The sequence below is a fragment of the Alligator mississippiensis genome, chromosome 1, assembly GCF_030867095.1.
Source record: "Alligator mississippiensis isolate rAllMis1 chromosome 1, rAllMis1, whole genome shotgun sequence".
Classification (NCBI taxonomy): domain Eukaryota; kingdom Metazoa; phylum Chordata; order Crocodylia; family Alligatoridae; genus Alligator; species Alligator mississippiensis.
Window position 1 is genome coordinate 316308891 of NC_081824.1, and position 72089 is coordinate 316380979.

The window sequence follows — 72089 nt, forward strand, 5'->3', positions numbered from 1 at the left end:
CATGATTTAGGGCAGTGGGGGGGCAACTTTTTTGGCATAAATGTCACAGATTAACCCCACACCCACTCCAAGTGCTATTTCCATTATCTTCCTATCTGATCTGCTTCTTTACCTTTTGCTCCCTCTTCTGTGCTTCCTACTTTTTCTGCTGCTCCACTTTTCCGCTGTCCCTATCCCTTCCCCAAGCTGCTCTGTGCCAAACATCACTAGGCAGCTTTGAAAAAAAAATCACTAGGCAGTTTTGAAAAAAAAAGTTGGAAATACAGTCTTAAAAAATGAAGGGCTAGAAGAGACCTCAAGGGGCCATCTAGTTCGTGCCTGAACACTGAGGCCAACCCTCACTGATAGATGTTTGTCTAATCTGTTTTAAAAAACCACAAACCCCTTAGAGTTCTACAGCCTTCCAGGAAGCCTGTTCCAGTGCTTCGTTCGTTCCATTTTCCCAGTGTCCAACTTGTATCTTTCTTTTCTCAAATGAAGCTGATTTTTCCCCCTCCTTCTAGCCCCCTAAACATAAAGAGGACTGTGATCAATTGTTTTCTATCTCAGACCTATCTCATATTTGAAACTTCCTCTCTGCCTTCTCTTTCATAGTCCAAGCAGGTCTATTTCTTTCAACATGTCCTCCCAGGATGTGTGTTTTATACCCCGTTTCATTGTTGTTCTTCTCTCTAAAATTTGTCTTCATCCTTCATGAAGCGATGTGTCTCAAATGGGTAGAGTTTTCCCTTTAAGGCTCCACCATACCAAGCAGAATGGAGTAATTATCTCCCATGCCTTGTGTATGATTTTCCTATTAATAAATCCGAGAATTAAATGTTCATTTTTTGACTCATATTCAGTTTGTGATCCTCTGAAACCTCCAGATTCTTTTCTGGCAAAATCCTACCTAGCCAGTTTTTCCCTGTTTTGTAATCTAGGCATTGGATTTATTCTTCCTCAGGGTAGAAGGATGAAGTATGTACTTGTCTTCGTGGAATTTTATCTTGTTAATTTCAGATCATTTCTTCAATTTACCACCATCATTTTGAATTATTGTCTTCTAAAGGGCTTTTTAATCCTTTTCCAGTTTGATGTCATCTGCATATTTTATAAGTGTACTTTTTATTGTATCATCCATGTCATTAATAAAGTTCTGAATAGACCATGCTCAGGAAAGACCTGTGCAAAACCCTACTTAAGATGTTCTCCCAATATTTATGAATACTTCCTCTAAGTACCTTTGGTACGTCAAGTGTATCTGACAAAAACATATAGGAGCTTGTTCTCAGCAGTTGCTCCTCAGTTCTGTAACTAACTCCCTTCCTCCCAAGGCCTGCCAGAGCCTGGGCTTTGACATGTTTCAGAAGTGGTGCAATACCTTTCTATTTGGGCAGGTATTTAGTAACTAAAGCTAGGCAGAGGTTGTTTAGTGTGTCTTTGCTTTATTTTGTTATATTTTGCTATTTTATTTATGCTAGTTGCCTTTCTAAATTGTTCTGTTTCTCCTGCTCTTTTAAAGAGGTAAGCCTCCCTGAGTTGTGTTGGGAAGGGTGGCATATAAATCACATAAATAAATAATGTTCAGAAACTTCTGCGTATGCATGTACACATGTATGCACATTTTTAATCTAGTGCAGGGGTGGACAAAATGTGGCCCGGGGCCTGGATGCAGCCTGCCAGGCCAGTCTATCTGGCCTGTGGCATCCCTAAAAATTTAGAAAATTAATATTTATCTGCCCCTGGCTGCCTATCATGCGGCCCTCGATGGCTTGCCAAAATTCAGTAAGCGGCCCTCTGCCCAAAATAATTGCCCACCCCTGATCTAGCAGTTAGACACCACTTATACAGGGCATCAGTGGCATGAATGGTGTTTCAGATTCATGTAAGAAGACTGGGTGATCCACTCAGAGGATTTTACAATCTAAAAGACTTTTTGGAGTGCTACAACTGTGACTAAATTAGAAGCCACTGTTACTCCCCTTTCCCACATGTGGCTGGAATGGTATTTTTCTAGTGAAACCAGCAGTCATACTTACCTATCAGTGATCTAAATTAGCACAACAGGTGTAAACTGAAGGTTTGAGCAACAAATTCAGACCAAGTTTAAACTGTATTTGAATGTTTGGTACAAAGTATACCAAACTTGTGAGCAGAAAGAAGCAATTTATAACATGGGCCCCTTTGTTATTTTTCTTCTTATATTAATACACCTTCCTTCACCTAAGCCAATTCTAGACCACAGCAAGTATTTTCAAGTATTGTGGGACTGGTCTCTTACCCATCCAAACCAAACCAGGAACTGTTGTCCTTGACAGAATCAAGCAAAAGTTCTTTTCTTTTAGCTTTTCTGTATAAAATCATTTATTTTTTTTTCTCATCACAAAAGAATAATAGAAAAGAAAGGAAAAGGGGATAAAGCAAAAGAGAAAATTGCAAGAGAAAATATACAACAGAGAGTAGGGCTGAAATTCAATATTTCATATTTCCCCTTGTGGCAAGTACCTCTGAGATTTTAATTCAATAAACCTGCATTTTATAGTAGTCATTGTTTGCCAGCTGATGCCACATTGATAGCTTAATTACTTTCTATTTTAAAGTATAAGGGAGAAACTGGTCTCAAAACACAACTTCGTGGTAACCATTATCAAACTATGGTGTGTTGCTGGTGGCCAGCCTATAGATGATACAATTCCAATGTTTTCTCTGGAACGGTGAATAACACAAAAAATGTATAAGGGACTCAAACATGAATTCCTTTTGTGGTTAGGTTAAAGCCAGCAGTCTGCAAAAACTTACGCACAGGCTTAAATTTAAGCATACAGTCCCCATTGAAGTTTGTTTCCTAGATAAATTTTCAATATTTTTCTTGGAGAGTAATAAGTTTCCTTTTAAAAGTTAATAATAATTTAGGACATTTCAGATGCATGATGCTAGTTCCATCACAAGTCTTTAGTATATTACTCTTTGACTCATGTTCCCCATGTCTGTTTTTTTGTGATTGCAGATGGAAAGTGGATTAGGTAGTCCTTTTATATGAATAACATTACTGACCTTTTGATGAAGTTATTGGAATTCTGCTTTCTAAAACCAGAACTGAATTTAGCTTGGAAGGTTTACTGTGTGACTGTAGGGATTCAGATAGCTGCTCTCTTTGCATTGAGATGAGTGAGTGAAGGTAGTAGTTTTGGAAGTACTAAATCACGGTGCAGTATGGGTGGCTACTGTGCCATGTGCTGCTATGGTACTGTAGTTGGCAATCACGTGTAGACACATGTGATCACTATGTTGCCGTAGTGAGCTGTAGCGCATCGCTGTGTCTCCATAGGACGTGTAGATGCACCGCATGAGTTGTAATCACCCCACTGAAGGCTGTGAAAGAGTGCTAAATAAATGCATTCTGTTTGCACTTTAAATGCAATGTAATAGTGATTCAATTTTTCTCAAGATAATTTTCATCTCACCCTCCAGCCTGTCAGCTACTGCACACTGCTACAGAGATACGGTACAATCATGATATTTTTAAATGTGTGCTTTATTTTTTAAACCTGTATAAATAAATACAAAATGACAAAGAGGTTTATGTTTACTAAACATTGCATTTGATTGTATGACATTACACAGTGTGTGTCACAATAGTTCAACTTGTAATTGTGTCCTTTTAGCTGTTGGTGCATAATTCTATAACTTGTAGGATACAATTAGTCCTGAAGCTGCATCCAGCTACCCTTTTAGTGGAACCCCTGAGTGCTTACAATTTCAAAAGTGTGTTAGGGGAGCTATTGAGCCAGAATGGCTCAAGTCTGGGAATTTTATAGGAGATGACTAACAGCAAAAGAAAGGGGGCTGGAAGAACTTAATTGTAAATAAAAAACAGTAGAAAACTAAATGCTAGGCTTTGAAACTTTTGTTATTTCTATGTGATTTTTTTGTCCCCTCAGTATCAGTAAAAAAAAAAAAAACTCTAAAGAAATTTAAAGTTAAGAGTTATCATGATTTTTTTTCACTCCTCAGCTACCTGTTCTGTTTTTTCATGCTCAGTGGAAGCATGTTAATGGACAAGCCTTGTGTGGCTGATATTTACTTTTGGCACTCTTAAAGAGTTGGAGCACATTTTTGTGGGTATAAAAATATGATCAGCCATATACTGGTTCTCCAAAATGCTCATTATTCTCAGCCAGGAAGGTCAACTGCCAAGGCTGTACAGATACATTTCAGTCATATGTTGCTGCTGTGTTTCTCTTAGAATTTATATTCAATGCATCTGGGCATAATCCCTTTTAGGGGGACCTGAATAGAGATACATTATCGTTACAATTAAGCTTGTGAAACAATTTGTTCTGAATAGTCTATTCATTGCATTTTGGCTGTTTTGTTAAAATAACTTCTGCACAAATAGATTCTGAGTTTTACAGACCTGTTCATCCTTCTTCATTATTCACTTAAGTTATTTGTTGAACAAATGGGGAACCTACGGGATGTTTAATAACTGTTTTGAGCAGGTGCTTCTTCAGCAATCAGTTTTTGCCATTTTTGATTTGGCACCAGTGATTGGTCACCTAGGTATGGTTCATGTGTTTGATGATTTGTATGGTCTCATAAAAAGAAGTGGTATCTAAAGCAGACAAGTCTGAAAGCAAGTGTATACGAGTTTGTGAGAGAATGTGCATATGTTGGGTCAGTTTAGTGAAAGCGATGTAGCAGGAAGTAAATAGCTATAAGAGCATTTAAAATTCTTAACATTTTTCCCTGTCCTTTTTTGCACAAGGAAGAGTTTCATAACATATGGTACAGTCCAGATTTAAAATAGCTAGATTCCTTCCTTACGGAGGGATAGAGGAAGCTATAAACCAGATTTATTGGGTATTTAGGAGATTACTTTCAAGTCTCTTGCCACATTCACACCAAGTAATTGCTTTTGCTGTGGGCCATTTCTTTCCTGACAGGTACTGCTGTTTTCCTTTTGCCTCTGCCCATTTTTCCCTCATGATAGATTTGGGGTTGATGGCTTTGCTTCCTTTCAGCAGCATTTTGAAACCAGCCCAATATCTATCCTTCTTACCACAGTACTAGATTCCACTTTAGAGCTTGTTACTTAGGACAATTATATCCAGACACTGATCCCCAGGTGCCTTGATATCTGTGCACAACACAATCAACTTGCTCCATGGACAGGGCTGAAACACTGACACACCTTTTAGGTTATGGACTCATCACTCCTGGGTGTTTATAAGATGTTTTGGCCAAAGCCATTTCCACTGCTTCTATGTGCTTCAAGTTTGTGGCACTCAGTAGTATTGGCCACTTTTTTCCCTTTGCAGTTTTTTTTTTTAATAGAAAATTGGATTTTCAACAAAATGATTCCCTATGTGCTTCTTTTTATAGGAAGTGTCAGACTCCTCAGATCTTATGTTATTTCTTCATCAGAAAAAATGAAGATCTCCCCCATCTGTTTTAATTTCTTTAATGAAAAAAATAATTTTTTCTGCTGAAAATTTGAAAGAAAGCCATTTTGTTTTCATTTATATTTTCTATTGGGTGGAAAAATGTTTTCACAGAAGTAGTTGTACTCAACTTTGTCATGGCATGATGATTTTTCAGAAGACCTATAAGACTGTTGTTAGTAGCATGACTGAGGTGGGGAGGGGAGTGACTGGGACAGCGCTGTCTTTAGGGGGAAAACAAGGGGTCACAAAAATAGCTGCCACTGTAGCAGTGGCTGGTCATGCCACTGCCATTGGCACTGCTGCAGCCAGCACTGCCCAAGGCTTGGCGCTGCCCTGGCACACCTTTGCCTGCAGTACTCAGTGACTATAAATGGAGTTGTGGATGTTTGGCATCTTTGAAAATGGGGCCATAGGTATGTGAAGGGAGACACTAGAAACAAGCATCTAAAATGAGAAGTAATTTTTCAAATCTGGACTTGTTTTTAATATTTGCTTTTTGCAAGCTCCTATTCTCTGCCTGCTGCTGACAACTTATTTCCAAATGAATGCACAAGTCCAGTGTGTGTGTGTGTGTGTGCGCGTGCACATGTGTGTGTGTGTGTGTGTGTGTGTGTGTGTGTGTGTGTGTGTGTAAAGCTGATGGATATGTGCTTGTGGCACAAATGCACTAACTTCATGCAGAAAAAAGACTTTCTTATTCATGAATAAAACTTATTTCATCAAATACCTGGGGAAAAACCTCTTGCATGGAGCTAGGGTGAGTTGTTAGGCAAGAAGCTAAAGGGCCATCAAATGCTAGAGAAGTGAAGGCATCCAGTGCAGCTGCACTACTTGTGTTTGTGGCTTATATAAAAGATTGTAAAACTTAAGAAAATTGTCAGTCAGTTTTCATATATATATTTTAAGAGCACTTTTAAAAATAGTTTCCTTTTTAATAAAAGATTAACTACAGACTTCTGGCTGTGAGGACCTGGATATAGGTGGTTTCTCTTTGAACCATCTAATGGCCTCAACCAAGTCCTTAAAAGGACTGTTGTCTGGCCCAACCAGTCTGTTCTGCCTCTTGGAGGGCAGGGGAATTAATACCCCTTAATTTGACCCTTGATAAAGAAGTGGAGGAAGAAATAAGTTTTAGAATGTTTTGGGCCAAATTTTCACCATGTGTAAATATTCATAACTCTAGTAATAGTGGAGATGCACTGAGTTAGATGTAGGTCTTGCTTTTTTATTTTAAATATATTTACTTGTACATTTTCCCACTTTAGCTTTATTTAGTTACGGATAAAGGACTAGATTCTCTTCCATCAGTACATGCATAAGTGAGCTTCAGGCCTAACTGCAATTCTATTCCACCCTGTTCACATTCTGGAAAAACAGATGATGCAGAACGTGGTTGGTCCTCCTCCTTCTCCTTGCTGCTTTTTTGGGGATTAACTCTTAAAGGTCAAATTGTGGTGAGTTCACAAAGAAGATGCCTTAATGGACTTTCAGGGACTTGAACAGGATAAAATAGGATCCATTTAAGTATCTATACCCACTTAGATACACAACAGAGGGAACAGATCTTGTCCAGAGTTATATATTTCAGTATTGTCTTGGTTATTTTTCATATTTCTCTGTCTCCTTGGCACAGGCTGCACAAATCAATAAAATATAAAATTCTTATCCTGTATTCAGCAAGCTAATGGAACAGACCACCTTAAGATTTCTTCAGGGGCTGTGAGTACATGCGCCTGTTTGTCTATACATGATTTTTATATCAAACTCTTTTACAGTCTTTAAAATGAATCTAGGTATTTCTTTCCTGATTTCCCTTTTCATCTTTACTTCACTTTCCTTTCCTGCTAGATACCTATTTCAAATGTGAGTTTATTACATCTTTCCATGCAACACTTCTCCCTAATTTTCTTATTTCATCCATTGTGCTAAATTGAGCATCTTAGCTTGTGAGACATTCACCAGGAAGACAAATATATTCTAGCAGCTTAACTAGTCCTTTTTGCAATTCTGAAATCTCTTACAAAAGCAATAATATCAATAGCACCATACTTTCTTTGTCCATTTTCCTGCATGAAGAAAAATAAACAGAAATTCTTAAGTATGCAGGATCAACAGAAGTATCTCACAATTGCCATTCTTGTTTATATAGGACTCAATGGCTCTTCATCCATAAGAGTGTGTCTCTCTTCCCAATCACCTCTGTTTATCCAACAGTGAAATCCTCCATACACTTGTGATATAAAAACAGTATCCCTTTGTCATCTGATTTTAAAAAGAACTTTAGATGGTTTTGCACTAGGACAAAATTTCAAAACCAGCTATCAGCTCTCTAATCCAAAGCATCACCAGAGGTGTTGAAGTAGCAGTGACTTTGATTTTTCTGTGATAGTTACAGTAAGTACTTTCCTAATAAGACCATGTTAAACTATCAGAAGATATAGCTCTGAGCAAGGGGGTTAATAAACAGAAACAGTATTGAGATTAGGAGGCAGCCAGAGTGAAAAGATTCAGCAGTGCCCTACCTCTCAAAGCTAGAGGTATATGTTGAATTATGTAGCCCTGCAACTAGGCTATGCTGGGGCGATTTACAACCTGATCAAATAAATAACACATTGAGAGAAGAAAAAGAGATATTCAATTGCAGATGATCTTGACTTATGAGTCATATTAAGACAACTGGAATGAGTTTTCACTTCCTGAAATGGGTAATGTGTCTAAGGGGCTCACTTTGGTCAGAAAAAGTGATTCATCATATCTTTAAAAAACAGAGAAAAACCCCTCATCCAAGCACACAAGCATTTGACAGGAAAGATGTAGCTTTTTTCAAAAAAGAAAAAGGATCTGTTGTTCAAATGTATGAATCCCAGCAAGAGGGGACTTTTAAAAGACACGTAATCATTTTTTTTACTAGATCAGTTTGCTGATATTTGAAGGGGAATATTTGGTCAGTGATTAATGATCAAAATGATGCTTTAAGTACTAACAAAGGTGTTTTGCATTGTGTTCTCCAGAATTAATACTTGATCTAGGTTTAGATCCTGAATGATGGTTCCCTTTTGTTGTAATACTCAGAGATGGAATTATAACCCATCTATCAAAATCTGGGTACTTTTTATTTGACCTTGCATAAGTTTTGGTAGGTATTCTTAACAGATGTTCAGCTGCAAATCTTACACATGCACATACATACACACATGCACATGTGTGTGCGCATGTATGCGCGCACACGTGAGCACACACACATACACACACTTGAGTTCTTTTCCCTATATTCACCAAGGCCTCCTTTCTCTTTCTTACTCAGCAAATTTTACAGTTTTTGTCTCATTCTTATGACACAGTAACCACTACATATTTTTTCTTCCTTAACAATTCTGGATGTGCAGCCAGGTTCTCTTTCCCTAAATGCCTTAATAGCTTCCCTATTGCTTGCCCTTTGCCAATTCATCACTACTTTCAATGCCACAAAGGCAGATTTCCCTACTAACACTCAGTGCTGTGTTGTCATACTGGCTTTTTTCATCTCTTATTATTATGGGTATAAATTGAGTTGGGAATATGGGATGAAATATATTTAACATTTAATATTATACTGTGTGTGTGCAGATGCACATGGATATGTACATACTAAGTGTTTGTGTTTATAAGTTAATTGGTTATATAGTTATCAATACATAATTTATCCAGCGATATAAACACTTTTTATTGAAATAACAAATTGCTTTCATATAGTAACTATATTTGAGGATACTGCATTTGGTCTGTAGATTGGTTTTTTACCAATTCTCTGTAAATATGTGATATTTGCCATTCAAGTTATATTGTTCTTTTGTGATAGGCCAGATAAATCATCATAGCACATTGTTTCTGTTGACTGGCTGGACAGTAGTCAAATACTTCTGGCACAAAGGTGGTATGTGTACAAATTTAAAATTTTGTCTTATGAAAACTCACTCAAAACTTTCTGGAAGCATTTGTGGCTGTTTGGCTTAAATACATGAAAGTTCACAAAAACATGAAAGTTCACAAAAAGCGAAACCGTAAAAGGGAATGAACATAGCCAAAGAGAGTATTGATGGAATGTTTTTGCATTTAATTTATAGTAGTGGGCACTGACCTTTTTGGCATGTGTGCTATAAATTAAGCCCTGCACCCTCACAGAGTGCCTCTCTGATCCTCTTTCCCTGACTGATCTGCCTCTGTGCTTTCTGCTCTGCTCTGCTCTGTGCTCCCTTTTGATCTGCTGCTTTCCTTTCGTCCCCTTGCCCTATCTGCCACTGTGCTGTCCACCCCCTCCCCAATCTGCCATGTGCCACATGCAGAGGCAGGCTATGCAACTTGTGGCATATATGTTGCAGGTTGGCCACCCCTAACTTATAGTATGCTATGTTGTATATACATGGGGTATGACCAATGCCAAGCTCTTATCTATATAACTCTTAATGTTCTTTTAACCTATACCTTGGCACAGCGTCTACCTTTCTGTGTGCAGTATCTTATCCCCCAGATTTTCTACGAACAGACATTTGTGGTTCTCTAACATCAGCAAATGTTAATATTTGTATGACCGGCCCTCCACGTCTTTGCAGTCAGTAAAGTGAAAAAAAAATCTTAAGCGGTAAGTGCAAGTGTTAGCACGTGCACGTTTGCACTTGCATAAGCTGTTGATGCTGAATTTATGAGTGCAAAGCAGGTAAATATATTAGCAACCACCTGTGGAAATTTGTAGCCAAAAGGATTTCATTTGCATGCCCTAGCACAAGAATTGCATATGGAATGCCAGCATGCCATTTTTGTGTACCTTTGTGGTATATAACTGTATGCTTCTCTAATTAACAAATCACATCCTATCTGCCTGCCCCATAAGGTATGTCTGTGGACAGGGATTTCTTTTTTCAGAAACAAAGGCATAAAGGAGATATTTTAAGTTGCTTACATGTATGGAGAATTAGTCTCACAGGCTTGGTCAAGTTGGCTGGGAGTGCACCTTAGTACTGTACAGACATTTTCTTCCTTGGATTCTTGAAAGACATTTAGACATGCTGTCACTTGCATTAATTTAGCTATCAGAAAATCAATATTTTTGATTTCTGTTTCTGCTATTGATGCATGAAAATCTTGGTCTTTGGACAATTTGATAAAGAATGACTGAAAGGGACTGGAGTAGAAACAATAAGTGCAATTGATCAATCTACCTTAGTCATTTGACTTCCAGACTCACAAACACCATTAAATTAAGGTGACAGAGAGCTTCAGAGAGTAACACTTGGGCAAAAGCAATACTTTGCAGCTCCCAGGCTTGCTGCAGCTCATAGTGACTTGGGCTTGTGTCTGGCTCACTTGCTTTTTTGAGCAGACTGATTTTTATCTGATTGCTGCAGCCAGGTGTGACAGAGCAACTGCTGCTAGCACACTTATTACTCAGTGTAATGGTATACTTCTGCACTGAAGCAGACAGCCCAAATGGGCCTGAAGAAGTGTCAGTCAGCACAGCAAAAGCACTGAGAGAGGTTGACTTCTGGCTTAAAAATAATGAATGGGTGGAACTCAACAAATAGAAAAGGAGGAAGGTGACTAAGGCCATTTTTTGGACAGAATTTAAAAAGAGCTCAACAAGCAGCAGCTCCAATAGCATCTTCATTTAGGTGCCTAAATAGGAACTGACCTTCCTTAAATTCTGGCCAGAAGTATATTTAAAATTACACTGTTAATCAGTGCCCAGCCTATGGGGGCTGAGAGGGAACACTACTGCTGGAAGAAAGTCAGGCACAGAAAGGCTGCAGATATGCCTGGACAGGTTTCTGCCCCAATGTCCTTAGTTTTGTCCAGTACCAAGGAGGATACATCTTTTGGGGCTGCAGAGAATGCCATCATGTTGATGGATACTACTAAGTTGTTGTTAAAGAAAGTTTTAGGACCCATAGTTCCAAAAATAATGGTTGTCCCATTGCTTGGGTAGCTAAAACAATCCTGGATTTTGAGCCACTAAGCCCCTCAATCCAGTTGCAACTATCTACGGATTTTTATTTTTAAATAACTGGTTAAGTGGTGCTGAAATTCTGTTGCTGGAAGTAGCTAGGGAGCAGGAATAACATGCTTGTTTACATTCAGAGGGCAAATTACATGAAGATGGAGGGACTGGCTTGCTGCAGAATGCATTTGTTCCATTCTCCAGGTATGCATCGGATCATTTATGAGGAGAAAATCTGTCCCCAATGCTATTGCTGAGCTATGTGCTCAGAGGGCTCATTATGAAGCACATTAAACTAATGGTGATGCAGTTTGTATGCATTGCCCATTTGTTAAGGCCACCATAGTTCTGAAGGTGGGGCAATAGCCCCTCCATATGTCTCACTCTTCAGCCTGATGTGGGGACTCTTCACAGAATACCCTCCTGCATTCTTGTTATTCATATTGCATGCTGACATTAAGGTTTGGCCAAAGCAACTTGTTTCTTAACTACAGTATGAAATGGGATTCTGTTGCAGCTTGGGATCAGAGAAAGGAGAGAGAGAGAGAGAGGCGTTTTATTTTAGGCATCCCCTACACATTGAGATTTCTAAAATAATGTCATTTTTCCTAAATTAGTGCAAAAATGTATTTAAAAATCATCTGAAATCTTGCAAACCATTTAGTTCACATCTGGTTTAGGGCCTTTGAATATCTTGGAACAGGAAAATTCAAAACAGGGTCTAGAATCATGATCGACTTCCCCCCTCCCCAAACAAAGAGGTGAGAATTTTAGAATGCAAATGATAAGAAACTAACTCTAGTCTAAGAAGTGCATTTGTTGAAATGGCCACATGTGATACCTGTGAAGCAATGTTATTGCACTCTTATTTTCTGGGTAGCTGCTGTACAGGGGCCATTGCTGAATCAGGGGTATACCCATAAAAATACATATGTGGGCCGAAACTTGCACCTTATGCTCTTGCAAACTGGTAGAACTTCTCTGCATCCCCTGTTAGGAAGGTCTTTTCAGAGTAGCCAGGGCAGGATAAGAGTTTATCCTTGCACTTCTGCTGTCACAATTTGAACTGAAGGCTCATATCCATGAATCTATAAATGCAAGCCCTGTACCAGTCAGAGTCTCAGTGAGAAAAGGATTCACCTGTGTGGGTGGTGTGACTCTGGGCCCATATGTAATCTATGGCAGATGGATTAGCTGTTAATTTCCAGTTGATGCCATTAGTCAAAGATTCACCAAAGACCTACTGGGTAGACAGTCTGCAGAACTGGAACTGCAATGAATAGGTGCTGTTTCTAATTTACAAATGCAGATGACTGATAATTTTAGAAGCATACCCAATATAAGTACAGTATTTATAAAAACAAAAGGGAAAAAAACACACAGGAGTAGTGCCATTTGATACTGACTGAGTGAAGTATTGAATTAGTTTATAGAAATTATTTGCATAGGAAAGCACTCTAAAGATTTAAAAAAATAAATGGTGGGAGAGTTTGTCTATGGGGGCTGCTGGTACTGGTGGGCTCTGACTCAGCAAAAAGCATATAGGCATTTTTGTAATTTAAATGTAAAAATAGTTTTAAGTGAATGGGATTACTAATGTGCTTAAAGTGACATGTGTAACCAAGTGCTCTGTTGGGCTGGGGCTATGAGCTGGACCTGTTGCAGTATGCTATAGCAATATGCTTTGTGATCAAGTGGATTCTCAAAGTCACTAATCCATTGAACACATTCCACACTTTCCCTGGCATTGTTCAGCACTACCTCCAAATTGTTGTCTATGTTAAAATGGCTTCCATTGTGCAATGGCTTAGGAAGGATGAAGTGAATGCTGGGACATTTCAAAATAACACCACACCATGTTAGTGCTGCTTTCCTTTTAGGCTCAAAAAGCTTGACCATGCTGAGCTTGTTTGCATTTGGAAATGGAGCACCTTCTCCTTGCCAGACAGGTTTTCCTTGGGTTTCACAGCTCTAATTTTAATCTAACTAGAACATTGTCAGTTAAAGTTTTGGACAGAAAATTCTGGCATGACCAGCCTATGCTTGCTGTGAAATTATTCTAGATATTCCAGTTTTCTTCCTTTTATTTTTTTCCCCAAGACTGGAATACTTGCAAAGTGAAACAGAACTCTTCCTTATGCCTCCATAGGGAATGATGTTGAAAAATAAAAGACTCAGATGAATTTGATGGTTATATACATTTAGGGTCTTTCTTTTCTTTTATATGCTTATCCATTAGTAAAAAATGCTCTGAACAATATTGTATGAAAATATTATTGTTTGTAAGTCATTTATGGTCTAATGCAGTGGCTCCCAACCTTTTTTTGCTGCAACCCTAAATCTGGGTCATGACCCCCGCCCTGCTGCTGACTCACTTATGCCCGGTAGTACTAGCAGAGCTTGGGCCAGGCTGGGATCACGGGAGGCAGCAGCAGTGAGAGCTGCATGGACCGTATGCTGCGAGAGCCCTGCAGGTGGGAGGGGTAGAGCGAGGGGAGGACCCCACTGTGACCCAGATTTGGGTCGCAACCTGAGGTTGGGAGCCACTGGTCTAATGGAACAGTAATCATATTTGGCCTTGTTTAAAATAAAAAGCCTGTGTAATATATTCTTATCCTCAGATAAAATTCCCTCAGTTAACTTTTAGTCAGTTCCTGACAGTGTCTAATCCTGTGTTACTGACTGAACTTTCATACAAATAAAGCAATCTTCTGTATTGCAGAAGAAACCAGAGTGTGGTAAGTGCTCATTGTGTGATTTTTCCCTAAAGGAGGCTGTATAATAGGGATAATATCTTGTGTATGGTTAACTTTGGCCCATGGGTGACTGGTGCTGCTTTAGTCAGGGGGGACACATGACCCCCACCCCCAGGGATTAGTCAGCAACTGGGGAGGGTCCCCCCCTCAGCCAATCTTACTGACTGGGGGTTTCCCTCCGCAGCCAGTCATGTGACGGCCAATCACTGTGGCCGATTGCTGCGGCCACTTCCGGAAGTGGCTGAGGCCGCTTCTGGGAGTGCCATGGTGCTCCACTCTCTGGCCAGTGCTTGCCGGGGGGGGGAGGGGGGGGCATTGGTGCTCCCGCCTGCCCCCCTGCCTGTCACCTAAGCAGTGAACACAGCCAGTCGGGGGGGTACCGGTGCTCTCAGGGGGTGCACGTGCACCCCCTACACATTGCCACTGCTTTGGCCTAACAAAAGAACCTGTATTATTTGCACATTTTAGTTGGTATTTATTATGGATATGCCTAACTTTGGCCCACTGCATGCAGAAGGAAGATTCTACAGAGGGAAGATCCAAGAGAAAGGGTGCCTGAAGTTATGCATAATAGTCTAAGACCTTGAGGCTGTGCAGTGTCTGGCCCTCCTGTTGGGGGAAGGTGATCTAGGGTAGGAGAAGGTGTTTTAGGGTAGGGTATGGCCCTCCTAACTAAAACACACTATGGGGACCTGATGGATCTTGAAACATGCTTGGAAGCCCAAGGTGTTCCTTAGGCATTTTAAGGGCAATATATCAAACTAAGTAATCATGTTACTTCCCTGAATGTACATAACAAAAACCTATTCCTGAAGATTGGGAATGGGAAATTGAGGATTATGGTGGGTGGGAAAATTCTTGTGTATTTTTCTGAGGGAAGAATGCTGCAGAAAGTAGCCCTGCCCTACTCCTTCCAGTCTCTGCCACATCATGGCTAAGCCAACAACATGCATACTCCCAAAACCCAGTTACACGGACCTTGTATAGAAGGGCTTCCATGGGATTGAGGGAAAGATACCACTTTGCCTCAAGACTTTCTCTCCAACAAATGTTAAGACAATAGGGGAGGTTTCTTTTCATTTTGCCTTCTATATTGGAGATTGTTGGAAGGCCTCACTCCGTTTTGATTTAATAAGAGATCTATAAAGTTACAAGCTTCGATACCCATCTTGTCCCTGGCCAGTACTTAAAGACACTCCGAGCTGTGCATTTAAATTAAATGTAAAGAGGTTTATAATGTAGCGTTCAACTATCAATTGATTTATTAACTATGGAATTTGCTGAAGTTTAGGAGCTATTCTGGTTGCCTGTTGAAAAGGTAGAACATTGTTGTTTGGACTACATAATGGCTGCCACATAAAATCTAATATAAAGAGGTATTTGGGAACTAATTAAAGGAGTCCCGCTCAAAACTAGATATGAAATAATCAACCTTTCAAATGCCTCTCCAAATTCAGCTTGCAAAAAGCAACATTGTACTGTCTACATGAGACGCTTACTGCACAGTAGCTTGTGCACGCTACTGCACAGTCAGCGTCACCAGGAAGCCAAGCGGAGACACTACTGCACAGTAATGCTGGTTAGTGCGCAATCATTTAGTACTTGGATATGCAAGTACTAAATGACTGTGCAGTAACAACTCGTGTAGACATGGCCTGTGTTTAGCATTCTTGAGAAAAAGTGGAACTTGGAGGGATATAATTGCATGGAAAGTCTAGGATCGTCACCAAAACAAAGCTGTTTGCCTATGTCAGTGGTTCTCAACCTCATTGGACTGGAGGCACCCCTCACTGGACTCGAAGCACCCCTCCATATCTTTTGTGAATTGTGGTGCACAATTTTAAAAACTAATCTATAGATTACAGTGCTTGTAATCTAGAGGGGCCTGGCACTGGGGATGGGGGATCGTCCAGGCAGGTACAACACTTATTTGCTTAGTTTATCTGCCTATCACCTATTACCTCACTTATCTCCTCACACATCACAGAACCCTTCAAAAGATCTGGCAGCACCCCAGGGTGCCCTGGCAGCCTGGTTAAGAATCACTGGTATATCTTCATGAAAGTCCCTTGTGCCCAATCTGGGTAGAAAATATAGCCCAAAATCTTGAGCCCAAAGAAAATCAACAGAAAGGCAAATAAAATCTATGTCCTTGAAGAGGGTATTCTCCAAAGTACCTTTTCATTTATCCTTAGATTCATTTGTCTTGAAGCCTGAGGCTGTCCCCCAGACTGCCTGTCTATCTGGCAAGAATGATAATGCCATATTCTAGTTGATACTATATACAAATCCACTTTGCTCAAGCAAATGGCCTATTAGAACTGGATATGACTTCATTTGGCTTTTGAGTACCAAAAAGGGTGCTCAAGGGTATAAAATGTTGTCAGCTGTGCTCCAAATACCTGCTTTGCTAGTATGAGGGGGAAAATGGGGAAAAATGTATGATATATGGGAAAGGGAAAATGTATGATACATGGTGCTAAGGAAAAATACCTTTTGTTTGAAAATTAAAACCCACAAAATAGAATTTGGGGATTTCATATAGTTCTTGCAGGCATCACTCTGAATGAATGCTGAAGATCAGCAAGCAAACCACTGCTTTGTTACAACACCGACAGTCATCATGGAGCAACACATGCAGTCTCCTGATGCTAAAAGACTCGAAACAATCCAAGCTACATGGCACCTATAACATCAATTAGAATTCCACAGACCACAATTTAGATGACTATTGTGCCAGGTAAAACAGCTCTGTAATAGTTTGACCCTTGGGGTAAATTTTAAAGGGAATCTAGATACAATATCTGTATTTTCGCTAGAACACCTGACACAGAATTTACCTCCATGTAACTGATTTTTCATTTACCAGTTTTAGTTCGAATGCTTTCAGTAAAACCTACTCAATTGGTTAATGTTCCCAGTAGGGGTTCTAATTTGATATAATACCTCACACTGTGTCCTGTGTTTCTTAAGGGCCCAGAGGAGAGCTACTTCTTTATCTGCATTACTCCACATCATAAATGCTAACTTGATTTAGAACACAATGCTCCAAAAAGATTCAGAAGTATGTGTGTGCATGCATGCGTGCATACATATTCTAAACGTGATGTATTCAGTAGTCCCCTTTTGATACAGACTGTTTTAGAAGATAGATAAACCTGAAGCTTCTCATATGGACATGCTCTAAGGTCTCTTGCAAGAGCCCATAAAAGCAAGGTGTATTGCTTTACAGGTATTCTAGAAATCTTGAGGGATTAAATCATGGATTACATAAAACTATTACTTAATTTCTAGTGAATGGCCTGAAATAGGTTCTTACTAAAGAAGCCCTAACATTCACTTTTCCATGATGACATCAGGTAACTGAGGTTTTTTTAATGGATTTTGGTGCTGAAATATTCAGTTACACCATTTTTTATCTGCTATTTGATCCATTGGCATATATTAGTTCAATGCTAACAAAAACTACAATTGGTAAAGCAGATTCCTTGTTAAATTAGTAGCAAGACATTAATAAAATAGAATTTTGAATTTTTTAGAGTATTGGAGTCACTGAGGTTTTTTGTTATTATTTTGTTTTCTCTAGAAAAAGGAATAGCTACAAAACCATGAATTGGTTTAAAATTGTTCTAGGAAATTAATTACCTTGTAAAATAAATATTTTTAGAGGAAAAAGTGAGTTGTAATGCAAATTTGTTTTGAAAGTATTTGGTTATGTACAGTCTTCTTTCCCTGTCCTCTTTGCTATATGTAATACAAACCTGCATAAATGTGTACGGCGGGGGGAGGGGGAATAAAAGAACAGAAATGTGATGGTTAAGACCTATAGGAGCTGACTCACTAACTTGAGTTATTGCTGTGCAGAAAGTTTATAAAGCCTTTACATCTGGATGAACACTTAACGCTACTTCAGCCTTGACAGTTGACCTTTCAATTTGATTGAACTCAGCAACAATAATAGCAGTATCTCCAGTATAGACAAGGCAACACACCGCGTTTAGCAACCCATCTTCCTTAATGAATCTTATCTCAAGTGACTAAAATTCACACTCTTTGCATGGTTTGCAAAGAAATTTTCTCATTTACAATGTTTCTGTTGCAGAGACCAATCCAGGGACAATTTTCTTTTTCTTCTTTCTCCCACCATTTTGGATATTCTTGGTTTCAGTTTAGGGGCAATAAAAACTAAGAAAAACCTAATATTTAATCAATATGAATTATTTTTCTGACAATAAGACCTAGTGTGAAAAAGCAATAAACAAGTCAGACTGTTGTAATTTGGTCAACCACTCGGGTACTATCCATATCCACCATTTCAACACACTCTATTTCCTCACGATTTTCAGGATTCTTCTTCTCTTTCCTTTTTTTCTTGGATGGTGGCACAAAAGTCAGTATCACAGGTAAAATGGCAAAGCAGTGAAAGAAGGTGACTAATGCTATTAAAAACAAGCACCTGAACAGTGTACGGGTCAGATTTGAAGGCACAGCTGCAAGAGGAATCAGACCAACAATATAACAGAGGTAGCTCTGTAAAATAGCTACCCCGTGAATTTCAAGGGCATTTTTTACCCATTTAGTTCTTGTGAAATCTTTGCCCAGGACAAAAGTTGATAACAGTGGAGCACAGTTGTCAATTGTATAATTAATTCCATAAATTAAGCACAACACAGAAATACAATCCAGTTCCACTTTCCACAAGGTCATAAAACCTATAACTCCAAATTCGACTGAGGCAACAGTTAGAGTGAGCCAGACATTGATCAGAGAGTCTGCCACCAGGAATGCAGAGAAGAAGAGCAGAAATAAAGCACTGATGCAGGAGTTTTGTAAGGGGGCTCCCACTGAGGAGGCATAACGATCCATGTACACAAATGATGGATTGAAAACGATGAATTTCACCTTGGAGGTGAGAGAGAGCTTCCTCAAGGTTTCCAGGAGATCATAAAGTTCTTCTCTCTTGGTTTCCATCGTCTTGGCCACCAAGAACATCCTGGAAGCCACTACATCGACTTCATTATTATATTTCTTGGAAAAGATGATATCCTCTGAAAAATGGGCAAACTGGGGGGCTTTCAGGAAAGAGTTCCTCAACATATCAGTAAAATTCTTTTTGGGCAATCCAGTAGATATGTTGAGTTTCCTAAGATAATTTAAGTAGCTCTCAAACCAGGATATTCTCACAAACCCCTTGGTATACTCTAGCACGTCTTCTTGAACACTTGTGTTCCAGTATTCTATTGACTCATAGATATAAAACCCAATGACTGGGCTGTAGTTACTGAAATACTTTTGCTGGGCAGTAGTATACTCAATGGTTCGAGTTGCAGTTGCTACAATGTTACTAAGGTCTGACCCTTCATTGACCTGCAGGTAGCCCATTAAGGCAAAGGAAATATAAACAAGGTAAAAGAGAACTACAAAAGGCTTGACATAAGTGTTTGTTATCCAGTCACAGTAATAGCGTTTTAGGAAACATACCAATAGATGACTTTCGTAAGTGTTTGTTTCCTCTGAATCTGTTGTGTCCTCACTGAATTTGGCTGTCAGAAGAAACCTATACCACGCAGGCTTCTCTTGCAATACCTCTGGCTTTGGTACCTTTCTGCAGAAGATACTATGCTGGTAGTTGTTTTCTATGTAGCCAGTAAACACCAGGCTGGAACCATAAAAGGAGAGTACATAGAGGTAGTTGAAGAAAATTGCAATACAGGAATTGCAGCAGAAAATCCTGGCTGCTTCAATGTTAGTGAAGGGACTGGCACCTATTCCAAAAGTGACCAGGTACATGGCAGTGGTGAGAGAAAAGGAGAGCATGGAGTCTGCAAACACAGCTGCAGTTCTCTCTTTAACATGTTGGTCTTCTCTGGTTTTCCTCCAGGAGGATAACATTTCAAAAGTCCCATATAACCCATGACCTAGAATAGAGAACAAAGCAAGTGTTTAAGGTATTTATCTCTCAGTCAAGGAGGACAAGCCAACATGGAATAAAATTTCAACATGGACATGCTAACAGGCTCACAGGAAATAAAAGTAGATTCATTCATGTGGCAAAGGTCCTGAAAAAAGAATGATATTAAGGTTTTGTAAGTAACAGAACCATATTCATTATGAAAAAGATAGTTTGGAAATCTAAGTGTCTTTATCAGCAGCCCTGGGTTGCTGGTAAACAGATAGAATAGTTGTGAGGTTTTTTTAAACCACTGATTTCAGTATCCCGGAGTGCATATGCTGGAAGATACTTCAAATGTTTTTTATTGTTTGTAAAGATGCTGGGATCAGAATGAAAAAATAGGAGCTAGAAGAGACTGTGCTAGCAACCGATGGCCTCCCTTGCATTATTTTCTGCATGCAAAGTATCTATTCTTGCTGGAGTTTGTAAAAGTAAATGCAGCTCCATTTAACTTCGCAGCACCTAAAATACTGTAATCTATTTATTCATCTCTTAAAACAGATGCAGTGGTCATGAAAGATGCTGAACTGAAAGACCTAGAAACTGAAATTCTCTGTTCAGTAACAGAACAAACTGAGGCCTGGGCAAACTGCATGGCTTTTCCTGTGTCTCTGGGTAGTTTATATTACATGATCATTTAACTCTTTGTCTCATTTCTGTGATTTATGGTTATACAACTGTGGTGATGACTGTAGCAATGTGGACCACATACAATAGAACTAAACAGAATACACAGACTCACTTCACATAGGTCACCGATTAGCCATCATATTGCAATGAATGAACCACAACTAACTGAGATTTGCAGAGAGAGCAAGAGAAAAAAACATCTTTATGAAGTAACTAACAGTTGAATTATTTTCACAGTTATTGTCACAATCATCATTCACTGATTTTCTCCTTTTAGGTCTGCTCATTTCTCTTCTTTTTTAATCTTTGTTTCTGTTTCTCTCCCACTGCTCTACCTCTCTCAACCTACTCTGCATTTCATTCTCTTCAGAAACTCCCAATTCCCAGTCTAGTGTACTTTATTCTGACTGTGCCATCCTCCCAACCACTAACATTTTAGATCAGTGATGAAGTAGCAAATGATGATGATTAAGCATAATCATTGGATTATCAACTCCAAATTCTAATCAGCCAAGGTCAGAAAACTCAAGGCAGTTGGTACTTCTAAGTTATTGTTTTAGGCTGTGTGCAAACTCAAGCAGACATTACTGCATTTGCTTTACTTTGTTCTGATTTAGCAGGCTTTCTGCTGCCAAAACAGCTAGAAACCTCATGTTTTAAAACAAGAGAGTTTGAAAAGAAGCATTTAGGTTATGAAAATCAGAACATAATATGAAGGTTCCATAATAGATCATGTGGGCTTTGTATTTGTCACCCTCACTCCTTATAGTCAGTGTCTTTACAGAGTTAGAGTAGTCACAGCTGATTTGCTTCAGTCAATAATAAGATATCTAAGTGTTGAGCAGATGAGATGGCTCTTTACCCTAGTAAGATTGGAAAACCATGAGCATCCTCAAACAAGAGACACTCATAATATGGAACTAAAATGAGGTGATGTAACAAGTACTACTGTATCTTTTCATCATCATCTTGTATTTCATTACCATACCCCAGTGCATAAAAAATATAATCTTTCCATCATTATTGAAGACATGAGATAAAACCGTGAATATCCATTTCCCTGTAATGTTACAATTTGGTTTCCAATGGGAAAGTTAGCATTTATTATAATTTTTCCAAACATTGTTTTACAGCTGTTTCCAGAGGGCAGGTTAAAATTGTCAGTTTGATAACTAGTATAGTGCCCCTTCTTAAAACTACTTGGGGGTGCTGAAACTCCCCAGACATAAAATACGCAAAAAGCACAATGAGTGACTGACATTGTTAACTATGCTTTAAATAGTTATGTTCTGGGCTCAGTAGGGAAAGCTATTAAACTTGCTTTCAGTGTGTTCTTTGTAAAGACAGATTGACCTTTCTTTTTAAAAGTAACTGATCACTTGCTGAAGCAGGGACTGAGAGGTTTAATCCCTTTATGGTTCCCGTAAGTCCTGCAGACAGGCTTGTCTGAGAATTTCACACAGCATCATGTACATTAGCTTCTACTGAGCAAAATGCTATAAAATAAGGTCACTGAATGTTACAAATTACTTTCATCAGGAGCTTTAGTTATACCAGGTTTTAAAAAAGTGTTTTGGCAGTAATAGGGTTCTTACATTAAAAAAAAAAAAATCAAATAGCTGCATTAATTTGGTAGTCCTTAGCCATTTCAACAAAACAAAATTTAGATCTAGTTAAAACCAATATAAAGTTTGTTTTCTTTTATTAGTTTACTATTTTGGATAAAAACAGTTTTTGATGACACTGACTTCTGATTGCCACTAACTGCAAAGAGAAAAAAAAATAGAACGCTTGGGGACAGGTTTTCTTACTTTGTTTTTACATAAGCTAATTTAAAAAGGGAGGTGATTAGGAGAGCTATCTATTAAGTGAGGCTGAAATGGACATAACCAAGGAAGTTAACTGAAAGAGCAGTAGCCCTGTGTGTTATCCCATTTTATGCGTCTCTTCCATTGTTAATTACACTATCCATGCATTATTGATTGTTTTTTTCTTTTTCAATTTTGTCTGTTTTTTTATTTGTTCCGTATATTATGTATTGCAGTTGTGAAGCGTACTAGGTGCCTGAGTGCCTATTTTAAAAAATATTTCAGAGGTATAAGGGAGAATAGAGAATTAGTGCTTGAAGTTCTACTGATGACTTACTGACACTCAAAGAAAGGGCAGATCATTTGATTTTTGTTGCTTCGTATATAAAGGTATTTGTTTTTTTCCTACTCTTTGTTTCAGGTTTTCAGTTTTCAGGGCCATCTGCCTTCCACATTTGCTTCTTTTTTCCCTCTTTCCCAGTGCTATGTCTGTCCTATGAACTACCAAGTAGAGGCCAAGTTATTCCTCACAAATAATACTATTATTTTAATTTTCTTTCTATTACTGAGTTATGCACAACTGTGTAATGACTTATATGGATTTGTTTATTATTTGCAGATACTCAGTAAATAACGTGTCACAACATATAGGCAATGGGTTACTGGCAAACTGCTTGCTATCAGCATTTGCTATTATGATTTGCTATTCAGGACCTGTGATTGGTCATCTAAGTTTCTGATGATCCCTTGTTGAGGGAACCCAAGTTTATATTTAGGAGGAGCTCCTTTCTCCATTTGTATCAGTTTGTTCATTATTCACAGCTCTTCAACAAATCTTTCATATAAGTAATTTATAAAAACAGTGCATACTCTTACAAATTGTATGTACCTTGGATAAGGAGAGGAAATGAGACATGGTGGCATTGGTTATTTTGCACTGGCTGAGCAAGGCAATCAGAAAACATAAGGAGAAATAAAACCTAAAGGGCACTGTGGGGACCAGGGAAATGTATGCTAAAAGGGCAAACACAATTCTTGAGGGAATGGGAAAGAGGTAATTGTGAAAGCCCGGGAAAATACCCCTGTCATCCCTCAGAACAAGTCCTTTATGAGACAGATAGCTTGCTATTATTATGTCTCTTGTGGCTTTAGAGCAATTCTGACTAACACAGACAAATCAAAACTAAACGGGATGGAAATTTGAGAGGGTGGTCATGGTCTACACTTTCTGCAGCACCCTAGCTTTTGTAATGACGAAGAGTGATCCCTTATAAAATGAAAAATAAGCCTACTTCATGTGTAGTTTGTCATTAGTAGTCTAAAAACACTTTACAAAGGGTATGTATCACTATTCTTATGTCATATATGGGGAAACTGAGACACCAAGAAGTGAAATGCCTGAAATCACTCAGAAGTAGGCTGACCATATGGACCATATTGCCCTTTGTTTTACCTTTGTTTTCCTAGGCACGTGTTTAGCTCCTTGTAAAACAGAACATCCCTAAAAATGCAAAAGGAAGGTTGGCTCTTTCATAGCTGCCTTTTTTGAAAGGTAGCATTTTATGGCTAATTAGTTTTTCTTGCCCCATCTTCTAGCAGTTGTACACAAAGTACTAATAATGATTGACCTCAACATTAATGAGGCTAAATGCTGTAACAATACACATGATTTCCACTAACTGATGGAATTAAGAACAATAATGTACTAATGTAGGCAACTGTCTTCCTGAGAGAGTCACAGGGGTCTGGATTCTGATGCATAGTTTTTGCATATATAGGAAATCACTGTACCAAGGCTATATGATAAATTCATTTGGCTTAATCCTGATTTCACAAGCACTGGTGTTAGCACAGCCATAAATTTACAGGAGGCTAGCTACTATGCACTAATTCCCTCCATGAACATAAGTAAGAGATCTGCTGACAAAGGGACCCTTATGGGGAGTTAATGTGGAATAGCTAGGGCACTGTATAGTCCTCCGCAACTTGCTACATACTGGGTGTGTCTACACATTCATTAATTCACCTGTGCTACTGCACGTTAAGTTTAGTACCTCTAATATGACATACTAGATAAAGGCGCAGTAGCAGCAATAATGTGCAGTAGCAAAGGCGAACTTTTTTGTGTGACGCTTAATGCACAGTAGAATCATTCTACTGAGCATAAGCGCATCAGCTTGGTTTTTGTTGTGATTGTTCTAGAGTAGAACAATCCACTGAACATTAAGGTGTCTTGTGTAGATGCGCCCACTAATCTTCTTGTGTTGACAGATCTTAATGAACAACCCTTGTGTGCAACCAGAATGGAGATGAGAACCAGTTGAGGGTATTTTCCTTTACAAACCATGTCTGTAATAATACATGACTTACTCAAGATTCCACTTGCTGATGTAATTGAAAATCAAAATGCACATTTCTCACCTATGCACTTGCCTTTCAGAGTGAGATAAACCAATATGTTTCAATTTCACCTTCCTTGATTGTTCCAGCTGAATTAAAGAACTAAATCCCATCTCCACCCCCTGTGAAGTTAAGTGAAATTGCTTTTGCTGACCTTCTTCATTGCATGAGTTAGAATTGGCCAATCAATGGCAAAATAAAAATATTGTGGGACTTGCCCCACATGTCCTTTCTTATTGCACAGTCTCTGAACTTGAAATGCACAGCAGTTTTGAAGCGTTAATGAATCTGCACATAGAAGAAAGGAGTTTGCATCCTATTTAGACAAAAATGCCACCAATAAACTAAAAAAATTCAAGCAAGCAAACCCGAGTTCATTAAGCTGAATTACAGACAAACCCAACATACACTATTGACCTTTATCAAGCTTGTAATTCTACAAACGGTTAGTAAACATAGCAGCAAAACAAGGACTACTCTAGTCTCTGTCCAAGTCTTTATTTTCTGGGAATGAGCTTGTAGCCTTAAAATTTTTCTGTATGCCTCCCCACTTGCAACCTGACCGTGTATAAGCAGCTTGTCTGTTTTAGTCCACATTTCTTCTACTGTTTGTGCTGTATGACATCCTGGTGCATGGTACTTCACATGCTATCCTGTATGCATGCCTTCCTGTTTTCTGTGCACTCTATCCCCTGGTGAGGCAGTACATGCATATCTATATTACATGATTAGCACCCAGGTAGTCAGCTTGGCTTGCAGGTTAGCCTCAGAATGACTTGAAAATGAAAAATTCTATTGCAAAACTCTGTTATTTTTTCCTTGCTGTCTTGTCTTTGCTGTGTGTGTCTGGGGATATATTTCCCTAGTTCTCTGCGCTGAGTTGCTCTAGATCTTTCCCAGTCAAATGTCTGTCTCTCAGGAACACTGTGGGAAGGGCATGGGATAATTATCAGTGCTTGAGTAATTTATATCCCCTTACCATAGAGTGGGTGAGGGGATATTGCTCATGTTAAGTAACACATGCAGCTGTGCAGGCAAGCACAGGTTCATAGTGCAAATAAGTATTTGTTTGAGGGACTTCTATGTGTATGATAGTGGGAGTGGAGGAAAACTGCATGTAGGAATACAGGTTAACACTACAGTGTAGCCATACCTTTGAGACAGCTGTTTGGATTTTCCCTAAATGCACTGATACAAACACAGATGATTGTACAATATGGTTGGCATGCAGCTTTGTGTTGAAAAACTACTTCTGTGTGGACTCACCCTAACTGGGTTTATTGTAACTGGCCAGATGACTGATGTAGCATTGCCAGGTTGGAGTATACTGTCAACCATACTGGACCATCATCAGTGTTTATGTCAGTACATTTGGTGAAAATCCAGACAGCTGTCTCAAAGGTATGTCTGCACTGTTGTGTTAACCCATATTCCTACACATGATTTTCCTCAACCTCATCTACCATGTACACAGAAATTCCTCAAATAAGTGCTTATTTGCACTTTGCACCTGTGCTGACAGAATGCTGGATCTTAAAAGTATGCCAACGAGACGTGCTATACTGAAGCGTTCCATTTGTGATTGCCCTAAATCAGTGGCTGGCATACTACAAATTAGCCCTGCACCCTCTCCAGGTGTCACTCCAGTTCCCTTCCCTTTCCTCATCTGCTGCTCTGTTTAATGGTCCTTGTTCTGTGCTCCCTGAATGACCTGCTGCTCCGCTCCCTGCTTTTTGTCCTGTACTTCCCACCTGATCTGCTGCTTGGCTTTCTGTCCCCTGCGTTATTTGCTGCTGTACTGCCTGTCACCTCTGTGATACCACATGTCACACACACAAGCTGCCTATACCACTTGTGGCACCCGAGCCACAGGTTGGCTACCCCCGCCCTAAATGATTGATTTTTAAACTTGAAACATTCTCACTGAAATTAGACATTTCAGTGTGTTGTGCATTAAACAGGGTATCTGCAGGTGGGTCACAAGGATTTTAACTTTTAGTTCAAACCATCTGTCAAGTAACATTTATTTTCCATCCTTTGTAGTCAGGGCTGATTTTTTAGTGCATGTTTTACTTGGGAAGATCTTCTGAATCTGTGTAAAATGCCCATTACTATAGCTCCAAAGCCAAGCATACCCAGCTAAAGGCTCCCTCGATGACTCATTCTGTGGGTCAAATATCTGGTACCAGGGGCAGGTCCAGGATTGCCCAAAGTGGGGTGTGGAAACAACCCCCACTGCAAGACTGACTGCACCCCCTGCTCCCAGCCTCCTCCATCCTTACTAGTATGGGCAGACTGCGCTGTGGAAGCTTCTGGGAACTTTTTAAAGTCCCTAAAGCAGTTGAAAATCCTCCTGCCCTTCCCCTTCCTGTTCAGAGCCATGTTCCTTCCTCTTCCCTCTAGCTCCCAATTCTCTTACCTCCTGCTGCTGCTTTCTCCATTGTTTAGGGGTGAAGATGCTCCAGAGCCAGCTGGGCTGAGCAGGGGCGAGCTCAGCTAGGGAGGGGACAGCAGCAACAATGTGGCAGGAAAGTAGTTCCCTCCACCCTGCTCAGTTCTGAAGTAGGTGTGGGGAAGGGGAACCCTCTGTCCACCACTGTTGCCACTGTCCATGTCCCCCAGCCAAGCCCAGGCCCAGTGCAGTGGGCAGGAACAGCTCTACTGCTTCCTTGTCTCTGGGAGACAGCAAGGGAAGGCAAGCAGGCAGATGGAGAGGAGGTGTGCCTTTGAGCAGAAAAGGGAAGGGAGAGATTTTCACTTCTTTTAGGGATTTTAAAAGGTCCCCAGAGGCTCCTGTGGTGTGCTCCAATCCAAAAGAGGGATGCAGCCGTGCTACTGCGCCCTCTCTGGATCCGCCCTTGTCTGGTACTACCCAGATCCCTCCTTAAACTCGTTAAGTGTCTGTTTCCAGGGAGGTTTCTTTATCTGTTGAGTTCTCTACCTTATGTATTTGGAAGAAAAAAATAGATGCTGAAATGCTTAAAATTATTTAGTGGTTGCTATATTTGACCATGGCAAATGGACTATGGCTGATTACTTACTGGGGCAGAAAAACACTCATGTGAAAGAAAAGTTATAAACAAAGGTGCATTCTGACATAAATGTTTATGTAGAAAGGGGCCGGCATGCTAATACAGATACTGCTCAGCAGGGGACAACATTCTTTTTGGCTGGTAGATCCTCAAGGAAGACTATCTAGATCTTTGGAAAGGAGCTGTGTGTGCATTTACTTAACGTTGATTGAGACATTGCTTTTATGTGTACATTCATGGTGAAATTGAACATTGTGGAAAGGATCAGGTCCTCCAAACACAGCTTAATGGGGTATTAGTTACGTAGAGTAGGAGTTACACATGGCTTGTAGCCTGGATCTGGCCTGCTGAGCCTTTTCATCTGACTCCTGTAGGGGCCAGGAATTTGGGGTCAGGGTGAGCAGGGGCAGGGACCATCACTGAATTCCCTCGTATGGAGCCCCCTTGGGGAAGCATCTTGGCAGCAGGGGAGAAAGCCAGTGATGGCTGCGCTAACCCCTGTGCTACCATTTGCCTCACCACTGCCACCACTTGCCCCACTGCTGAGTCTGGACTCAGCTTACATGGGGGAGTCCCATGTTCCACATCCAGCCCAGAGGCCATGCCGAGTTTGACACCCCCTGATGTAGAGGACTTGTGCAGGCCCCTACATAGGGGTGAATTTCATCCTAAGTCGTATGGCTGTTCTACATTAGACACAGAATGTTTCATACTTTCTTTTATTTTTAAAGTCTGCAACTTTTGTGAAAGCAGCATAGGATCAACTCTCCATTCTGGGGTGAATGCTTGGGTTTGCTCAGGCTATGTCCTTTCTGAATGATGTTTTCTTACCCTTGGCAAAGAACGTACTGGTAACTGCAAATCTTCCCACTTTCCTGATTTCTGAATTAATAACCAGAGCAGATAGTGTTTGGAACAAAAACATTCTTTAAAAAAGCTAAACATCAAGTTATTAATCTTTTATCATGCCAAACCAATGGACATGCACTTTCAATGTGCTTTAGAAAAAAAATCTAGTTTTAAAATATTTTACCATTTAAACCAAAATTATTCTAGACATCAGCCCTTAGCATGTACAAAAAGAGACACTCAGGCTATACATACATCTTTGCCATCACCTCTTTCCCTATCTATATAAAATACAGAGAAATAAAGAAAAGGAGAATGCAAAGTACTGGAACTATGTAATCAGTGATCTGTTCTTAATCTTAGCCTTATCATGATCATTATCAGTAACAGCAGAAACATATTAGCTGACATTCTATTTTTCATATTAATAATAAAAATTGATTATGGAATGCATATTTTATAACACCTAGCATTATCAGAATACTAGATATTATAAAAATTGCACACCATATTATACCATGTATAGATACTGTAATACCTAAACTGTAATATAGATATTATACTATTATTTTATAATATCTAATATAATATCCTATATTAGATATAAACTTATATATACCACCTTCATTCAGGCAACATATTTTATACTATATATTATAAAATTTATATCATGTATTATATAGTTATATAACATATTTAGTATTATATAAAGAACTTCTATGATATATATATCTAGTATTAGATATTATAAAAGCCTCTCTTATAATACAAATATAAAAACCTCTAATATAATACTACATTTTCAAATGAATGCATTCTTACAATTAATACCAATTGTCAAAAGCTCTAAAAATAGTGATTAAAATGGAACTATAATCCTCATTCAGCAAACATATGGTTAACCTGAATAAATTCTATTATCTTCAGTGGGGTGAAGAGAATTGATATGGGCCGCTGGGAAACTAGGCGCTCACGTATGTTATTTCTGATGGAGCACTTCCTTGCGGAGTTCTCTCTTTCAAAAGTAACGTTTGGGTTTATGCTGTTATAATGACAAGCATATCTGATCAGCACGTTATAAATGTCTCAAATATATTTCTAATTTGAGTAGCTTCCTTTTTTATTTTTAGAAGTGGAGATAAGCAAGGCAAGATATGGTTCAAAAATCTATTTTTATTTATAATGCTTGTATAATCTGGTAAAAAAAAATAACCTACTCAGAATGAGTTATTTCCATAGCACAGACACATGTCTTTGGAAAATGAGAGATGTAGTTAGCCATGTTAGTCTGAAGCATGGTAGATTTGCACCATTATAGATAAGGACCTACCTAAATCACGATTTTGCAGAAACCACAAAAAACAGCATTGTCCGTGATTGCCATGATCACCAGGAAATCTGGCATTGGCCGCAATTTCCTGCATTTCAACCAAAAGAAAAAAGGTGGTAGTGATGTAGACTGAGTGAAGTCACCCCCTGCCAATCAGCAGCATGAGCGGGGCTGCCAGGATCCCTCTGCCAATCAGTGGTAGCGGGGGCTGCTGTGAAATGCCAGCGAACTCTGCACACCGTGAGCAGACCAAGAAAAACCCTTTGTCTCACCATGACGTAGGTCCCTACTTATAGACTAATCCAAGTACATACATAGATACTTAGCACAAGCTGAAGTGAGCTACAAATTACAAAAGCTTATGCTATATATATATCTACTTTAGAAAATAATCCATACCCTGTCATGCCAAAGGTTTGTTTTGGTGCTTAAATGTCAGGATGTCAATTCCATTTAAATGTGCAACTTACCTCACTCAGTCTTGTGAGGGAGTTAGCTGAAGCTGAAATGTCAGATCATGTGTTTCTGCAGCACACGAAAAAGATCTGAATATGTGTCCTGTGCTGGTCTTCAGCTCTGTGATTTTAGGTGGCTGATTATTTATTTACGTATGATGCTCTTGTTTGCTGACTATCTCAACTTTTTATATATTTATCTGAACTGAAACTGTGCTTCATGTTTCCAGGATTCTTTGATCAGTAATAAATTCAGTCTGAATTTTAAAACAAGCCATTGGATATTCAAAACCAGGGATCTTTAGGGGCAGCTAGGTGTCTAACTTTCATTGCTTCTCCATGCAAGACAACTGTATAGTTGCCATTTATGCCTATGAAAGTCTTCGGCTTGGTTGTCATTCACACTCAAATGTGTGAAAACCTCCTCCAAAATATAGCTCTGCCCACTGGAATACCCACTGTTCCACACAACTTGATGTCATCCGCAAATGTGCTAAGTGTGCACTCTATCTCATTTTCTAAATCATTAATGATGATGTTGAAGAATACAAGACCCAGGAGAGACCCCTGAGGAACCTAACTTGATACCTCCTCCCAACTAGACATGGAGTCATGGACAAATTCTTGCTGAGTACGCTGATGATTCAACCAGTTACCTATCCAACTTACATGTAACAGAACACTTAAATACCATCATAAGAACACAGAAAGAGCAAAGGATGGAATGAGGCAAGGTAAATTTAGTTTGGGCAGAATCTTATCTATCATGTTTTGCATCTAAACTCACAAAGCTAAATATCACTTGCTTCTGGGTTGCTTTGTGGGTGTATAGCCCTGCCTGCACAAATGGAACCAAACTAATTCAATAATACTCTACCTTCCTTTTTATAATCCTTGGCCCATTTCTAACATGAATGAATGAAGTACATAAAGTTAACGTATGAAAGCCCACAGTAAACTTCCCTTAATATTGCAAAATTTTGTAATAAAGCATAATACAGGACCAACCAGTCAATAAAAATGAAAAAATGTCGTGTGATTCCCCCAACTAATTTCTGGGGGAAGTTCCCAGTGACCAACCAAATTTGGAATTTAAAATTCACCACAAACTTGTCTTAAAATATTCACAGATGTTGAAAAATTAAAAACAAAACAAACACTATCAGCACCCCTGTGCCTTTTGGCTTTGCTGAAATGTTTTGTTTTGCTGGGAACAGGGAAAAGCAGACAGTCAAAAACTGGTCAATTCTGAGTGTTTTTAATTTTATCTGAGAGATTGTTGGTATTATACACTATATATTTCTATTGGGTTTCTCTCACAGATTGTTGTGTTAAACAGGAATAAGAACTAATACTATACAGGAGTAAGTCTGGATATGTTATGAGTAATATAAATATTGTCTCTACTACTCTGCATGTACCAATGCTGATTAAACATGCTGAGTCACCAGTATTATATTTCACTTGGGACGGGGATGGGGTGTACCCAACACACAATATATATTTTTGTCCTGACCTTTTGAAGGGTAAAGCCCAGGGCTTATTATGCTGCTGTATTGTATTTGTTTCCATGTTAAAATATTATCTGACCTGACCCCCTACAGCCATGGATTTGCTGCTTCAAGAAGCACTGTATTTGCTGAGTCAGTAATACCCTCCATGACTTATGCCACACTTGTGCAGCCAAATGAGTGATATGAAGGCCCATTCTATTTGGATTCCTATTTGTTGTGAATCTTACCTCTGCTTGTCAGCTCTCCATTTTCTTTGTATTTCTACCACCATGTTGAAGAGAGCTGGGAAAACAAGATCTAAAATAGCCAAAAGTTATTTGGATTTTAAACAGATTCTCTTCAAATGTGTAATTGCCTCCTTTATATTTGTTTTCCTCAGTGGACTGTGAGCAAAGGCTCAGTTTGTAGGAGGGTAGCTTGGAGGTTGAGCAGTAGCTGTTTTGGAAAGTGGACGATCAACTGTCTTAGAGGGAAGGGGGAGGAATTTAGCCAGAGTACTGCTGGAGGATGAAGCACTGACTGAATAGGGTTGACTGTAGGCAAAGTCAAGGAGTGGAAATTTTGCATGGCAAAAACTGATATAGGAAGCATGGTTTGCAGAAGATGCTGGACGTAAAACAGTTTACTGCAAAGACTGTGGGAAGGATGAATTAGGGAAAAATGTGATTGGGAATCTGGCTAGGGAAGATGAAGTAAGCAGAAAATCAATTAATTAGGGACAGACTGATAAGATTGGTTGACAGGAGGGATTCAGGGAGTGGACTAATGATGAACGGAATGGACTTCTGGGGGCAGAAGATGGATTGGACCACAGTGGCAAAACATATGTGGAGGATGGCCTGGGAGCTGATAAGCAAGTCTGATGAAGTATAGATTTTATTCAGTGATGTGGCATGTCTAAAGATGCATGGGGGCAGGTGGGAGAGGGAGGAGAGCAGTTTAAGGATCATGGAGATGCTGACAACTGGAGAAGTTTTGTGGGGCAGAGGATAGATTGTATAGCTTTGTTGCTAAACTGGGGACAAAGGATTGGGCTGATGGAGAATGTCAATGAAGAAAGAGACAAAGGAGCCCTTGCACGGGTAAAATGACAAAAAGAAAAAAAAAAGAAATTGCAAAAAATGATGAGGGAAGCTTAGGGAAGGAAAAGAGTTACAGTGCTTTTGTAGGTGAGAACAGGGGAGAGCAAAGACAGAACAGAAGGGAAGCTATGGGGAACTAATGAGATCTGGGAGTGAAGAGAGTATGGGAAAGTAAGGGGAAGATGAACAAGATGGTAATAGAAAAGGCAGAGGGACAGAATGGAGGTAGAAAGACAGTTCGAGAAGGAATGGGAGATGGGATAGGATTTTCCTTAAAAGGAAAAGATGTGGAAGAGACAAGCTGACAGAGGAGAGAAAGCTCAGTAAAAAGAATAAAAACAAGGGAGACGCTGTAAGCTTCAAATGTTTATTCACTGATAAAAGGAAGACCGGCGATCAAATACTATGTAATGCCCAACATTTGTTTATACGTACTTTTATGTTTGGAATGAAGGGGATTTGGGAGACAGCTGTTCAGGACTCAGGGTGTGGTAGATTAATATTTCTATATATTTATATTAAATATATATGAACTACTGTTTACCCTGCTTTTTTAAAGAACACATTCATGTTTTGATGTCTGATAGGGAATATGATGAATATTGTTCAGGCTTAGACTTTCTGGTGTATGTTTGTTGATGTTTTTAATAGAATGCTATTCCCCCTAGCAAGCTACTTTAGAATGCCAAAGAAATAGCAGATAGACTTCCTGTTTATTTTAAATCTTGTTCTAAAATCTTCTAAAATGCAGGAAATTACACTGGCTATTCAAACAGTGCAAGGAAAGAACTCCTGCACACCCATGTCCTTTCACATTTTTTCTTTTACCATTCTATACATTCCCTGTAAATTTCTATCTAGCTACATACAGGTTTGAGCATTCCTAAACCTTTTGAGGTCCTTTCGCTTCCATTTTTCTCCCTTTCACATGCTGTCCTTCTCACTTTCTAATACGACAAGTCCTTCCCCACACTTTTAACCCTGCCTTTCCATTCTGATGACAATGCCCAAGTCTCTCTGACTACCGCCCTCACCAAAGTTTTCCTTTTGATTTCAGGAAGGACCCCTCTTTCATCTCTAAATGCTTTTTTCAGAGGCCAGCAAGCTCCAAGACTAGATCTATCTGTCTGATTTCCCTCTATCTATCTGACAGTTTGGTCTCCAGTCTATTATTTTGTCTTAGGGATTTTGTCTGACCTCTCTACTTAAACTATACACATTTTAGGCCAGTGGTTCTCAACCATTTTAGATTCGACGCACCCCTGGAAAGACTTGAGGCATCACTTGGAACATGCCAGCCTTTAGCTTCCACTTCCAACAGAAAAATAACAGAGCAGTTTTTCTGTTGCAAAGAACTCAGAAAGATTTTCTTTTTGAAATCTCTGGGTTCATCTTGTGAATCATGTTTGTAAACCTAACAGTGCTAACATCGTGTGGTACCTCACGGCATTGTCAAAAGGATCTTCAAGCACCACAGGGTGTTGTGGTACCCTGGCTTAAACTCACTGTTCCCTGATCAGATCTGTTCCATGATCTCTCTCCTCCTTTCCTCTCTACTCCTCTCCTCTCTTTTCCTGTTATATACTTTGAAGACAGCTGTTAGCCTGCTGAGACTGCCAAATATGTTTTGACAAAAAAACATCCTTGTTGAAGGATGGGGAGGGTTGTTACTACACTTATTTGTACTTTATCAAACTTAGCAAAAATGTTTCACTTAGTTTTAGTTTATGGATGGATGGAAGTTCAGGGCACTCTTATTTCTGATTAACTGGTTTTTCCATGCCTAGTTTAATGTGCAGTGCACTTTTAGATCAGAAGCTAAATATAAGTCTGTGGAGCACTTACTGCATCTTTCCCCATATTTGGCAATGTCTGACATCCCACAATTATTTTACATGGATTCTTCTTCCAACGAACTTGGCAGTTTAAAAGTGCTGAATCTTTTTGAACAAACTGTAGGGTTTTCTAAAGGATTAAGAGATGCTCACACTTTTCTTTTTTTAATAAAAAGACCAATAGAAATTTTCTTTAAAGTAACTCAGATCAATGTTGCAGTATGGCTATATGATATAATAAAGGGGATGTGTTGAATGTTTGTCCTATGCTTGTTTTAAAATGGTTGTTTGTCATGCACAATGCTTCTGAGGGAATAGGTATTTTTAAGAATCAAGATTTAACAACACTCAGTAGGTGAGATGATTTTATGTCAAGCATTTGTTACCTGGGCCCAGACTAAACATGATCTATAGTGAAGCAGGCTACAAGGGAAGTCCATGTTAAGCGCAAAGAAAAATAGCCCCTCTCCAAAGTCTTACACATTTCCTCTTTTTATCTCGTTCTTTTCCTCAAATCTTCTCTTTTGTGGTGTGGAGACCCTTGCCCTTTCGGGATCAGGTGAAGAGATTCTTGTGGTATTTCTCACTAGAACTGGAGCTTATGCAATTGCATATCTCTGCAGTATTTTTTCCCTTTACTGGATTTTTATTTTGCAGTACACGATTGATAAATTCTAAAAGTTGGAGGGGCTGAGAGAGGGAGGGGAAGGGGCAAAAAACTGCCTGCACCTTAAAAACCAATGACAGCAAGGTCAAGGATTCATTAGACACAGAAACTGTGGTACCTTTCCTGCACTAGAGGTCATTCATCTTTGGAGACAGCTGTGGCTGAAGCTACATGAATAATTAAAAAAGGGATTCATCAAATCGTAAAAAATAGCCTGCAATTAATTTTTGCAAATATCTTACCCAAATTATCAATCTGGCTCCAGAACTGGGAAAGTCATTAAAAATATTCAGTGACATATCTAACAACTATTAAGACATTTGACCAAAAAACATTTTGAGAAATATTCCTGACCCACTGTACGCTGTGTGTGCTGGTTGAACAGCAATGGGATGCAGATGATGAAAGGCCAGCCCTTTAACTACTATAAACTGATGTAGCTCTGTTCCTGATTGATACAGGCTGAAGATTTGGTGCAAAAAAGGTCCATTTTAAGTGGTTTTTATGTCAATTGTTTGCATTGAGCTAGGAGATTACGAGCAAGTAATAGTTGCAGTGCTATACCATTAGGTAGGAAATCCGTCAGCCCTCTAAAGGTTGGTTAATCTAGGGTCTGACCCAGAACTCACTGGATTTAAATGAGAACATCTCCATTTTTTCAAATTACATTGGCTTGTACATCCATGCCCTCAATTACCATAAAGACCAACTTTAAAAAAACCCCCAACAATGGATATATGTGAAGTATCTTTTGATAATATATGCAAAATCTTTCAGTCCTGCTTTATTTTGATATTGGAAGAAAAAGGAATGCTTTCCAACTTTCCACCAAATCAAGCCAGTTCTCTTTAAGCAGACCTTTTATATATTTTTTGCATGGGAAGAGTGTATTTTCTCACTCCTCTCATTCAGAAATAACAGAACCATCTTTGCTCAGACTTTCCAGAACAGCCTAAACAGTAAGCCTCAGAAGGCTACAAAGCAACTGAGAAAAGGGATTGTGATAGAAACTGTTACACAACTGTAACCACAGCAGGCCACAACCTGCAATCCCCTAATTAAATCCATTCTCATGGATGAACTTCAAGTACCAGTCTCCTCTACTACTACTTTTCTTTGACAGAAGTGTGGGTGGACTAAACTCACCCTAAAAAATAACATATTTTAGCCCCCTACAAAAGAGCTAGCCTATGCTATTTTGCAGTAAGATCTATAACAGAACCCTGATATTTACCTTAGTTAACTTTAACCCTGGAAGAACTGCAGATCCCAGCATGTTCATTGCCAATGAATTAAAGATGTGAAAGGTTGTCCTCAGGCAGTGGGTGTCCTGATACACTAATCCAGTTAACATTTCAGATTTCAAAGTGACCCTGTACAAGATAGTTTCATTTCTATGCATGAACTTCTATGTTTACTTTCTGCTGAGAATAGTCTCTTTATAAGCCACATGGGGAAAAAAAAAGCAAGTGTTTTGCATAATCTGCTTAGTTAAATGGAGACTTTGTACATTACATGCAGGAAAATCTAATAAAAATGGAGATAACTGGCCTCCTTGTGACACAGAATTCTTGAAATGTGCTCCATTTTACTTGTTATTTTTAATTTTTTAGATGCCATCTGAAAACAGGTATTACACACTGTTTCTGATAGAACATTAAAGGCTTGATTTCTGTTTACTTGTCACTAAGTACATACTGTATATTAATTGGTACAGTGAAATATTAAAAGGTGCCCTTTGAGTTAAAAAATGTCAGGGGTTATAAGTATATTATGTGCATACCACTGTGGGCCTAGTATTTAGCATAAAACAACCTTACTGAAAAGTGGAACATTACTGTATGATATGACTAAGTAATTGGAGTTCTACGCTGAAAATTTGAAGTAGCACTGCACACTGATTTTTAGCTGGGAAAGCTTTTATCAAATCGGTGCATGTAGTATTCTTCACAAATGAATAATGTTGCAAACAAGGACATATCAGATGTCTGCAGTGGACAAAGCTTTTACTACTGTTTATGACTGGAAGGTAAATGAAAAGAATGAACTTTCCAGAGATCATTTTTTGTGTCTTCGTGAAGCCCTCTGCCTGTTTTGATACAATGCTGCATTTTCCCACAAAGGGTCTGATCCAATGACCACTGAAGTTGTTAAGAAAATCTTTCTGCTAATTTCAGACCAGGGACAAACTGACCCCTGCCCTGATTTCCCCCTTCTCATAAAATCATGGTGGACAGACAGACAGAAATTTCTGTGTCAATACCACTGACTGCCAGCCCAGGAAGACAAAATAAGACTGTCTTGGTAGGGGATCTGTGCTTTAGTCCAGTGATTCTGAATCTTTTTAGACTCAAGGCACCTTCTGTTAGACTTAAGGCACCCTTCAGAAAATCCCAGCTCTTGGCTTTCACTAATTTCTTGACTGTGGAAAACAATAGAGCAATTCTTCTGTTGCAAAGAACTTAGACCACAACAGAGCAGAATATTTTTGGGTTTATCTTGCGAATCATATGTAGGTGTTTGCACACCTAACAGTGTTGATATTACATGACACCCTTAAAAGGATCTTGCAGTACCCCAGGTTACTTGGTCACTGGTTGAGAATCACTGCTTTAGTCATTTGTGAGGCTTGATGTGCACTGGTGCCGTATTCTGACCTGGAGAATGTGAGGCATGGCTCGTCATCTTAGCACTACATAACACTACTTACACTGACTCAGCAAACTCAGACTTTTCTAGTGAAATATAACAAAGAACTGTCTACTACTGCATTTATTCCCTACACAGACTCTTATGAAAGATAATGGTAAAACACCCTGTACTCAAAAAGAGTATAGTGATTGCTCTGTAAATGAAAAATGCCTTTTTGCCAAGGCAGCTACTATTTTCATTTCAGCAGTGCATAGATTGTCCTATAAAACTGGGTATCAAAAATCTAAACAAATTTCCACAGAAAAACTGCAGTTGGTTTCCTCTCTTGTATAACGTACTGCACTAGCATATTTTTGTCCCTAGCTATGAGCCAGGAAAAAAATCATACAGAATTGTGCTATGACACAAGAGAGCCCCTCCAGAAATAGTTTTAATGTCCAAGTACAGTGTGAATGATTTATAAACATTATAAATACTATGTGAATTCATGAGGTGTATGGTAGACTGCAGTGTTACCAAGGCTACATGCAGTGATTTCTTGGCTGCTTTTTTGCTTGCTGGGAAACATGTCAATACAAAATCATAAGCACACAAAAATATCAAAATAGGAGATAGTTACCTAACATGATGAAGGGAATTCCCAGGAACGTGGAATTGTATTTCCCACCAGTTAGATTAATGATTCCAGCTGCAGTCAGAGTGGCTAGGCTTATTGTTAACAAGCCTAGGAGACCAAGCCAAGGTTTGCTACGGACACAATCCTGCATGGAGCAGCAGAGTATAGCCAAGCTGACCACAAGTACTAGACTTGTGATCAGGTAACGTTCTGACACCCTGCTAGTCTTCTGGAAATCCTCTTTCAGTGAAGAAGAAGTGAAGGGATACATTTTGACTTTCCTGTTAGACTTCTGGAAAAGTTCAACAGTGTTGCAAAAAATGGATTCCCACTTTTCTGCTACCATGTCATTCAGGGAGTTGATTGCCTGCAAGTAGTAGGTGAGCTGAATGGCTTCTGCAGACTTCACCCGATCTTTGCTGTGCACAGTAACTCCACCAAGCTGGTGCCCATTATACACTTCCCTGCCATCCTTTAAGTGAGTGATTGGATACGTGATAGCAAAATTTGTTCGATTAGAAGAACGAGCGGTCTTCAGTTCCTCCAATACGTGCACTATGTCATCCACTATGCAAGTCTTGTCGTTATTCAGGATACATATATGGGCAAATGTGTAATTGAAACCAGGTCTTTGTACTTGGATCCTGGTCACAGCAGAGTGCAACTGTAAGGGAAGGAAAAATCACTCACATTATTCATCAAGTAATCATACTAGCAGGCAAAAAACAGCAGTAGCTTTGTTAAGTTGGGTCATGACAGATGAACATATATCGCTGTGTAATGTACACTTGTTTTGTATACTGATGTAAATTATACTGGGACCAGAAATAGACGTGCAGCTGTCCGGAGCTTAGCTCATGCAGTGGGCTGTGCCTTGCCACCGAGGGGAAATAATCATAGGGTTAATAACCTGTTTGCTACCAGAAATGAATGGAGAAAAGACAAAACTTAAACTGGTAACTTACATCAAAGGAGTTTTACTTCTGGTTCTAATCAGTCTGGGTAATGTTATCTTTGTGTAGGGGGTGGCATACTTTGTTTTCTACTTTTTTATACCAATATAATACTAACTACATCACTGTAAATATTTAATCTGCCCTGTGTGACACTGTTTCCCATTGACTCTAAAAATATATCTTTTTAGTTTTTGCTATAATAATAGTAAGGATTTTATAAATATGTATTACAGTGTTGATGTTTTTCTCCAGAATCCTTTACTCTTAATCATTTTAGCTCTATACAATTGCTTTGTGCTTCTGCCATTCAACTTCTCTAAGAAAACAAAGCAAGAAAAACAATTCTATGATACAGAGCTCCATTTTCAAGTGACCTATTGGATACAAAAGGGATAGCTACTCTACCAACCATTTTATGGACCTCAACAATTACCATTATTATAATATTACTTCCTTGTCAGCTATTAGCTATGCTGTATAAAAGAGACATGGCAGTTCATTTCAGCGAGCCACCTGCGTGGCGGCATGTCATGGATACTATTGATTGGCAGTAAAAGCAGTAGCACTCCCTTAGAAGAAAAAGAAGACTACAGCTGCTTTGTCCTAAATGCAGGGCTTGCCATGGTAGCAGGACTAAACCAGCTGGCATTAATTGCTTTTAGTTCACCCCAGCAAACCCACAGCAACTCTGTCAAAGAAAGAAGTGGTAGAGGAGACTGGCACTTGAAGTTTATCCATCCATGAGAATGGAAAGGACTTAATTAGGGAACTTCAGGATGCAACCTGCTGTGGTTACAGTTGTGTAACCGTTCTATCACAATCCCTTTTCTCAGTTGCTTTGTAGCCTTCTGAAGCTTACAGTTCAGTTTAAGCTGTTTTGGAAAGACTGAGCAAAGATGCTTCTGTTATTTCTGAGTGTGAGGAGAAAAGAGTGAAAAAATACACTCTTCCATGCAAAAAATATAGACAATCTTATGATCTCTTTGTATAATTTTCAGGCAGGAGAAAGCAGCAAGACAGTTGAAACAAAGCAGCAGAAGAATCATAACTATGGTGGAGGGTTTGTCAGGATTCTGCTGCCAAATAATTTTAATTTGGCAGTTAGCTGTCTTTGCAGACTGTACATTGTTTATGTTTCTTGTGTTTTCTGGCTAACCTTATGGGGCTATAGTCTGTGCTGCTGTAGTTGTGAAAAGGAATATCCAAATCTCCTTTCTGGAAGCAGCTGAGGACCCGTTACTATAAGGCAAAACAAAACCTACCTTACACTTTTGACCCATGGAGAGGAAGTGGGTTGGTCTGGAGTGTGATGTACTCTAACAATTCTGGCTGATGGAACAGCCACTGAAGCTGAGTAATCTGTTGATACAAGTTAGAGCAGCATCAGTACTTCTTTAACTAGGGTTTCAGTGACTGGGAGCTGGTTTGGAAACCTGAAACAGCAAAGCTGAAAGACCTGCCTGTGCAGTGCAGAGATTTTGCAATCAAACAAAAGACCCTGGCTTCCCGCTTGAGTTTTACAAATGTTTGGCACTGGGAAAGTATAATTCCCTCATCTGTAAAGTGGGGGTGAGACCTTTTCTGCTTGGAGGCTGGTAGAGTGAATTAGCAAGGTCTATAATTTTTTTTTAAATATGATGAATAACTAATATCTGCCCCTTGATTCTTGGCAGGAAAAGAGGAGAAAAAAAATCTCTCCTTTTGTATACTACATATATTGCTCTCTATGGCCCCCAGTGAGATGGAGAGATTTTAGATCATATAGATAATGAAGGGACTGAGATCAGGCAGTATTTAGAAAAAATACAGAAGCAAAATTGGCAGAGTAAATGATAAGAGAAACTAGAGTAGCAAAGAAGGCTCTGCTGGTGGAAATGAATTAGTTGTCACTACACACAATTGCTGCAGCGTCCAGATGAGCATGGACGTTTGGTTCCTCGGGGACAACCAGCAGTGGCACACCTTGTGCCACTGCTACTTGTCCCTGTGGAATACCTGTGCCACGTGTACTCTGGCATGCGGCAGATTACCCTGGGTGGGGTAGGGGAGGTTGGAACCAGCAACTGTGCTGGCTCCAGCAGCCTTACCTGGGGTCCTGGGGAAGCTGTGGTGCTCCTGCAGTTGGGAGTGTGGCTGGCAGCTGGAGTGTAGCTCCAGCTGGCCTGGCTCCAGTTTTGGGCTGCATATGCTGCCAGCATGCGGGCTGCCCTGTTTTTCCTCGTGGGTGTTTTCCGTGTGGGTGTTCCCCCTACCCTGCACCCGAATGTGCAGTGTGTGGCACCACAGATGGGTCAGCAGCGCCACATACTGCACAGCCATGCTCTTCTGGATGCAGCCAGGGGTGTTATCATTAGGTCTGTTTTGCAGACCAATTATCCATAGCTCTATTTCAGTGTGACCAGCATTCTACCCTGTATTCATAAAAAATGCGCACATGCTGTATTATTTATTTTACCAAAGATTTGATTATCTTTAATTATTCACTGTGGGGATAACTCTAATTTAAACTGCTTCCATTTCTTAAGATGATATACATAATACATGATCTGTAAAAAGATACAAAATTCCTGTTCTTTCAACATGTTTATCTTGCAATTATGGAGGCTTCTATCCCTTGTACTTGAGTAGCTTTTTAAGTGTCACAGAATGGCAGAGTAATAACGATTGTGGAAAACTAGGTTGGGAAAAAGAAGTGAAGAACCATATATCCCCAGACGATTAAAAGGATATCATGTTTAACCATGATGAAAAAAGTCCCTCCTGATTAAGAGAATACAGGTCAAGCCTTGTGATTAGAGATTTTCTGAATAACAATTTTGCCAAATAAGTAACAAAGCAAAAGAAAAATAAACAGAGAAAAATGCTGGAGGGTTGACATTTGTTTCTTCATTGTGTGTCCATCATATCAATGTAATGTTGGTGTTCATAGTGTGAGAGGATTACAAACAACTTAGTGGAACCCACAAGCATCTGGTCTCCACTTGTTCCACAGGGTACATATGTTCAAATGATTTGGGAGAATTCTCCTGGGTTTGTTATTTTGGTAGAAAAACTTACCCAGAGACCTCTGAATGCTGAGCTGCTCTGCAGCCAGAGAGGCCCTATGCACACATCTCACTTTGCTCTATAGGCCCCCCAGTCTGCCTGGAGACAAATGACAGCAGTACATAGGGCAGCTGTAATTGGGTGACCCAGACTGCTTTAAGAAGTGTCTCCCTGCAGCACAATGAGAGGGGATTATGAATGGGCTCTCTGCTTGGCTGCAGCAATATAGCCCAGCCCAAGTGACATACTGTCTCCCTAGACCAGGGGTGTGCAAAATGTAGCCCGTGGGCTAGATGAGGCCTGCCAGGCAATTTTATTCGGCCCGTGGGGCACCTAAAAAATTTAGAAAATTAATAGTTATCTGCCCCTGGCTGCCTGTCGTGCAGCCCTCGATGGCTTGCCAAAACTCAGTAAGTGGCCCTCCGCCTGAAATAATTGCCTGCTCCTGCCCTAGACTCATGGGGGTGGGGGAGGACAGGACTGGGAACAAAGCGTGCTGGGATGCTAGAGGACTGTGTTATAGCTTCTCTCCAAAGGTACAGACATTCACTCTCCCAGAAGCCATTTAGCCCTGGTTGTTCCTGGGTTATTTTTCCCTTGGAGTAGCCATTTTGCTCTGGCAGACACATCTTGAATGTCTCTACACTCATCTTTTCACCTGGAGACCAACAGCTCTCCCAAGAGAAACTGAATGTCTATTCATGACCTATGTGACTTGCTCAAGGATATTTGGGGGCAGGGCAAAAAACTGGACCTCAGTTTCCCAAATTCTAGGCTTGCACCTTTACCAGCAGGCCTTCCCTCCTCCTCAGTAAGATGACTCCCCTGTACCATCACAATTCTCTTTCAATCGCCTGCTCTATGTTTCAAGTTAAAGGCTTCTATCTGCAAAAGCTATTTCAGGGATATTTGTATATTCCTCAACTTTCTGTTGTGATAGGATTAGTCAAATTTTCTAGTTTACTGATATCAAACAAAGATGCCCATTGAAAGCTGCCAATAAATGTATTTCTCCAGCTCTGGTTTTAAAAAATTGCCATCTATAGAAATGAAGTTGACAAGAATGAAGATAAATGAAATGATTTATTGCCTGATAGGATAATATAAATGGGGAAAAGCAGAGAATTAGGGATCTAACTTTTATAATAATATGTATTACTCATTTTCTGTATGTGCTTAGGTATTCTGCCTCACTTGTGCAGTTTTATATTGTCTTATATATCTGAAACCCTCTCTTAGTATTCTGGTTAGAAAGTAACGTCTCTGTCAATCTTTTTATTAAAAGACGAGTAACTAAACATCATGTTTAACAGCTCAGGAAGGCTATCGGTTCACAAACAGGAACCAGATTTTGCCATGTAGGTACAGCCCTCCCCTTGCCAGTTTGGCAGACCAAATGGGGTGTAACATTGGCTCAGACAGCTAGAAGCGGGTATCCCAGGATGCTGGGAAAAGCTGACATGGCGTGGTAACAATCTGTGTGTCAGGCTTCTTCAGCACAGGGGGATTGTCAAGAATGCACCAGGAAAGAAAGGAGAGTAGCCAGAGAGCACTGTGCTCTGGCAAGCTGTGGACAGTAAAATACCCACTGAGTCTGTTATGAATTGGTGCGGTTTAGAGGAGCTCCAAGGCTACTCTGGGTTGTGCCAGGAGCCAAAATGGCTACCATCTAACATAGGATTGGTAAGAGCCATAGAAGAACTATAAAAACACTTTTCCCTCCACATCACTTCACCCTTCCTGAGTGTGCTGAGCGTGACTCCTGCATGCCTGAGGATTCAGCCATAGGGAAGGCTGACACACGTCACTCATCCTTGTGGTAGGGACATTTAGACCCCTGCATTTCCCATGGGCTACTTTCAGATCAGAGGTTAGACCCTGAAGCTCTGTTGCTTCAGTGCACAATGTATTTGGTAAGAGCAGGGGTTTGTAGCAGCATCATCGTATAGATGTCGCTCCCCACGCTGCTCTGAATCAGCCTCCTTGGCAGTGGGCTGCTGCCTGTACCCCAGCAAGAGTCATAGTTCCATGGCTTTTTGTGCACAGTGATGTTAAGTATCCGGATACATATGTTGTACTAAGTTTTTCACCTAAAGCAGGAATGCACCCTCCTTTTCTTGTCTGATGCTAAAGATGTACGGGCTTTGTGATGGAAAACACTACACATTTAAAGGAATATACTTTATTTGGACATAGTATATTGGGAGGTCCCTTAGGAAGCTGTTGATTGGATGGCAAAGACTGCTGTTTAAATGGAACAGCATTAGCATATGTTTTGTTAGTGCAAAACTGTTTAATGGTTAGCAACTAGGTTTTAAATAGATGAGACATTTGAAGCTTGACAGTTGTTTGGTCAGGAATGTTCTTATTTATTCCTACTCTGTTTTCCCATCCCTACCTGTCTTATTAGCAGGAAGTGAGAATTCAAGCACTAAAAATACAACCCGGACAAATAATTCTTTCTTGAAGGGGGAGTCATGTTGTAGTCACGGCTTAGAGCTTTCTCAGTTAACTAGCAGTATAAATAATCTTTGAAACCCATTTATGGCTGGTGAAGGGAGCGCTGCAGCATGAGAATTATATCACATTCTTTTACCCTTGTTGTCATGATGGTACCCTATTTTTGGCCTTGTCCCTGAAAGTGCGCTAGTCACGAAATAATCATTTACACCCTCTTTAAGTCATCTAGCTTTAAAGGAACTCCATTAACCCGAGATCCAGATTTCCCTCAGAAATTTTTTGTTCTGACTTTTGACACAAAACCCCCCAGAGGTTTCTGTGACAGCAAGAGATGGGAGAGGTTTAAATGCGTCTGTTTCTTCACTTTGCCTGTTTTATATATTTGCCAGTGCTTCAGGCCTGATTTTTATTTACATTAAGGACTTTTTTGTGCTCTTGTGGCAGGGTAAAGGTGGCTTCAATTAAGCATATGCCCCACTGAGAATATTCCTTCCTGGGCAAGGTGGAGATGTTATGAGGATTCAACTACAATGCAGCATATGTATGATGGGTGACAGGTCACAGGTTTGGCCAGAGCTCTCAGTGCTACCTGTTATCTCTGGTCACCAGGCCTGCGAGGTCTACACAAAGCACATTTTAAAACTGGTCTAATTTACAATAGAGGACAGGTAGGTTGGTGCAGAGTAGAGGGATGTGGTTTAAAGCTGTAGTTGGCTCCAATGTCTATCTCATGGGTAGGAACAGAGAAAGTGCAAATGAGACATCCTCTACTTTTTCAATCTTCTGGTAATGGCAGTGGCCCTTGTCAGGCTCTGTAAAAGGGCCTTAACCAGCAGCAGCAGCAGCAGCAGCAGCAGCAGCAGCAGCAAAACTGAAAGCTATGATACTGCACTCAGAGGTGTACACAGGAGAGGACAGGATTTGTTTTTGCTCTCTCATACTGTAAATATCCAGGGGAAGATAAAAATGGGGATGAGGAAATCTCCCTTTTTTAAAAGAACTTGCTTAATTAAACATAATGAGTTATGTAACTGGGGCTTTAGCAGACTTCCTTTCCCCAAAATAATGATTAAAAAAAAAAAAAATCAGCAACATCCCTTTAAAGCAAATAAATTGCATTCCGGCATGGAGGAGTTAGAAACTGCTGATTCATTTGCAAAGTGATGCAGTCCTGGAAATCCTCTTAAACCATATAATACCACATGGTACTGTGATCAAATCCATGGCTAAACAGGATGAAGAATGAGGCTGAAGAAGCAAAGATAGTAAATGGTGTCTGATGTATGCTTTAGTGCTCTGCTTCAAATAGCAAAAGTTTGTTTCCAAACAAATTTCATAGCAAACATGATACCAAAATTCACCTGGATCCTTCAGGACCAATCCCACACCAATTAAAGTTAACAGAAAGAGAATCTAATTTTAGTGGAAGCTGACTCAGAGTTTCAATGAGTTGTGTCAGTCTGTTGTAAACATTAAGGATGTGTAAACCTAGCCCAAAAATTTGGAGACCGGTAAAAAGTGAACTCAGATTTCTCCAATTCACACATAATGCTTGTGGCTGCGGTCTTCATGCAGATTTGGTTTTGTAGTTGACTTTCGATGAGAAGTGTTTTATGGGTGACATTACATGACATCGCATTGGAATATGCTGTATCACTTGACATATGGTAGATAAATAGACAGCGAGATAAAACTAACTAGATGAATATCTTTTGCTCCTGTAATGTGAGTAATATGACAAAAATAGAGACGTCTTTACTATGAGAGTCTGACCTTCACCGTACAATATCACAAATATAATTGTTGCCATCATATTTGCTGCTGTCATGTTTGTATTTAGCCTTTATGGTCAGAGTCAAAGGATGCCTGATAGGTAGATAACCTTCCAATTTAGGCAGGGTTGACAATTTATATAAGTTTATTGCAACTGATGAATCTCCTAAAGCCCCACATCCTGGAATCATAGTCTTTCTGTCCATCTTCGATCTCAACTTTCATTTTTTTTTAAAAGGTTTAAGTGTTAGGGAAGGGAGAAGGGAAATGTAATCCCAACATGATTACAAACACAGAAGTCAAGGAAAGAACCTTCCCTTTATTATTGTTTTAAAATCTTGTGATTCTGAAAGATTCATTCTCGGAACGTTTTTTATCTTGATGTTGGCAATATCGCTCCCCACTGTGGCTTCATTTTCAGTTAAAGATGCCTTTGTCTGACTTACCCTTTAAGTATTTTTGTACGTAACTTGTGCCAATGGACCAAAGACAAAAGGGGTTTTATTTGACTATTATTAATTTCTTCCTTTTTCCTATGATTTTCAGTAGTTTTTGGCAAGTCCTATCTTTACACAATCCTTTTTGATCCCCTTACTTTAGAAGGCTGTTCTAGCAAAGAGAAATGTAGTTAAGTAGGAGAATAGACTTACGTAGCTTTAGTATTTAACCTGCAGGGGAAAACATCCTGTATGTTGCACACATCTGCATAGACCTGAATCTTCAGCAACACTGCAAAAAGGGGTTTTAAGTAAAAAAGGATGCTGGTATGGAAGGTGAATGGAGAGTATGTGTGCATGTGGGATATAATTTTGTCATAAACATGTAAAAACAGGCAAAATTCTAATTTTAGTTACACTCTTGTGTACCCAAAGCAAGAGTACAAAGCAATATCTTGCATGAAAACAATCTAGTATAAGGGTGTATCCTGCATGTCCATGCAGGGTATATCCTTGTATCCTCACAGATATAAGGATGAAGCCAATAGAGCATAACAATTAGCAGAAAACATTAAAACCAAGAGGTCATTTACCTGTAGTATGACAATACACACTTTATGGGATATTGGCATTTTTTAATAAAGGGCCTACAGTAGTGTCATATTTATTTAGTAGACTCTATTCTCTGAAAAAGAATTACAATTAATGAGATTATATATCTGCACAATTAGTATCTGTGAACTGTGCAAAGCATTGGGGGGGGGAGGAACAGAACTGTGCTTGTCACAAATTGGCACTCACTTTTTAACATAAAGAAAATCCTCCTATGATTGTCCTCTCTCTCTCTAATGTCCTTATGGCTTATTATTTGACCTGAATCTATTGCATCATATCCTAGGAGTGAGAGATTGCTGAACCTGTTTTTCTTTTCAAACCTAAAGGAAAAAAGCTTTTTGTAACTTACATGGTCTTCATTTCAACCACTGCCCTAATAATTCAATTTGAATTTGTGCTGCATTAAGCTAAAAACACTCTAGTTTGATCGCGTTTTCCAGATCTTATGTCTCCAATAGGGACCAGATGCATGTCTGGGCCTTGAAACATCTGTTCCAAGAATAGCATTTCTATGTTGGAACCCAAGCTGGAACCAAAGCAATCTTTGCTGCAGATCTATCCTGCTGTTCTGATGCAGCAGTTCTTCCAGCTCCTGAATCAGTATTAAGGTAGATTGAACATTCGATACAACTCCTTATATAGAGCTCCAACACTGCAGAAATAAAGTCTCGAGCTGCAAGTCCACAAATTATTATTTTAATTAAAATGGAGTTTTGACTCCTCCCTTCCCATAGAAAAAGTGAATTGATCAGAAAATCAGAAAATGTTGTGGCTTTGAAGCTACAAAATTCTGAGGCATCATGCTGCCGGGGTGGTGCCATAACATCTGTTATCCCAGAGATGGGAAGGGGCTGTAGGTGACAACAACAATCCCAAAAAAGAATTTTCAGAAGAACAGTAGGGAGTAGAGGACCTCTTTTAGCTTCAGAGTAGCAAGAACACCTATTGTTAGACAGCAGGGGAGTGGGATATGGCACACATCTGTTTGGGAGTAAGTTAGATACGCTTGTGAATCACAGGGAGTAAGGTGTCTGATTCAACCAGACCTTCTCCTGATGACCTAGAATCTCTCTCTCAGAAATCATTGCATGTCAGTGCTGACATTGGCAGCCTTCATTTGGTGGAGTTCTGCATGTTCATTCTCGTGTTGTTCTTTGCATAGTGTCATGTCATCATCTTTCTTTCCAGTGTGTGCCCAGGTCTTTCTTGCATATCTTAGTTCTAATCTGCTTTTGCATAAGATGCATTTCAGCCCCATACCATTATGCTGCTATGACAACCATCTTGTATTTATGATGCTTTCACAGATTTTCCCTCTTACATTAAGACATTTTCCCTCATTCTACAGCTGTTTCCTAGAGACATGAGTTGGCCCTTTATTTATCTTTATCCTATATCTTTGTTCATACTTAGAAGTGCTTTTCAAACTTTGGGATAAACAGTGAAATATTTGCTATGTTCAACTCTAAACATTCAATCCCATAGTTGTAGAGTGGGTATGTACTTGCCAATAGCTAAAAGGTAGCCAAGATTTAAAAAAATGGGTGCCAAATATTATACTTCCAAATCTTAAAAAAGGCTAATTATTCAGATGTGTTTAGCAGCCAAAACCTCCCATTGACTTATGAAAATGATGGCTTATGTAGTGAGGATATCTATATGATAACAATTATAGATAAGAGAAACTCTGAACTATAACAGAATTTTCTCCCTGAAAAATTTCATCATCTATAGATATAATCAGAATGAGGAAATTGTAGAAAATAGTATGTACAATATGCTAATAAGATATGTACAGATACATATGTAAAAACTAATGAAAAAACCTACTGCAACCAATTCCAAACCCAGGGTATAATGGCTACAAAATCCTACTATTAACCTATCTGAGTTTGCAGTAATTAGGAGGTGTATAGTTCATATTTAAATATTTTATTCTAAAGCTTAAACATCTATCTGCATGTCAAAATAATTATCTTATATAAGCAGGGCTAGCTTATGTGAAAGAGATGGTATATAAGCACCATTGCTGAAAATGAGAAGTTAGTGTAGTTTTCCCTAAAAACCTATTACCATTATATCTTTATATATACGAATTGTAAATGGATACTGTTTTATGCTATAAGGCATGCTATTGTTTATTAGCTCTTGATGACCTTAAATTGAACTTCTTGTTTGTTATATTTAAATTATTACAGGTGAAGCAGAAAACTCTTGTTTTAAAAAAGGATACTAATTTAACATAAATGTGCAGCAACATAATAAAGCTGGCTCATGGCAACTGCGACTGAATGCAAAAAAATAAGACCCACACCTTAGCCTCAAAGTTCAGCCAGTCCTGGATCAAACATTTTTGAAGTCTGAAAATATCCTGGTAAAGGGGAAAAATGTGTTTAGATTTTCTGTGCATTTAAACTTCCTGATTTCCTCTTGCCAGTAGAAATACCACAATAAAAATGGGAGAAGCTCTTTCAGTATTTTCATGTTCATTTCAAAACCAAAGAAAGGTTTAAATAAATTTTCCATAATTATCCAAAAGCTCAGATGCATATCCAGACTAAATGTCCAAGTGCCTTTTTGCTTCTCCAAAAAGAGTTAAAACAGATGTTAAAACATAATTTTATTTTCCTTCTCTCCCCAGATAGTAGCTTTTGAGAAAGAGAGGTTCTGGATTGGCAGTGCCAGATGACACTGCTCCGCATTCAGCTCCAGAACAGGAACAGCACAGAACTGAAGTATAAAATTCCATTGCTTTCTTAGTAGGATGTTTCAAACTGAGAGACATTTTGCATCTCACCGAGGCCGACAAATCTGTTTGGTCAGGCCTGGGCCACCTTTTACAAGGTCTAAGATTTAACTGATTTTTCTCCTTTACCATATCCTGCACAAACTGGTTCGGTAGTTGAGGAGCCAAGAGTGAGTATATGCAGAATTGGTTTACATATTTGTGGAAAGAGTTAGGGGAGCAGCAGCTGGAAGTTTCTTCTTAAATACGAAAAGGGTAATCAGCTTTGTGTTCCAGCCAAGACTGGGATAAATGGCAAGATATCCTGACTCTCTAGAGGGTACTAGTTAACATAACAGAACTCCCAGTCAATGTGTAACAGCTTGTACACTCAGCAGTATTTGGCACTGGAATGTGTGCAGCTAATGTCACACTAACACTCAACTTGGTCCACTGTGGGGGACTCCTACGGCTCTGGTCCTGATAGTGTTGTCTAACTGGGCTGGTAACAGGCTCCATTCTGTTCTGTTCCATCTCTGTCTTCCCAGATTGTTATAAAGTTATGTTTTTTGTAGTTAGCATGAAGATGTGGACATCTCATCAGGAACTGAACTAGACAACCAAACTATTTTGGTCATTATTATCCGATGACTGTTTTAGGTAGGTCACCAAATAGTCATTGGGCAATTATAACTTTTGGTATTCAACTTTGTTCCAATTCCAGTCACTGAGCTGAATGCAGTCTCCCTGATCATGAGATACAATGTAGAAGTGTATCTTCCTTCCTGCACTGCAAAAGCAGAATGTGAAATTGTCCCCCTGTCCCTTTTCTGAATGGAGGCTGCTCTAATTCCTTAGTATTCCCCTTTTCCTTCTTGGCTGGTGAAGCAAGGATTGACTTGGTAGAGGTCTTGGGAATATACTCAGTTTGAGAAACTGCTACCTGGCTGGGGAGTTTCTGGGGCTCCTCCAGCCAGGAGACAAGGCAGCAGTAGCAGTCACTGATGCGAGGAACTCAACCTGAAGGGCTGTCCCTTTGAAGGGATTGCAGGACATTTCTACATATGATCAGCAACCTGGTCACGTCTAAATGGCAGTGGTGCTATCATCCCACTGTTCTGCACACTGTACACACACAAAAACAGTCCTTTGGCTAAGCTGGCTTTCATTTGGCTTGTGAGCATGAACTCCTCCTCTCAGATACCTCTTTTCTCTGGTCCCTCTTACATGTTCAGACAGCCGGATGGGAGTAGCACAAACACTTAGGTTGTCCCCATTTTCTTGCTGGGTTCCGTCACCCCAAAATGATGCAATGCCACATCACCACATGCATAGGATGGACAGCAACAAGCCTCCCCCTCCTATTTTGGTCTATTTAGACCCAATACTTGTCACCAATCTCTTAAGCGGTCCATGGGTTTGCTTAGGCAGCTATCTGTGTCCTCATACCCTACCTATAAACAGAAACATACTTAGAACAAAGGCATAAGCATCTGCAGAAGGCTTATTGCAATTAATTAGATAAATAAGAATTGGAGGGAATGTATATGATATTCTTGTTAGTGTCTGATTAATAAAAAGAGTAAACAGAATTAAATGCCGTTGGTGCTCATTACCTCCATAAATAAATAAATAAATAAGTGTTGTGAGTTGGTTCCATCTATAAAAAAGGAGGCTGTATTAAATACTGACAGAACTTTCCAAGTCCTGATATGATAGATCTTATGCAGAAGTTGGCTTGTGAAAAGATTCAGAGTAACATTTATTTGTGTGCCACTATTCTATTGATAAAACTACAGATCTCTAGAGATGGCTCTACAGAGGAAAAAAATCCATTATCATTATTATCCAATGACTGTTTGAGTGAATGTGCACATACTGGATGCGACTGCAGTTCAGAGAGACTGGAAAATGAAGGAATTAAAATTGTCCTCCCTGGAGTTTTCTTATTTGTAACATTTCAGTGGTTCTTACTGAGACTAGCCTCATTAAATCTATTTGCTGATTACTGTAATATGTCAACAACAAAAAAATGGAAAAAACCCGTAAATATTAGGTGGATCAAGGTGCTAGTACTATATGGGGCTTTTGTGAAAATGAGACAAAAATAAACCCAGTGAAACATTTATATCCTTGGGTAGTGAAAAGAGGGCAGTCTCTTAGAATTGTGTTGGAATATATTTTTAATTATTTTCTCATTTTAGGAGAGGCACTGCCTAGAGCTTGAAACACTGACATTACCTTTCGATGGTCTGACATTCAGAAACAGAAAAATATCGACAGTCTTTAGTTTTTCCCTGAGGGAGCAATGTAAACATGCTATTCTACAGCCGAAATCCTAATAGGTGTAGACTGCAAGTGCCACACCTCTGAAATTTTTGTAAATGTTCCAGGGAGTCCTTTTTTTTTCCTGTCAGGAACTTAATTCTTTTCCTGCTCAATTTTTGCATCTATCCTTCCTGTTTTTTTTTTTGTTTTTTTTTGGGGGGGGGAGGGTGTTATACAATGCATGCTCAGAAGCTATTGCAGTGGACACTGTAAGACTGACTTCAAGAAATTCAGGCTCCTGACATGTTATGACATAGTGTATTGTGAAATGTCACGTTACATCCCAACTTGTCTATTTCATGCCACGCAAGTGGCATGCCTCGATGCAGCCCAGCATAACTTCACATAGCACATCATATCTTCACCGTGCCTCCAAATGTACAAGTGGAGTAGTCAGGCTGTTGCTGTGCTGCCTTAACACATAAAGCCAGGGTTTAAATTTTTTTTTGTGGTGAGGTTTGGTTTGGCATGGAGGGGGAAACACTACACATTCAAAAAAATCAATTTAGCATATAATTTGCTGCTCACCACCACGAAATGGAGGTTTCCAGCTAATCTTCTCGCTAAGTCACACGCCATGGGTCCACACATGGCTGTCCCTACCTGTCGCTCCCCAAAAAGCATTCTAAGCAGTTGGGCAGATTTGTACCTAACTGCTTGTAAAGTTGGGAGCTGATGCATTTCAGAGCTGGCTTTGCTGAGGCACATGACAGCAAGAAGGGACAGGAACCCCAGGTTGGGGGACAGAATTCTTTCCTAACGCTCCCCTAACTCTCATTCACAAAAATAAAACAAACACATGTCTGTTTCTGGGCCCCAGCCTCCAAAACAAGAGTGGTGGCAGATCTCCCTTAAAATGAGCAGTCATCCCAACTGTTGCAGGGAGGGGACTTGGGAGCTGCACAGCCGGTGTCTGGGGCAGGCGGACACATGCCTGGCTCAAGCATAAAGCCACCTCTAGATACTTGAAGGGTCTTTGCAGCAGAACGGGGGCGGAGGGGGGGAGGCTGGAAAGGGGAGCAGGGGTGGAAGGCAGGGGGGCAAAGGACATGAATAGTTTTTGACTTGGAAGTTGGGGTGAGGGAAGGCTGGACAGATGAAGAGGGGTGGAAGATGGGGGCAAAGGACTTGAATAGCCTTTGACTCGGAAATGGGGAAGGGGGAGGCTGGAGAGGGGGGCACAGGTAGGAGGCAGGGGGTGAAGGACTTGAAGCAGGGATGGGGGAAGGCTGGAGAGGGAGGCAGGGGGGGGAAAAGGCAAGGGGCAAAGGACTTGAATAGCCTTTAACTAATAAGCGGGGATGGGGGAAGTCTGGGGAGGGGACGAGAGGCACCGGGGGGGGGGGGAGGGAGGGACTTACCTTCAAGATGAGCTCGGTGTGATGCTGGTCCAGCATGTTGGCCTTGCGGAAGGAGGTGATGATGACCCTGCCGTACCGGCCAGGGGTCTGCAGGTCGGAGTAGAGCCGGTGCTTGGAGCGGTTCACGGGGAAGAGGCTGTTCACCAGGTTCCTCTCGATCTTGGCCAGGCTGTGCTTGGGGGCCAGGAGCGACTCCACGCTCTCCTCGATGTGGTAGCGGCTGAAGCTGGCGCCCAGCAGGATGGAGATGAGCACGGGGGCGGAGGCGAAGAACACCGGGTGACTGGCGACGAAGTGGCCGAGCCGGGAAAAAGACGTCCTCAGCCCCCTGTGCAAAACCTGCCGCAGCATCCTAGAGCAGAGGCAGCTCGGGGGGGCCGGCAGCGGCGCGCCGGCGGGGAGGGGGGGCGCGTCTGCAGCTCGCCCACAGCCGGGGCAAAACCATGGGGGGGCGGGGAGGGGCACACACGCACACACACACACACACACACACACACGCACGCACGCACACCCCAGCTCGTGTGTGTGTGTGCGTGTGTGTGTGTGTGCGTGTGTCTATGGGGGTGTGTGCATGAGGCTTGAGGGGGGGCTACGCCTCTTCTCCTCCTCCGCCTCCTCCTCTAACGCCCCCGCCGTGCCCTGGAGGAGTTTCCCGGCGCCTCATCGCAGCCCCGGCCCCGGCCCCCCCGGGCGGAAAGCGCGCGCGCGCCCCGGGCACCAGGGAAGCGCTGGGAGGGCGGGGGTCCCTGGCTCACAGCATGGCCCGATGGCAGATGCCCGCTGGGGGAGGGTGGGCAGGCACCGGGGGCTCCTCCTCCTCTTCCTCCCGCTGCTGCTGCTGAGCCCAGCTGCAGCTAAAAGTTTGCAGCCGCCCCCTCTGCAGCGCGCCCGGGGAGGGGCTGGGCAGGGCGGGTGCCAAGCCCTGGCCGCCTGGCCCCGCCTCTGCTGGGGGGGGTGTCCCTGCCGCCCCTTTCTCTGCCCGCTGGCGCTGGGGTGGCGGCCGGAGCGGAGCAGCCCAGCCTGCCCCGCCTCGCGCAGCCCTAATGGGCATGTGCGGGAAGGGTCTGCACATGCCCATTCCCAGCCCGGCCCGGCCGCCCTGGCCCCCCGCGCAGGGGCGGCAGCGGGGCCAGGCCTGAGCTGGGGGCAGGAGGCAGCCTGTGCCGGCTGGTGGCTCACCCTGACGAGGAACTGGGCTGGCGTGGGGGGTCATATCTGGGCTAGGGAGCAGGCACTTGGTTCGGTGAGACTGGCACAGGGCCAGGCTGGATGCCAGCCTTGAGAGCATGCCACCTGCTGCCATGGGCTGGCGCAGAGCCCCTCTTGCCCCCGTCTCCTCCATGGCACGGTCAGCCCTCTGTTCGCCGGGCTGTTGGAGGGCCCACAGGCGCTGTCTGGTGTCAGTTGTTTTAAACCTACTTCTGGTTTCAAGGATTTGCCTTGTCGGCCCCCGCCCTGGGTGCACTGGTTTGAGACCTGTTTCGTCACTCCCCTCCCTGGAGTGTTTCGCTTGGTCCCAGGGAAGCGGGTGTTGCCAGCCCAGTGGGAGGCTTGCCACCATTTTTGTTTGTTTGAGGGCCAGTGGGTGCTGTTTGGTGGGCCCCCCTCTTAGTGCATTTGTTTTAAATCTATGACCCTCTCTCCCTTCCCTGTTTTGTTTTTTTTGGTATTTTTTTACTTTGTTCCAAGAAATAAATTCCCTTTTTAAGGGAAGCTTATAGTTTTTCTTGGTGGGCATTGGCCCACCATCCCTTAAAGAAGCAAATAGGTGTATGTTGCACAGTGAAGCCTTTTCCCCATCCCTCGTCCATTCACATCTCCAGGCAGGGTTTCACTGGGCTGTGTCTGCTGGCTCCTTGGACTCATTTGAGGGCCAGTGGGTACTGTCCTGTGTGCTTTGCACAGTGTCCCCTCTTGGTGTACTCATTTTGAGCCTATGACCCTCACTCCCATCCCTGTTTTATTTTTCTGTTGTCCCAAGTAATCTCTGACGTGCCTTTAGCGGCTCCTATCACCACTGGCAGCTTATAGCTCTACTTGGTGGGCATAAGTGTCTGGTGCCTCTTAAGTCAGGGGGAGCACATGCCCCTCTGACACTAGTCAGTGACTGGGGGGGGAGGGGGTCCCTCAGCGGCCAATCCCACTGACCAGGGGGTGTCCCCCACAACCAGTCTCACTCACCATGAAAGCAGCCATGCCGCTTCCTGAAGTCCTGCGGCCGCTTCCACCCCCTATGTGTCGCCACTGTTGGTGGCTTTGGCCCACATCATAGAATGGCGGATCAAAAGGCCTGTGTCACAGTGGGGCAGTTTTTGGTCCATTCATGTTTCTGGGCAGAGTTTCACTGGACAGTGTCCACTGGCTCCTTGGACTAGTTTGAGGACCAGTGGGCACTGTCTGGTATGCTCTGCTTAGTGTCCCATCCCCCCTCGGTGTGCTCATTTTGAAGCTATGACCTTCACTCCTGTTCCTGTTTTGTCTTTTTGTTGTCCCAAGTGATCAGTGATGTGCTCCAAGTGGCCCCCATAATCAAGGGGGTCTTATAGCTCTAGTTGGTAGGCTTTGGCCCACATTCTGGAAAGGTACCTCCAAACGCCTGTCACACAGTGGCAGAGATAGGATGTTGAAAGGGAGAGTTAACCGGGTACAACCAGGGGTTTTTTCCCTCTTCCTTTCTCACTTACAGCCTCCAGCAGTTAAGGTTTAGGTCAGGGGTATCCAACCTTTTTGAACGTGGAGCCAGATCATGAACATTTTATCACCCAGTGGGCCGGCGAGGCATATTCAAAGACCTCACAGGAAGCGGTATCACATTACCCCCACCCCGAAATGAAAGTACAGTCTTTCCTTTTGTTTCCTGTCGCAGCACCTCGGGCCTCAGAAAACAGCGTCGAGGGCCACATGGTGGCCCACGGGCCACATGTTGGACAAACCTCGTTTAAGTTCTGATTCAGAGGCTGTAGCCTTGCCTGGGCTTTTTGTGGAGAGGAGTGTTTCTTGCTCTTCCCCTTCTATCATTATCATCTTGCCCTCTCGCCCCATGTGAATGATTCCCCTGAAGAACCTTGCCAAGTCCATGGGCTTTTGGGTTTTTGTTTTGCAAAAATCAATACATATTTTTCTAGTCACATGCAATATTATCCCCTGGAGTTTTTTTAATTTTAAATTTCAGACCTAACTGCAACCACACTGTGATTTGACTCCATGGCCTAGTTTTATCTCTGAATATGCTGCTGTAAGGCAGTTAAACACAGGTACATTTTAGTAGCTGCTCTGTTTGGATATCAATGGATCTATGCATGTTGGTTTCTAGTAAGGCAAGGAAGTTGGTTAGCTAGGTTAGTGTGAAGTCAGGAAAGGCAGGACAGAGTGGCACCTTAAAGCACTGGTTCTCAACCATCTTAGACTTAAGGCACCCTTTGTTAGACTCAAGCCACCATTCAGAAAATGCCAGCTCTTTTGTTTTCTCTTGTTTCTTTGACTATGGAAACCTAATAAATCAATTCTATTGCAAAGATCTCAGAAAGACCACAACAGGTCAAAAAGATTTCGACACTATGAATTCCTATTTGACAACTCCGGGTTTATCTTTGTGAATCATGTTTGCACACCTGATAGCACTAATGTTGCTTGGCACCCCAGGAGTGTTCCAGGATCCTGGCTGAGAATCACTACTTTAAAAACTAGTTTATTCAGAAATGCATAAGTTTTTGTAAGCAACAGCCTGTGGCCTAGGAAAGTTAATGCATTTTTGAACAAGTTTGTCTTGAAGGTGCCAACCTGTTCCACTTCTTGCAGTTAAGCAATGGATCTCACTGTCATCACTTACTTTCATTTTACCTTCATCACCCTCCCCAAACCAGAGATTATGTTAAAATTCCAATTGCTACTTATTCAGGTAATATTAAAATCAATGAAAATGAAATGAAAAAGCAAGATGTTTTTGTTGACAACTCACTTCTATACACATAGCTGAATTTAATAAAGAGATGTGTTGGTCACTGTTGAGCAGCTTGGCATTCACAACAGTGTCTGGTTTTGATAGCGTGTGACTTGCAATCATGATATTTGTTGTTTTGGTGGTGGCCTGTTCATGTACAAAAAAGTTTCACATCATTTCTATACAGCTACTCAAAGCCAGATCAGAAAACTTTCCAGGCAAAGCTGTTTTTGTATTTCACATGGATTAGAGAGAGGTAGTTATACATGTTAGTCTGGTTAGGTAGAAGACAGGGTACATTTGCACTTTATTGACCAGTGTGTGACAACCTTTTTGGTAGGCATGCCCTACATCCTCCCCGAGTGCCACTGATCTTCTTCCTCTGCCCAATCTACTGCTCTGCTTTCTGCTCCCTACCTGATCTCCTGCTTTACTTTTGCTTCCTGCCTTATCTGCTGCTGTGCTGCCTGTCCCCTTCCTGATATGCCACATGCCACACACACAGGCTGTCCATGCCACTTGTGGCTCCTGTGGTGCAGGTTGCCTGTCCCGGTTATAGACTAACCAGATCAGAGACATATAACATAAGCTTTTGTAAGCAAAGGGCTTACTTCATCAGCTGCTGTGAAGGGACTCTAGGAAGCAGAGCTTCTGAATAGAAAGCAGTGATTAGAATACAAAGGGTAGGAAAGAGAGGAAGAAAAAGGAAGGGATGCTGCTGAGAGAAGCAAGGTGAGAGAAGGAAAAAGGGGAAAGGGAAGGTAAGAGAGAGAAAAAAATAGTTAACCCATTGAGCGGTTATAAAAGTTAAATGGGATAAGAATCCATAGCCTTGGTTTAGACTGTAGGTAACATAATCAAGTCTGTGGGCGCATCTTCACATTCATTAATGCACTATAATTACAGCACATTAAGTCTAGTACCTGTTGTTAATAACAGGTACTAAATGCACCGTAATCATCGCTACTTCACATTAGGGCGAATGTACGCTTTTTTTGTGATGCTCAATGCTCATTGGACTAAGCTACTGTGTATTAGTAAATTAGCATGATTTTTGCTAGCTGTGCTAATGCGCAGTAGAATGAGTCCAAATGGACATTAAGCATCTTGTGTAGGTGAGCCCTGTGGATGATTTTTGTTCTGCAGTTTTACATGGATTAGACATTTTTCTTGCTTGTTTATGATGATAAGACCAAGAAGATGAGGACTTGATTGAGCAGTGTGGCAATACTAAGTTATTACAGGCAATGTTTTCATTAGTGGAAGTACTTCAACGTAATTCTTATTTTTTGTCCATAGATGTTTTTCAAACATAGTAAATGCAAAATCCAATACTTTGCCTGCAAGATTAACACAGTTTCATCCATACTGTTAAATCCAGTTATATTATTATTTGTATTATGAGAGTGCCTAGAAGAGCCAACTGAAACTGGGCCCCGTTGTACCATGTGTAGATATAGAGATGGGCACAGTACAAGTGAGTTAAATCTAAACAGATGGAGCAAACAAAGGGTGATTTGTTCAAAGTCACATGGCAGGGCAGTTATAGAGCTGGAAACAACTCAAGTCTCCTGATTTACACTACAGTGTCTTAGCAACTAAACTATGCTGTTTCTTTATAGGTGTGGATGGGTTACAGTGTAGGAGTGATTTGTATTAGAAGCATTGGCACTTTCTGCCATTAGCAGTGAATAGTGAGATATAGATAGATCTCTGTATGTATCTGTATATAGTATATCTATATCTATATGTATCTCTACATATTAGATCTATATCTATATATATAATTCCCAACCCATAAAAGGCACCCTACTCCTTACATACTTATATACTAGGACAGAAGGAAAAGTTAAAATGATTAATGTACCAGAAGATCCTGTGAACTTTTCTCTTTTTTCTTATTCCCATGTCTTCCCTTGCACCTTTCATCTTTGGCACCGGTAAGCCATTACAGAGGTACGATCTTCATAATGCTAATGACATGTCCTTGTCCTATCAAATTGTTCCTGTGTAGGTGAAAGACAGGGGCATCCATGCTGGACACATAGATGTAGGTGACACAAGTACTGCAGTTTGAAATATACTACTGAGTTGAGGCTGTTCAGTCATATTCATTGTAACTGCCTCGGATGAGAGTGTTACAAAAGCAAAACCATAGTTGTACAGTAGGCATGGTTTTTATGTTGGCAGCTGTCTCCTACCTGTGCCAGACTGCACAAGAACGCCATCCCCCTTTGACATTGACTACCCCCTTCTGCCACTGTTAGAGCCATCCACAAAATCTACCCTCCTATTGAGCTGTTGTGGTTGAAAAGAGAGGAGCTCTGCCTAACCAGTTGCAGGTTTTCTATTTCCCTTTGTGGACAGTGAAGTTTTTCTGTACCATAGAACTCACCTCTGAGAAAAGCTCCAGACTGGTTGGCGGATGCCTTTGTTTCTGGCACTACCAGGGGCATGTGCTGAATGATGGCATTTGCTTGCCACAATTAGCAATGAGTTTTAACATTGCACAAGTCTTCTAGAGAAAATGATTATCAGATTTTCTCTTGTTAATTTACCTCTATTCCACTACAGATGTGTTTAGATAATGATGTCTCATTGCCCTAGAACAGATAATGTTCAGAACAGGTAATGATGTCTTGTTGCCCCAGAATTTACAATATAAATTAAGAAACGAACAAAAGGAAAAGATGACAGTGTGGTGCAGTGGAGGGACTGGGAGAGGGACTGGTAATAAGGGTGAAGACCATATGATTATACACTCCTTTTTGAGCTTCAAGGCTAGGTACAGACAGTCGAAAAACCTAAGGCTGAATTGATTCAGTCTTTGCAAGTTAGTTTAAGATGCACAGATTAAACTGGGAAACAATTAGACACACATTTACTTTTGATACAGGAAATGCAGCCACATTCCTGCAGTGGCTCAGGCCAGAAGTCAGGGGGTGCTAGAGCACAGCTCTCTGGCTGTGTGTTCACTTCCTGTTCCTGCTACCCCCAAGGCCTCTGGGATGTGTAGTTCAGATTCACAGTAGCAGGACTCTGCAAGGCTGCTCATCATTTCCTCTTACTGCTTCCAGGTGGCTCTGGGATTTGTAGTCCACAGTTGCAACCAGCAGTAAGTTTGAGCAGAGGAAAGGGTGTTTAACCCCCCCTCCCTGGATCCAGATGCCAGCTGGGGTTTGCCTGTGCGGGTGAGGTGGAGGGGCATTCTGTCTCCCCCATAGCTTGGGCTGCATCCCCAGCTAGGTTTGCCTCTCCCCCCTCTTGTCAGCCAGCCCTTACTGCTCAAGCTAGGGAGCAGAGGGGTGGGGTTAGCCTTGCTCTCTGGACCAGACAGCTCAGGCCTGCCCAGCCGAGGGCTGGAAAGCATGCTGGGGACTGTGATTTAACTTGAACCAGGAAGGGGTCTGGGACAGAAGTTTCATAAACAGGTTTGACCCAAATCAGTTAAGTTTGACTGTTAAGTTTCAACCAGATTTATCTTACATCACTTTCAACCGTTTTGAAACTGATTTGTGTGCACTGAGCTTCTGTTCTGTTACAGGTTTAAACTGGTTTCTGATCAATTAAACCAGTTTATGTGTAATCCCTAGTCCAAGTGCTTACATTTAGGGCAGGGGAGCTACCCTGGGAGAAAGAGTTTGGCAAGGGATGTAAGCAAAGACAGAGGGAAACATTACAAATATAGCTGAAATGAAAAGAGGGACACAGAAGGACCTCCTTATGAGCAATGTTGAGTAAAGACAGCCTGAAAGGAAATAGAAGGTGATGAGAGCAGAGCATCAGGAATATTGTGGTAAACATTCAGGGCCTTATGTAGCAGGCATATTAGGACCTCCTATTTTGGTATTAGGCATAGGAAGAATCTAAATGGAGTCTGAGTTGCAGGGAAAGTCTGTGATTTTTGCTGTGGAATACTGAGCCAATTGTTTGATATGGGTTTCAGCTGGTAGAGAATGACATGACAGTGATCCAGGGTGAGGATTAGAATAACAAAGATTTTTTTGTGATGAGAAGTAAGAGGAAATGGAAGGTTTCAGAGATACTGGGAAGATTAAACCAGGAGGATTTAGTGGTTCAGGGCTACATTCTTAGATGATGTCAATCCTTTCCATTGAAGTTGCTGGAGCTATGTTGATTTTCTTCTGCTGAAAATATAGTTCAAATTCTGTATGGAGACATGGAGCAGATTGACACATGCCAAGAAGATCTGAATAAGCTGCTCTAAGCTATGGTGTGAGACAGAACTGCTGTATAGCCAGCCTCATGTTTGGTGAGGACAACCCTGGCCACTTTTCCATCTCCCCCAGTGAGTGATACTGAATATTCCTTGCTGTTAGCTGAGGATATGGGCCAGCTTAGATGCTGACTGAACAGGTTTTAATGCTAACAACCAATTGATGAGGAAGGAAGGAAGTTCACACTGAGTTTTCACCAGTTTGCAATTATCAAATAAAGCAGAGAATGGGGGATCACAAACTTATACACAGTCACATCTCCTCCCTCCCCTCATTTGCATACACATCATATCTCTCTGGCAATTCTAGCCATTGCTTTTTCCAGAAAGTGATATCACTCTGTTTAAGCTGTTTCTCTCTCTTTTTTAAAAAAATTAAATAAATATTTTAGCCTTTTTTGAGTAAAGCTATCTGCTTTCCCATTCACTTTTGCTTTCCCTTCTGTCTCTCCTTCTCATCCATTCTTTTTCTCTTAGTTGGCAGCAAGAAGTAGAACCAGCTTCATTAGCCCTTCTTGCTGCAAGTGCTTTGTGAACCAGATGGGGCAAAAGCAAGGGTAACATTGGACCCTTGCTAAGCCATATGGGTCAACTGACAACCGACACCCATGAAAAAGCCAACCTTCTTAATGGGTATTTTGCGTCAGTTTTTCACCAGCCCTAAGGAATGGCCCTGCTCAATATGGTACGGGACAGCCAGGGTGAGGGAGAATTGTTACCCTTCATCAATGTTGGCCATGTGAAGGAACACCTTGAGAGGCTGGACACCTTCAAGTCAGCTGGGTCAGACAGCTTACACCCCAGGGTACTTAAGGAACTGGCAGACATCATAGCTCTGCCACTGGCACGGATCTTCGAGAACTTGTGGTGCTCAGGTGAAGTGCCTGAAGATTGGAAGAAGGCCAATGTGGTGCCTATCTTCAAGAAAGGGAGAAAAGTAGATCTGGGGAACTACAGGCCCATCAGCCTGACCTCTATCCTGGGGAAGATCTTGGAAAAAATTATCAAAGAGATCATTCTTGATAAACGGGCTGAAGGCAACATACTGAGGGATAGCCAGCATGGGTTTATTGTGGGTAGGTTTTGCCTGATCAATCTCATTTCCTTCTATGACCAGGTGACATACCATCTGGACAAGGGAGAAATTGATGTCATAGATCTTGATTTTAAAAAAGCTTTTGATCTGGTATCCCACGATCATCTCATAGAAAAACTGGCCAACTGCAGCCTTGGCTACATCACAGTCTGCTGGTTGGGGAACTGGCTCTGAGGTTGGACCCAGAGAGTGGTAGTTGATGGAAGTCAATCATCGTGGTGCACCATGATCAGTGGGGTCCACCAAGGTTCCATCCTTGGTTTTATTCTTTTCAACATCTTCATTAATGATGTGGACATTAGTATCAGAAGCGGACTGGCCAAGTTTGCTGGTGACTCCAAACTTTGGGGTAAAGCGTCCACACCTGAGGACAGGATGGTGATTCAGGCTGACTTGGACAGGCTTGGAAAATGGGCGGATGAAAACCCGATGGCCTTCAACACTGAAAAATTCAAGGTACTCCATCTTGGGAAGAAAAACCCACAGCATGCTTATAGGCTCAGCAGTGCTACACTTGCTAGCACCACAGCTGAAAGGGACTTGGGGGTCATGATTGACCACAAGATGAATATGAGCCACCAATGTGATGTTACAGCTGGCAAAGTGAGCAAAACTCTGGCTTACATCCATAGATGCTTGTCTATAAATCCCAGGAGGTCATCCTCCTGTTGTACTCAGCCTTGGTGAGGCTGGAGCTGAAGTACTGCATCCAATTCTGGGCTCCACAATTTAAAAAGTATGTGAAGAAGCTTGAGAGAGTCCAGAGGAGAGCCATGCACATGATCAGACAGCAGGAAAACAGGCCTTATGATGAGAGGCTGAGAGCTATGGGACTCTTCAGCCTGGAAAAGCGCAGGCTCAGGAGGGACCTGGTGGCTGCGTATAAATATATAAGGGGTGTACATCAGGATCTGGGGGAATGCCTGTTCACCAGAGCACCCCATGGGATGAAAAGGTCAAATGGTCACAAAATCCTCCAAGACCATTTCAGGCTGGACATAAGGAAGAACTTCTTTACTGTCCGAGCCCCCAAGGCCTGGAACAGACTGCATCCAGAGGTGGTGCAAACACCTACTCTGGACTCCTTTAAGAATCAATTAGACGTTTATCTTGCTGGGATCCTGTGACTCCAGCTGAATTCCTGCCCCTGGGGCAGGGGGCTGGACTCGATGATCTTCCGAGGTCCCTTCCAGCCCTAATGTCTATGAAATTGATGAAAGAGTTTGGGTACTCCTGAAATACTGGGCTTTCTTTCATCATAAGGGTGAAACAAGAACTAGTAAAAATTAAATGAAGGATAGGATTAAGAGAGAAAACTTTGAAGTGTCCATGATACTCTTCACTGCAGTGGCAATGTGTAGGAGGTGCACAGGGGTGCATGTGCACCCCCTGAGAGTGCTGGTGTACCCCCTGACAGCCAGCATTCCCTGCTTAGGTGATGGGCAGGGGGGGCAGGCAGGACCACTGGTGCCCGCCCTGAGAGTGCTGGCAGGGGAGTAGGGGCACCAGGAGAAGTGCCACTGGCACTTCTGGACATGCCGCTGGCACTTCTGGGTCAGTGTGATTGGCCATGGGGGGACCCCCTCCTCCCCAGTCCCTGACTAGCTGCTGGGAGGGCAAGTGCCCCCCTGACTCAGGAGGCACCAGTCACCCATGCTATTCAGAACATGCCCTTTATGGATTTGATGTAAATCAATGCTTTTGTAAGGGGTGTTTTCTGGAGTCATCATCCAAACAGGACATTGTACTCATTGAGGAACTGCATATCCCTCAGAATTTGCTGTCATAACTTTCCTTGCCAGAAGTTAAGATGGCTGGTCTTCTCTCATCTCCTGCCATGGATTTCTGACATAAATTAATCTCATTCTAATTCTCCATTTATGATCTTATGTTCACTACGCTGTTATGGGCTCTACATAGCTGTTACCACATGGGAAAGAGATGTGGAAGTCATGCTTTTAGTGAGCTGATGTGGACATTTCACTAAAAGCATCAGCTCAGTGCTCAGCAGCCATCAAAAAGACAAACTGTTAGGGATTATTAAGAAGTGAATTGTAAACAGAACTGAAGGAATCAACATGCCCCTTTATAAATTCATGCTGTGTTCACACCTTGGATACTGTGCCCAGTTTTGGTCTCCATACCTCAAAAAAGATATAGAAGAAGTAGAGAAGGCCCAGAGAAGAGCAACAAGAATAATTAGTGGCATGGAGGGGCTTCCATATGATAAGAGACTAAAGAGGCAAGGCCTATTCAGTTTCAAAAAGAGATGCTTGAGGGGAGACATGAAAAGTGTTTACAAAACACTGGGAGAGAAAGAGAAAGTAAATAGGGATTTACTATTTAGTCTCTCTCACAATACAAGAACTATGGAGAAGTAATGAGATGAAACTAGGAGGCAGTAAGTTAAAAACTAACAGAAGGAAGCGCTTTTTTCACACAGTGTGTAATCGAAGTGTGGAACTCATTCCACCAGATGTTGTGTATGCTGACAGTTTAGCCAGATTCAAAAAGGGACTGGACAAATTCTTGGAGGAAAGGGGCATCAGTATCTATTAAACATGGGAGTTAGGGATACAGCCTCTGAATTGCAACTTCCTAGTCCTTAAATGCAAGAGGCTGCTCGTGAAAGAGCAACAGTGGAAAAATCCCTGGTCATACCAAGTTCACTCTCCCTTTGAGCATCCACTCTCTGCCACAGACACACAGGATACTGGGCAAGATGGTTTAATCCAGTAAATGGCAATTCTTATGTTCTTATCAAGTCTAAAGGAAGGGATGGAGTAAAAAAAAACAATAACAACAATTAATTCTACACTTCTAGATGGATTTCAAAGCTGCACTCCCTAGTGCACTTGGACTGATGCCCTATCGTCCTCAACAATGCATGCATATTCTAATTGAACTGACAATAGTAAGAAATAAAGTAAACCGGGCTTCCCTTTTGCATCAGTCAAAATAAAAGCAATCCCCACTCAGAATGCTTCCTGACAATATATTTTTTTTGCAGCTTGTTCTCTAAAATGCAAATACGCAGCTGCTCCTCTCTGTCCCTCCTTCTAGATAAAACAGATATAGAGAATGAATATAAATCACCAAGAAAAACTTTGACAGCAGGCACCTGATTCTTTATTAGGTGCCCAAATGGTCACTCTTCAGCAGCTCTTTGCTGATTCATGAAGACTGCTAAGAGGAAGCTTGTGTGGCTTATGTTTTATGGAGTGTAACAAAAGAAGGGAAGTGCCCTAGGTGTCTAGAAATGCAGTTTCGTGGTCTGTCTCTGAGATGCTCCATTAGCCTGCCTCTGGCAGGGATGATACTAAAATTGGATTGGAGATCCCTGATTGCACCATTAGCGCAAAAATATTGAAAAAGCAAACCAGAATAAAAAGGGGAGTTTTGTGCTTTTCTGTGCTTGTATGAAACCTCAGTACAGTGGGAAAATGATCTACCTACTCACGCATTGGCATAGCTTCCTGAAAGCACAGTAAGACTCCAGCCAGGGCTCTGGCTACACTATGTTTACATATAGATTTACTTCCTAAACTGAAACCTTTGGACTGCAGAATCCCTTTCTGACTGTATTTCTTAACTCTACCATATACATTGTGCATTTGTCACAGTACAGTTTCACTATGCCCATTCATCTATTTATTATAAAATAGTGGCTATCGCCATCCCTGTCATACTGACTCAGACCTCTTAAAAGGGTCCTTTCCTTACCATAAACAATAATAGACTGGCAAAAGGTTCTTTCTTGCAGAAGGCTGGATTAAGCTCTTATTCTAAAAAGATGCCCTAAATGGTCCTGATGTACTGAAATGTAACAGCTAATATAAAAGGACGAGTCAATTTACAGCTTTCATACCACATTTTAAGACCCAGAACTAGCAGACAAGGCAGCACAATAACTCTGCCTTTAAGCTGGACCAGTCCAGCTGACATTAATTAAATCACATTACATTGGGTAGCTGGATGTTGGAGCTTACAAGGGAAAAAAATAGAATGCACTTATTTTGTCAAGGACATGAATTTTTACAAAGAGGCTGTGAATGGACTTAAACAACATATTAATTTGAATAACAGTCTGCTTGCCTATGAGGAATGACAGAATGCATTAACTGTACTGTGTAAACAAATGCAGGATTCACATTCTGATGGCAACCCTAATTTTTATGTGAATGTTAGCAAAGAATTCATTTATTCAAGATGAAAAGGTGACCCACAGAGAGTGAGGAATGTATGGCAGCATTTACAGACAGCTTATTTTGGATTGTAACAAGATTTCACTGTCTGGCTATCACAGTTAACAGCTTAAGATTCTTGGCTTCCATGGTTAAGTGCAAACTAGAAAATAGTCATTAAAGTCAGGTAGAATATAACTAGAGATTTTAGTAAATATTTAAAAGGTGGAGACAGCAGGACTTTGGTAGAGAATACAGTAACTCTCTGTGCATACATTTGAATTATTTCTTTATTTTTACACTGAAATGTGTACTGATTGAACATGTATTTTTCACCCAGTGAAAACACAGAGCTATTCACAGAAGTTGACATCTGATGTACATTTAGGGATACAAAATACAGAATAAAGGATCTATTTTTCAGCACTATGGACAGTTCCCCACCTCCCAAGGTACAGAGTCTTTCATCAGAAATCAACTAATTCTTGATTGACACTGACGGCCAGAACTAATGACCATGCCTACAAGTTAGGTGCCTAAGTATGAAATCTTTGGCCCCCAAAGTGAAATCCAGTTCCTGGAGTTATGTTACCTATATGTTAGAACATGTATACTGGATTGGGACCTTCAGGGAATCTGGGTTCCAGTTCATCTCATTTTTGGGTTGAGATGAAGATTGGGCTGTGGTAGTTTTGAGCGGTCACAGAAAGCAGATACCTAAAGAATAGTCAGGTCAAAGAGAAGTGTCTAGTGTGGTTAATACCTCCAGGGTTCGGTAGCCACTGAGAGGGGTTTTTTTTCTTAATAGAGGCACCTACAATCCATTTAGTTCTATTTTATCTGATTACATCCTTCTTTGGAGTAGGCTGGGGTCAGCAACCTATGGCCCTTTGTGTGCATCCAGCCTCTGAAGCCATTAAATCTGGCACACAGTGAGGGCTTTGGAGGTGATTGGTGGTGTAGGGTGATTTACCCATACTGTGCTGAAGCTGAGTAGCAGAGAGAAGCAGTGACAGGAGAAGGGGCATCAGCCACATCCTAGTACCAGCTTGCCTTGGACCTGAGCTAGGTCATTTGCCTGGAAAACATTAGATTAGGACCTAACACAATGGTTAACCACTACATAAGACCAAATTGAATCCAATGATAGGTTAGTTTATTTCATAGGGTCTGATTTTGCAAAAAATTATGTACATTTAGTTTCAGTTAATTTATCAAGTATTTCCTTGCAAGATTTGGACTTATCACTAGAAGGTAGCCCTGCAACATACAGTGAATATATGAAAAGTCAATTTAATTTATTCTGGATATTTCCAGCCCAACCATATATAGATTTTCATCAGAGGAGTAATTAGACAACACTTCTGTGGAAATGAGTAATTACTTTTATTTGTCTATGTTATGCTAATCTGTTTATATACACTGCCTTTATACTGCTACCCTTTACACTGAGCATGCCTCTCAGTGAGTATCTTTGTCACTTCATCAGCTGGTTTTCCCCTTTTTAATTTCTTGGTTGTTTTGTGTCTCTAAAGCTGGTAGTAAAATCAATCATTTAAATATAAATAACAGATACACAACTTCAGGGTAGTATTTTTCTGACTCAGAATTGTCATCACACCCTCAGTCACATTCTTTCACCTGCACATACTGTGCATATTAAGTCATGCTGTCAGTGTAGTTGACTGTAATGGGAGAGATTTTCAGATTCAAAATAATGTAAGTTTTTATTCCTGTGTTTATGTGGTCTGTACATGCACTGAGAATGCTTGTGTAGATTATACCACATCAAGGAGTTTATGTATCATTTAAATGATGCAGCATTATCTAGTGGAGTTAGCACAGGGCAGAGAACCAGAATCTTCTAGCAATGGGTTAGGCCTCTGATTAATTGTGCACTATTGGTCAAGTCACTTTTAGATGTTTCCTTGTCTAAATTCTCCCATGTGTAATTCTGTTGTAAGAGTGTTTGAAGGTAATTGCTTGATGTTTTTTAATACATTTAGAAAATGTAATGCTCTACATTAATGGTACCTTTTATGACATGTGGTCAGGGAAACCCTTAATATTATTAGTAATGACTTGAAATCAATGGGCTTATTGTGTAAATGTTTATAGGATCAGATCAAATTTGTTATATATTATTGATGAAGGGATGTCTTCTATTCCTAAATTGGAACAAAGGGAGCTTACTTTGTCAGATGGGGCCCTAGAACAATGAAAGAACGGATTCTCTTCTCAGGGAAATCACTTTGTTGGAATAGTAAACATAAGTTTAGCTAGCATAGAGATCAAGCAATGGAAATGCAAAAACATACTCATGCCAAGGAGGTTGAGTTAGGTCAGGCCTCAGGAACTGTGAGCTCTTGTTAATTGTTCAATTTCCCCAACAACTCAGGTCCATTATTTCCCTCTTCCCTAGGTTTACAACAATAGATATACAATCATTAATGGCATGAATCTACCTACAATATGACTGAGGATACGTTAATGAAAGGGTTTGGCCATGAAGATCCCCACCACTAGCTAAGTGATGAATTTATGATGAACACTGTTACCAACTGTTTAACCAGGATGGCCTTTGAGGGTGTGTTCAGAAGAGCCCATACGTGCCTCTTGCAGCATCTCAAACCCCTTTGAGACGCTGCAAGAGGCACGTGCAGGAATGAGAAAATGTTCCCTGCACTGCAGATTTGCAGCATGGGGGCAATATTAGACCCCTGGATATCTAGGGGTCAAAAAAACCCAGAAAAAAGCAAGGCAAGCAATTGCAGTCTGAGGCAACCAAAGGCTGGGCCCTCCATAGAGGCATTCTGCCTGCCAGAGCATCTCTATTGTTAGCCCTCACCCTGGTGTTGAAACATGCTGCCTGCCCATGAGGGAGGCATGGGGGGGGGGCTGGAGAGGGGGGAGGGGACCGTGGGGGGACCCCCACTGGCTCCACCCACTCCCCAGCCTTCTGAGCCCCCCGATCCTTTCCCCTCCCAGCCCCATCCCCCCCATCCACTAGTGCCCCCCCAAGCCCTGCCTCCCCACCCCAGCATTAAGGGGGAAAAAAACCCAACCCCCCCCAGCACTTACTGGCAGTTTGAGCTGCTGTCTGGGTCCCTTGGGCCCCTCCTGCACAGTGCGGGGCTGAGTGACAGCCCTAGCAGCCTCAGCTGAGGCCCTGCTGCCCTGTACTGCCCAGGGGGGCCCTGCCAGGAGGCCCCAGAGCCTCCACAGCCCTTGCTTCTGGGGTGAGTAGAGGCTTCTTTTTTTTAAAGTGCCAGAGGCTGGGGCTGGGGGGGCAGCCATTGGGGGCTGGGGGTGCAAGTGGGGGATGGGGGACAGGCAGGGCAGCCATTGGGAGGTCTGGGGGAGGGAGGGGTGGGGCTGGGTGGGGCAGCCATTGGGGGCACTGTAGGAGCTGGCGGGCGATGGGGCCAGGCAGGGCAGCAATCGGGGGGCTGGGGTGTGGCACGTGGGCCCTGCGGAGGGTGTGTGGCCCCTGTGGGGCAGGATGTAGCCCCTGTTGGGTGGGCTGTAATCTATGTGGGGGGGGCTGTGCCCCCTCAGGGGGGGCTGTGGCCCTTGTTGGGGGGCTTTAGCACCTGAGGGGGGGTGTAGTCCCTGTGGGGGGCAGTAAAACATATATTCATGAATTCATGAAACATGTATTTAGAATTCACTTTATTATTATGATAGACACACTGGTAGTCTTCCAAATTGCTCTAACACTGTAGATATATCAATAAAACATTGCCAAACTGATTGTGCTTTCTCTCTCTCTCTAGTGGTCTTTTGTTTTAATTGTGGAGGAACATGGATTTTGGGATATTTTACAGTGACTTTGGGATTTTTGTATCAGGGATTTTTCAGTTTTCCAATAGGGAACACCAGAATTCCTGCTAGGGAGGCCAGTGGCAGGACCCTGCTTGCTCAGAGCTGGCACCTTGGACCCAGCTGGCTGTGGT

At 41.2% G+C, this 72089-nt stretch overlaps 1 protein-coding gene across 2 annotated transcripts; it reads right to left on the reverse strand.

The window, feature by feature from the left end:
- Positions 1–3986: 3986 nt before the first annotated feature.
- On the reverse strand, positions 3987–55688 carry PTCHD1 (patched domain containing 1). 2 transcript variants are annotated; one of them, XM_019495092.2, is made up of 4 exons: positions 54677–54762; positions 41195–41291; positions 38980–39640; positions 3987–20071 (listed from the first exon to the last, which is right to left on the reverse strand). In XM_019495092.2, the coding sequence occupies exons 2-4, from the start codon at positions 41210–41212 to the stop codon at positions 18417–18419; spliced, it is 2334 nt and encodes a 777-aa protein (XP_019350637.1). In that variant the 5' UTR covers positions 41213–41291; positions 54677–54762; the 3' UTR covers positions 3987–18416. The 2 variants fall into 2 exon arrangements, with proteins under 2 accessions (XP_019350637.1, XP_006266959.1); XM_006266897.4 differs by lacking the exon at positions 41195–41291 and having other exon boundaries at positions 54677–55688.
- Positions 55689–72089: the final 16401 nt, after the last annotated feature.

Excerpts from the sequence above, each read along its gene's own strand:
- PTCHD1 (XM_006266897.4), bottom strand. The coding sequence starts at position 55,027 with ATGCTGCGGCAGGTTTTGCACAGGGGGCTGAGGACGTCTTTTTCCCGG. Across the intron at positions 39,641-54,676 it reads ACACCGAGCTCATCTTGAAG|TTGCACTCTGCTGTGACCAG; the intron begins GTAAGTCCCTCC and ends CTTCCCTTACAG. Across the intron at positions 20,072-38,979 it reads AATTCCCTTCATCATGTTAG|GTCATGGGTTATATGGGACT; the intron begins GTAACTATCTCC and ends TCTCTATTCTAG.